Below are 72,089 nucleotides of genomic sequence, written 5' to 3'. Positions count from 1 at the left end.
ATATAACATATGTTTCAATAGCTGAACAATTTAAGGAGCGCTTGTAAAAATGCTTAAGTTTATTTACCACAAATAAAATCACACATAAAAATTACTCCAAATTAAGAAGTGGCAGGGATTAAGTACAGTATTGTAGATATACTCATCTAAATACCTAGGTTATATTAAACCAATGTTGCAGTCCGTTTATATTTTGTGCTGATATTGTCCAGAATTGTTAGACTGGTGTGCTATGCATAGCAAGTCCCAATTAAAAAGAAATTGAAGCAGTGGGCACGTTATGCTCAACCCTGTTGATGGAGATATGATTCACTTATTGCTGGTGAATGCGCTGCTTCCCGTCGATGGCAGGTGCAGAAAAGGATGCTCCAAACGGCTGTATGTTTTCCCCTTCTTTGGATGAATCAGAGGGGAAATTAGCAACAGGTCCGTGACAGCGCGTCTGCTGACGGGGCTTTTAGTAGCACAGCGGCAATGGATAGCGGTTGGATAGTCAATGTGATAGAAGTCAGGGGGAGGACGTACACCAGCTTGATGGTACCACGAATAATGTCCAGCACCGGACTCACAACAATCGGGCCCTACTACGTCTATCCTGGCTCGCTGGATTCTGTGGTTGAGGTCCTGGAAAGAGGACCTGGACTCTAAAATGACCTTGGAGGTACTCCCTTTCAAAGGAGACATACTGTTTGGGGAGGATCTGAACAAGATTGTGACTGACTTGGCAATGGCCAAGACTGCATTTCTCCCAAGTACTAATCCTTCTGCTCAGAGTACCACTTTTCGTTCCTTTCGACCTCCAAGTAAAGCAAAAGGTCAGGCTCATACTTCCAAAACCACTAAGCCCAAATCTAAACAATTCTGGACCCCAGAGTGGGGGGCCAACTTCTGCAGTTCACCCAGGCCTGGTTAAAGACCACTTCAGATGCCTGGGTGCGGGAAGTTGTCTCTCACGGGTACGCAATTTCTTTGTAGAGACGTCCCCCTCACCAGTTATGTTCAATGGTTATTCCTTCGGATCCGTTGACAGCGCAAGCTCTACACCTGGTTGTACAATCTCTCCTGGAAACAGGAGTGGTAGTGCCGGTACCTCTGTCCCAGAGACGCAGGGGATATTATTCGACCCTGTTTCTAGTTCTGAAACCAAATGGTTCTTTCCGGCCTATCCTCAACCTCAAATCCTTGAACAAGTTTGTAAGAGTGTCCAAATTCTGTATGGAAACTGCGCTCTATTGTGCTGGCCATGGAATTTGAGGACTATATGGTATCCCTGGACATACAGGATGCTTATCTGCACATACCTATTGCCATGTCGCATCAGCAATATCTGCGGTTTGCTATTGGCAACCTTCATTTTCAGTTCCAGGCTCTGCCATTTAGACTTGCCACGGCACCTCGGATTTTCACCAAGGTCATGGCCATGATGGCGGCTTTCCTCCGTCGTCAGGGAATCAGGATCCTGCCATATCTGGATAACTTGCTGATTCTGGCGAGCTCCCAAGATGTCCTCCTCAGTCAACTGGAGATGTCGGTCCAATTCCTAAAAGCCCACGGGTGGCTCATCAATTGGAAGAAGTCTTCACTGGTCCCTGCTCGGAGAATGGTGCACCTGGGGGTGCTGCTGAACACACACAGCCAAAGACTGTTTCTGTCTCTGGAGAAGGTCCTGAAACTTCAGAAAAAGCTCAAATGCTTCCTCTCTGACCAGAGAGTGTCGATACACTCAGCGATGCAAGTACTAGGCCTCATGGTGTCAACTTTCAACATGGTGGAGTACGCTCAATTTCATTCCCGCCCTCTGCAGAGGTTAATCCTTTCCAAATGGGATGGCCTGCCTCATCAGATCAGGTCTCAACTGATCTCCTTGACTCCGGAGGTTCATCTGTCACTGAGGTGGTTGCTACAGGACCAACAGTTGAGCAGGGGCTGTCCTTTATGGATCTCCAACTTGGTCCTCCTGACAATGGACGCCAGTCTGCGGGGCTGGGGCGTGGTGTTGAAGAAACACTCTCTCCAGGGTCGGTGGACCAGGGAGGAATCTCTCCTCCCGATAAACATTCTAGTATTGCGGGCAGTGTTCAATGCGTTGACACTGTCCTTGCCTCTTGTACAAAACAGGCCTGTTCAAGTACAGTCAGACAATGCCACCATGGTGGCGTACATAAATCATCAAGGCAGCACTCGAAGCCACATGGCAATGATGGAAGTGTCAAAAATCCTTCAATGGGCGGGATGCCATCTGCCAGCCATACCGGCAGTCTTCATTCCGGGGGTCCTTAACTGGGAAGCAGACTTCCTCAGTCATCAGGATGTGCACGCCGGAGAGTGGAGTCTTCATCCCGAATTCTTTCTCCTCCTAGTGGACAAGTGGGGCCTACTAGATGTAGACCTGATGGCATCTCGACACAATCACAAGGTTCCGGTCTTCGGAGCAAGGACAAGGGATCCTCAAGCAGCATTCATGGATGCACTGGCAATTCCATGGAACTTTTGACTGCCATATGTGTTCCCTCCAGGGTCCATCCTGCCCAGGGTAATACAGAACTTCAAGCAAGAAGGAGGAATACTACTTCTAGTGGCTCCAGCATGGCCCAGACGGCATTAGTTCTCAGACCTGCAGGGTCTCTCGATAGAGCGTCCTCTTCTGCTTCCTCAACGCCCAGACCTCCTTGTTCAGGGCCCTTGTGTCTACCCGGAGCTGGCCAGACTGGCTTTGACAGCGTGGCTCTTAAAGCATCACTCCTGAGAGCAAATGGATTCTCTGAAGCGGTCATTCAAACTATGTTGAAAGCCCGTAAACCAGCATTGGCTCAGATTTATTACAGGGTCTGGAATTCTTGTTCACCTGGTGTGCTGCTAAGAATTATGATGCATATACTTTCAATACTTCCAGACTTTTGGCTTTTCTACAGCAAGAATAAAGATTTGTGAATCCCTAGTAAATGGCGCACTAAGGAGCAGCCCACAAGCCGGTTCACCACAAAAGAACCTCACCAAAAGTTCAAATAATTCTACAAGTTTAATTACACATATGTAGGATCCAGAATAGTAGGTGCTTAAATCAACAAAAAATATACTCAGCACAACAAAAAATATACTCAGCACGGGTCTGGGACTGAGGGTCGACAGCACAAAGGTCGACACACCTTAGGTCGACGCCAATTGGTCGACACACCTTAGGTTGACATGGATAAAAGGTCGACATGGACAAAAGGTCTACAGGAACAAGGTCGACATGGAAAAAGGTCGACATGAGGGGTTTTTGTGTCGTTTTCTTCGTAGAGTGACCGGGAACCCCAATTAGTGCACCGCGTCTCCTCACATGGCTCGCTTCACTCGCCATGCTTCGGGCATGGTGCCTTCGCTCCGCTACCGCTTCGCTCGGCACACTTTACCGTTGACTGATATTTCTTTAGTTTTTTTAGACCAAGGATGCCTCATCTGAATAATCACGATTGAAGAATTAATGATTATCCCACATTTCACAAAGATTATACATGTCATATGAGAGGGTTAAGGAATATCTATGGCAACCAATTATATTGACATATATTTACATATATTTATATGTCATGTTTCAATAATTTCTCATCATTTTCTTGTAATACCAGATGTGGGCAGTATTTGCCCATCTTAATGATGGCTGCTACAGCATTTTTATAGACAATTGAGGATCGATTAATGTTTAGATTTATTTTCTTATGTTAATCATTTAAAATCTTGTTCATTTGACTATTTTATTAGTTCCATCCTTAAAAACTCTTATTAAATCATGGTCTTGCTGGATTAATAAATGGTTAAAAGATCATCCATTTAGACTAAGCCTTGCCCAGACTTCCTGTTAATAGACAGGAAGTTCGGGATCAGTCATGCGCTCCATGATGCGTTCCACTACAAGCGCCAGTTGCCAGCAATGACGTCATTTCCTTTTTTGAGACCGCATCGCCATGGTAATGGCGCGCAATCTCAAAGTCCGTTCAAATACATGTTATACCAACGGTGTACAGCTCGTTGTTGCTGACACCCTTGTAGAAACTTTTTCCTTTACTCCTATAAGTAACATGCCCGGCCCGCTAGTGACCACAGTATCTAGTTTACGTCCCATCACACGCGTCATCAGATGCGATGGTCATTAACAATGCCGCTACTTCCGTTTTGGAGACCACGTCGCCATGGTAACTGCGCACGGCCTCAAATCTATTTGTTTAAATAATCTAACTCCTTTGTCATACGGACGGGGTATAGCTTAAGTGTTGACACCATTATAGCACAGCTATTTAGTCAATGGAAGCTATATGCTCTGTTTGCTACCGATTATAGGAAACACCAATCGTACATTTATTGGCTTATATGGTTGCCATGGAGACTTCCCAAATAAAGGGTTTAATATGACTCATTTTAATGTTGTTTCTTTTGTACAACTTTGTCAAATTTATATAAAATGTATTGCTGCATGTTTATTTGTAATTTGTACAATGGTTTTATTCTATGAAATAATGTCACTCAATGATGATGTCATAATGAGATGATTTTTTATTGGTCCCACCACATATAAATTCCTGGTCTTCCCACACTCTCAGTATGTCTTGATAAAGGCCCATGATAGGCTGAAACATGTTGACCAGCTGAGAGTGTGGACTTTCTACTATACCATTCCAGGTATGAACTGACATTGTTTTTAGAGAAAAAAAATACCTCTTTCTTGTTGGTTTTATGTTCAGGATTTTTTTAATTATTTTTATTATTATTTTGTTCTGTTATCGGATTTACAAGTCATGCTGCCATAAAAGACTTTGTACATTCTTCGATTGATTTTACTTGCTATACCACAATTGCATGGGTGTTTTTTTAATAAAATATTTTTTTTTGGTGGATCTATCGTGATTCTGTTGCTGTTTGATGCCCTTTCTGGAAAATTCTTATGGGTAAAACCAATGGTTATAATCCACACGGTTGACCATCAAAAGATACCCAGATGCGTCTGAATATAATCTTTATTGCCGTGAGTAGGGTATGCCTTACATTCACCTCCTAAAGTGTTAAAGAAACCTTCATATGCTTTTACTGCACTTCTTTTGTGTGAGTGAGGTACGCTTACTTCCTTGGGAAAGAGGGTCTCACCATCTGAATTAACATTTTCCGGCACAGTGGTGGATAAATAGATACCTTTATAGGCATTAACCTACCATTTGGAAAGTGAGTTGGGGTACGCCTTCTTGGTGGAGAAATATTGCTCGCCCTGTTTGAACATATTGAACACCTAGAGAGACTTATTTATTATTTCCTATTATTGAAACATTACTACACATATATATACTGTTTTCTTTTCATGATAATACCAACTTGAGAGGAGAACTTTGCTTCAGGAAAAGGAAAGAGATTACCCACGCTGCAATTTGGAGATCAAATACATCTACGCACCTCAGGGATGCTGTGCTGAGTATATTTTTTGTTGTGCTGAGTATATTTCTGGTTGATTTAAGTGCCTACTATTCTGGATCCCATATATGTGTATTTAAACTTTTCTACAGCAAGGCCTAGACTTGGGCCTTCGTCTGGCCTCCCTCGAGATTCATATATCTGCCTTGTTGGTGTGGTTTCAGAGAAAAATTGTGTCTCTTCCTGACGTTCACACTTTCACTCAGGGTGTTCTATGGATTCAGCCTCCCTATGTCCCTTCTGTGGCTCCATGGGATCTGTCTGTCATCTTGAATGCCCTCAAAAAGGTTTAGGACCACCAGCATCAGAGGAGCCTTGTCGAGGCCTGGTGGCTTTGCCATATTTCTGCAGATATATGTAACGAAGACCTCTGGATTTCTATTATATGTAGGTTTTCAAGTCATGTTACCCATATAGTTTGGTGTGCTGGGGGACACCAGGGGTTAATCCCCATCCTGTCTCTATCTTGAATGCCCTACAAGAGTCTCCATTTGAACCTCTTGAGTCTGTGGACCTTAAATGCCTTACGCTTAAGGTTGTATTCCTGTTGGCTATTGCCTCTGTTAGGAGGGTGTCAGACTTAGGTGATTTGTCCTGTCATCCACCCTTTCTGATTTTTCACCATCACCGGGCTGTTCTTCAAACTCGCCCTGGTTATTTGCCTAAGGTGGTATCATCTTTTCACCTTAACCAGGAGATTGTGGTTCCGGCCTTCACCTCTTCTGGTCTATCCTCCAAAGAACGATCTTTGGTTGTGGTACGGGCTCTCTGTGTTTATGTGGAAAGGACGGCCTCCATCAGAAGGTCAGATTCCCTTTTTGTACTTTTTGGTTTTCACAAACGTGGCTGGCCTGCAAAAAAGCAAACCCTGGCCACATGGATTAGAATGGTGATTGCACAAGCTTATGCACAGGCTGGGCTCCCAGCTACTGCTGCTATCATGGCCCATTCTACTTGGTCGGTTGGACCTTCTTGGGTGGCCCACCATGGCACGTCTGCAGAACAATTGTGGAAGGCGGCTACGTGGTCCTCAGTGAATACGTTCATCAGGTTCTATGCCTTTGATACTTCCGCCTCCCAGGATGCTTCCTTTGGATGCCGGGTTCTTGTGCCCACCACAGTGCATCCCCTTTCATGAGGAACTGCTTTATGACATCCCAGATGTTATTCCCTGTGGAATACCAGTGTACCCTACTGCCGAAAAGGAGATTTATGGTAGACTTACCATTGTTAAATCTCTTTCTGCGAGGTACACTGGATTCCACAGGGCGCCCACCCTGATGCACTTAGCTTCTTTGAGTTTGTATGGCATTAGTTGCTAGTCCCTTCTCCTGTCGTGAGAATGTTGTTCTATGTGACTAACATCTACCGTCTCTCTTACCTGCTACTGCATTGGACTGGTTAAAAAAACAGCTCCAGTGCCTGGAGGCGGGGCTATAGAGGAGGCGGTGCCGTGCATCCTGGGAACAGTCAAAGATTTAGCCTGTTGGTGCCTTGGATAAAGATCCAACTCTACACCCCAATGTTATTCCCTGTGGAATCCAGTGTACCTCGCAGAAAGAGATTTAACAATGGTAAGTCTACCATAAATCTCCTTTTTTTTTTTAAACTTGTTGGTATGTAATGGTAGTCATGATTTTTAATATTATCTTGAGGATATGAAAGTAGTCATTTTTGAATTTACATCTTTTGGAGGAGGGTATTCCTCATTGTACTTGGTTTTGGTATTATCCAATTATGTCCATTGTGATGACTTGGGATAATTAGCTAGGTAGAGGGATGAATTTGTGCAGTGTCTAGGTGCTCAATCAGGATACAATACAGCTTTTCAGGTAAATAAATGGAATAGTACAGCAAAAATGGTAAAGCACAAGTGAACAGAAAATAACAAATGCCTAGCCCCCATTCAGGTCACTAACTCACTTCTTCGCCCCTGACTAACCTTGGGCAGCTAATCTGCAAATAAAGTCTTTTAAATTTAAAGTCTTATTCCTGTCTCTTGCAGGGTATGGTCACAGGCTCCAGCCTGGCATGGCGTTGGCTGCCACAGCTGTTCACATGCACAGTATCAGAGAATTAGGGATCTACCTGGATCCTCTAGGTCTAACCCTCCACTGCAGCCTGTTCCAGTCTGACTGTACCACTTGCACCTGGGCTCTGTCTCACCAGGGAAGCACACACAATTCCTCCTGGACTGGATACACAGCCATCAGTCTCAATTAACTGCACAGTCCCACCTGGACTGTCTCCTCTCTGCAGCAGACATTAGGTCTGGTCCCACCTCCTTTTCCCCCCTGTGTGGGCAGATTTCTCCAACCACACTGAACACATGAGTCAGTAATGCAGTTTATCATCATACTGCCACACCATATATAAAATAAAAATAATTTGTATCCATTTGTAAAATACAGTATATGACATAGGGACTTTAAGAATTCTTGTTTGATTTTTTTTTATTTTTCATTTCAGCAAAGAGGTAATGGGGAATGTAAAACAGTAGGTTGCAATTTAACAAATCTGGTGTACCGTATTTTAAGCAACTTTCAAGTAAAGATATCTAATAGAAAAAGACTAAAGACAAACTCCACAGAATTGTGCTCAATAAGTCTTGATGCAATGCAATTTGCCCTCTTGATGTTTCTAATGTTAAAGGTAGAAATTTTTACACAGCAAATCCACATCAAAGGGGTCCAGGTTAATGATCTTACTAGGCTGGGTGCTACATTTCCCCAGTTTTACTTCACAAAATGGGTAGGTTATCAGAGGGCCCTTAGGTTCACCACACAAGGGAATATTATTTACTGATAGGGCCTTCATCAGTAAGCACTAAGACTGATAGCTAAGGGACAAATAATAGAACTGAAATTGTAAAAAAAATTTAACTCAAAAATTTAATTAAATATATCCCTTAATCAATTGTTTTCTATTACACAATTGAAAATACATATGATTTGTTATGACATTTCTTTATTATACATTATTTCATTTTTTTTAAAAAAGTAGGATGACAGAGAAGCTAAAAACTTTTCGCAATAAAATAAAAATTCTATATTGTAAATTTGTTTGTGGTTTATTTCATGATACCTGTATATAACATAACAGGATTATAGGCCTTTCTACAAGCATGTTCAATAAATAGACTTATTTTTTATCAAGAATGCTATATTGAGCTGTACTGTAATTTATGAAATAGACAACAGGCAGTTCCAGATGATGTATGTATGAATACATAAATAATAATTGAACTGTCTATAGGAAGGCTGACAGGTTCTCTAGCCTTAGAGATTATGAGACCAACTCTGAGCTCTCTTTGTGTACCCACTTTGACTGTGGTAGGGCAGTAGCTCCACAATACCATTTTCATGGTCTCATGAAAATATCGTAGAAAGTCTTCTACATGCCTCAGATAATAGGAGGCGTACTGAAGTATATATTTAATTTGGAGGATGAGAAGTCTCCGAGACAAGGAATCCAGATGGCAATGGTCTCTGATAAGAAACAGGTTATGCTTGGTACTAGCAAGCTTTGGATTGGGTGGTTGATTGGGAGCAAAGCATCCCAGTATGCCAGATACAAATTATAATTTGCATACTGTATGCAGCATCTTAGCAATGTAATGTAAGACACGAGTGCTAAGTCTCTGATTTGTAAGCACTGATATATGCCATATACAGTATGAAAAAAAATGCTGTTAAAAAAGACTATTTAAAGCTGGCTAGCTGACACTTTATTAGTTTAAAAGTAGCAGTGCTCAAACATCACATACATAGTGCTCATATCTTGTTTTATATTGCTACTTGATTTGACTGTGCAGCTTTATATACAAGTGCAGAATAGATTACTGTATCTCGTCAACTATATGCTGCATCTTATCAAGCTCCTTCCAATAACAACGCATGGAAAATGTGAATTAGCTGCAAGCAAGGAAGTTGTGTGACTGTCAGCTTTCAGAAAAAGAAGCTGTCCAAAGCAAAGCCATAACCCTTGGTGACTGCTATGTCTGCTCTAAACTCTCCATGCACTCTAAATTAGCCAATACGCTTCAGCTTCACTTGACCCAGGCTCTCTGGTTGATGTAATCAGCTATATCCACTGGACAATGGACAAGTGATGAATACTGAGCAATATTGCCTGTAGTTGTATATACTCAACTCTGGAGTTTACAAAACTAACTTGCACTGAGCTCTGCATCAGCCTCAAATATTGCTTTTGTATATGCGTAAAGGTTGAGGTGCATTCATCAAGAAATGCTGCAATGCTTGACCGGGACCGATGTAAAGAAGGATTATTAATAAAATAAATTACTTCTATGGAGGATGTAATTTTTAACATACTTATTATGTTGAGGCAGAAATCAGCTTTGGATGGATGTTCTGCAAATTTTGTATGTATCGTTGAGGCACTCTAAGGGTATGTTCCAAAAAAATATAAAATTCTAGGTTTGTTAGCATTGCCTTCAGTGAATACAGATAATGTCTTTAAAATTGAACTATATAGTCAGCTATATCTGTAGGTTTATTAGTATGCACTGTAATGAGAGAGTAGTCTGGTCACATTATAATAAAAATGCTTCAGAGGCAAACATTAATCTTTATTATGGAAGAATGTTTTACTTTTATAATCCTATCTGAAATTTCATTAAGTTATTGATCCAAGAACAAATCTAATTTCAGAGGGCTTTTTAAAAATCTTTATTTAAATCTATATTTACATAATTTTGCTGTGTTTATAATGATGGAAATATCAAGTCAGTGCGATATTTTAATAGGACAGTATTAAATTCTTTAAGTTCAGGTAACATAAATATCATACTGGAATACAAGTAGAAAATTGTTTAGAATCACTTATAATGTGATATGTACTGTATGAGAATAGACATAAATATGTCAGGAATTAATGATTTTCTTCCAAAGTATTAAAGTGAAGTAACCCAGAAACAGGGCTGGATTAAGGTTTGTGGTGGCCCCATTGCAATTAACTTGTGGGAACCCATACCAATACAATTGTCAAAAAAATTAATTGGTGAAGTTATTAAAAATACATAGAGATCTCAATTCTTATATTTACAAAGAGTGGAAGAGTTAAGTCATTTCAAAGAATAGACACACCGTTACATAAAATAGCAATATTTGTAAGAATAATTTGGTGTTGTTATTTTCCTGACATACAGAGTAAAACATGAAAACCTTTAGCCAGTTTGTTTATTTAAAATGGCAAATGAAGCTACTTATACCATTTTTCTATGGGATTGAATTTTTTTTTAGCAGTAATAGTATAACTTGATAATAATGAATATTAGAATAAAATGCAAATTTTTAAAAAAAGTGAACCCAAGGCATATCTAGTATCACCAGTTGGAACCAAAAGAACTGGGCTCAGAGAGTATTTGAATATGGATGACATGCCACCAGAGACTGACGTAGTGGGACTGAAAGGAATATAGCAAGGTTTAACAGGCACTTTTATGCTGCTTCTTGGGAAAAGAAAAAAAAACTTGTGGCTTTCCTGTGTTGGTTGATACTGTAATCACTATATAAATAACTGTTAATAAATAAATGAACAATTAATTAAATGTGTGCCACTGAAGAGGAACAGTATACTTTAGAGTGGGGGGAAAACTCAGTCTCTTGCTTAGCAAAAAAAACAAAAAAGAAAAGGGAAAAGTAAAACTTGCTCAAATGCTTCTCATCATCTCAGATTTAGGGCCTAGTGTAAGTAGAAACTTTACTGGACCACTTCTCCACTTTTTTTACTGAATGATAAATCAACCCCAATGGGAAAAATCCCAGCAAAATGCCCATTTTTGGGGAGTACCTACAGATATCTGCTATTGATCACAAGGTTCTATGGCTGCTTCTTTATTGTATATTTTACCAAGCTCAAGAATGCAAATTACAGTATTCTGGAACCTGGCCCAGATAGCTAACATAATTTCTTCACACATTTAGGCAAATAATGATTTCTTATTGTCATGGTATTTGGCAATAAGAAATTATAATTATTGGGTATAAAACTCGATAATAAATATGCCCATTGGGGTTACCGGTATATTTTTAACCAAATGATTCTGTGTTAGTGATGTCTAGCAATCTATCCAGAAAAGTTCATGGTAATTAAATTAAGTAATCTCACATGCTTTCACTTAAACTACAGCACATAAGTGTCAGTGAGTATTATTTCACTGAATGCTGAAGGTCTTACCCCTGGTTTGTGTTACTGTTCAATTCCCGGTAAAACTTGGGGGGGGGGGGGGGATATGTTTCCATGCAGCGGATCCGCATTAAAAGACATTGCATGTTGGAACTTGCAGGGCTGGCAGTACCTTCCCCCAAAGAGTAGCAGCAGTGGAACACAGTGTACACATCACTGTCAGAGATGACCATGTGTCTGAGAATGACAGCAGAGCAGCATAGGATAGAAACCAATGTGCTGCTAATGCAGGAATGTAAGGTACCTTCACATACACAGGCATAATTCTGAGACATTAGCCTATATTCTGCAAATGTACAGTAGGCAGCACAACCCTCAATCAGTGTGGCCAACTTCCCGACTAGTCCAAACATATGTGAGGGTACTCCAGGAAAGGGGGCTTGTAATTCAACACAGACCACAGTAACAACATTTTTTACTTTGGGTAATTTTGGGGGAGCTTTACTAAAGCCAGTTTTGATGTGAGTTTTGCAAACCACCATGTGATTTTCAGATCTGATGCCCTTGTTTATCAATGGGGGTTTGCTATCAAAAACTCAGCAGTGATATTTCCTCTTTACTTATTTAACATGCCCCCATAAAGTTGTTTTAAGCCTGCGCTATTTGATAATATTTGTATCATAGAAATTACATGTATAGGTTTATTTACCAATTAGTGGTATTCCCCACTTACTGCTTTTTGTGCTAAATCAAGATCACCAAGTTTTGCTGTCTGTTAAATAGTGCTCATCGACAGTCCCTGAAGCAGCAGGGACAAGATAATGGAGCCGGATGATAGAGAGGAGAACAGAGGCGTATCTAGGGTATGGTGAGTGGGGCACGTGCCCTGGGTGCCTTGGCAGGCCCAGGAGAGGGGGCCGCCGCCGGCGGCCAGGGCATCATGCCCCACTCGCTCCCGTCACGCCAAAAGCTGAAATGTGAGGGGAGGAGAGCGCACCGTCTCTCCCTCCCCTCACCGCCGCTGAAAGCCCTAGCAGCGCTGCCAGCAGCGCTGCTGTGTCCGTCCTCCGGCGGCGTTAGCCAATCAGAGCTTGCAGACCGGCTCCTGATTGGCTGCCGGTCCACGAGCTCTGATTGGCTAGCGAACCGGCTCCACACAGCCGCCGGAGACCTGTCCTGGAGCGGTGAAGGGAAGGAGAGGCGCTCTCCTCCCCTCACATAGAACAAGTGGCGCCGGTGCCTCGGTAAGTGACCGGGGGGGAGGAGGGGGGGCAGAGAGAGAGCACAGTGGGGCATGTAACTGGCACAGTGGGGCATGTAACTGGCACAGTGGGGCATGTATCAGGAACAGTGTGGGGCATGTATCTGGCACAGTGAGGTTTGTAACTGGCACAGTGGGGCATGTATCTGGCACAGTGGGGCATGTATCCGGCACTGTGGGGCAATGTAACTGGCACTGTGGGGCATGTATCCGGCACTGTGGGGCATTGTATCTGGCACTGGGGGGCAATGTAACTGGCACTGTGGGGCATTGTATCTGGCACTGTGGGGCAATGCAACTGGCACTGTGGGGCATGTATCTGGCACTGTGGGGCATTGTATCTGGCACTGTGGGGCATTGTATCTTGGACTGTGGTGCAATGTAACTGGCACTGTGGGGCATGTATCCGGCACTGTGGGGCATTGTATCTGGCACTGTGGGGCAATGTAACTGGCACTGTGGGGCATTGTATCTGGCACTGTGGGGCAATGTAACTGGCACTGTGGGGCATGTATCCGGCACTGTGGGGCATTGTATCTGGCAATGTGGGGCAATGTAACTGGCACTGTGGGGCATTGTATCTGGCACTGTGGGGCAATGTAACTGGCACTGTGGGGCATGTATCTGGCACTGTGGGGCATTGTATCTGGCACTGTGGGGCAATGTAACTGGCACTGTGGGGCATGTATCCGGCACTGTGGGGCATTGTATCTGGCACTGTGGGGCAATGTAACTGGCACTGTGGGGCATTGTATCTGGCACTGTGGGGCAATGTAACTGGCACTGTGGGGCATGTATCTGGCACTGTGGGGCATTGTAACTGGCACTGTGGGGCATGTATCCGACACTGTGGGGCATTGTATCTGGCACTGGGGGACAATGCAATTGGCACTGTGGGGCATGTATCCGGCACTGTGGGGCATTGTATCTGGCACTGTGAGGCAATGTAACTGGTACTGTGGGGCATGTATCTGGCACTGTGGGGCATTGTATCTGGCAATGTGGGGCAATGTAACTGGCACTGTGGGGCATGTATCCGGCACTGTGGGGCATTGTATCTGGCACTGGGGGGCAATGTAACTGGCACTGTGGGTCATTGTATCTGGCACTGTGGGGCAATATAACTGGCACTGTGGGGCATTGTATCTGGCACTGTGGGGCAATGTAACTGGCACTGTGGGCCATTTTCAGTGGCCACACCCCTTCTCGTGTGTGACCACGCCCATTTTTTCACCGCGCGCGCCTTCGGTGCGCGCACATGCTTCTTTTGCTATTTTTTTTGGGGGGGGGGCGCCATTTTACATCTTGCCCTGGGCTCCAAAAACCCTAGCTACGCCTCTGGAGGAGAAGGACAGCTGTAGGATCCAGCTGGCTAGTTTGCTGCCTCTCTCCAGCTCACTCAGTCTTACAATACATACACACTGACACACACACACACACACACACACACACACACTGCAGGGGACTGAATCTGGAGGCAGGGGGTACCTGGTTACCGAGGAAAGGAAGGTGGCTGCTACATTGCTGCTACTGTTCTGGCTGCTATCAGCCTGCATTCACTTTTCATACTGCGCATTTGGCAGAAAGCCAGACAGATGGCACATGCAAGGTTTGCAGGAATTTTTTTTATTTGTCAGCGCTCTTTAGACTTCAGAAATAGCGCTTCTGGGTGTTTTATCTTTACCAATCACCAACGGCAGCTTATATGCTAAATTCTAGTAAAAAAAATGTGTCAAGCGTTACCGTTAATTAACATTAGAGAAAACTATCAAGATTATTATCCTTTATTTATATGGCACCACTAGGGTTCCGCAGCACCCAATTACACAGTACATAAACAAATAATCAAACAGGAAAACAGCAATTTACAGTTGATGACAATATAGGACAAGTACAGGGTAAATAAACATAGCTACATCAGCAGATGACACTGGAATAAGTATCAGGTGGAAGAAGACTGGATTTGGTGCAGTTGAAGATTATTAAAGTAAGAAAAGGATAAGCACATGAGGGAAGAGGGCCCTGCTCATGAGAGCTTACATTCTAAAGGGGAGGGGAAGACAGACAGGGGTGACACAGATGGGGTTCATAGAGAACGTGGAACAGAGGGTTAGGATGAGATTTGGCTGGGTTTGGTGAAGAAGTGGGTCTTGAGATCCCGTTTGAAAATTTTGTAGAGAGGTGGAGAGTCTGAGGAGGAGAGGTAGAGAATTCCAGAGAAGTGGTGCAGCACGTGAAAAATCTTGGATTAATGGGTGCATAAATCTCAGGATTTACAGTTCAACAGTTTATAGTCTCAATAAAATGTAATTGTGATTTGCAAATCCTTAAACTGCAAACGGTTTAGACCAAAGTGCATGTGTTAAAACCGGATGTGAAGCAGCGTAGTTTAGTTGAAGCCACAGAAAATGTTACATTTATAGATTACACTTTATGTGATCTTTTGTGTATGTTTCATTCTGCCTGATTAAAAAAAAATAGGAATAAATGGCAATAATTACAATAGACAATAGACTCAACTTGAGCCCCTGGGCAATTGCACCATTTTATTTGTACAAGGAAGTACCGTATATACTCGAGTATAAGCCGACTTTTTCAGCACTTTTTTTTGTGCTGAAAAAGCCACCTCGGCTTATACTCGAGTCAGTGCAGGCAGAGGCAGAGCAGTGTGAAGGAGGGACATGGAGCGCACAGCGCGCGGCGCTCCTGTGTCCCTCCTGCATCTCCGGCGGCAGCAGCGGCGGTTCTATTACAGGAAATACCCGTTCGTGACCTCTGATCACGAACCGGCACTTCCTATAATAGACCCGCCGCGGCCGCCGAAGATGCAGGAGGGACACAGGAGAGCCGCGCACGCTGTGTGCTTCGTGTCCCTCCAGAAGACAGCGCGGGATCGACGGAGGGGTAAGTAACAGCACTGTGGGGCATACCTGGCACTTGGGGAGGGAACGTATCTGGCAGCACTGTGGGGGCATATCTGGCAGCACTGTGGGGGCATATCTGGCAGCACTGTGGGGGCATAACTGGCAGCACTGTGGGGGCATAACTGGCAGCACTGTGGGGGCATATCTGGCAGCACTGTGGGGGCATATCTGGCAGCACTGTGGGGGCATATCTGGCAGCACTGTGGGGGCATAACTGGCAGCACTGTGGGGGCATAACTGGCAGCACTGTGGGGGCATATCTGGCAGCACTGTGGGGGCATATCTGGCAGCACTGTGGGGGCATATCTGGCAGCACTGTGGGGGCATATCTGGCAGCACTGTGGGGGCATATCTGGCAGCACTGTGGGGGCATATCTGGCAGCACTGTGGGGGCATATCTGGCAGCACTGTGGGGGCATATCTGGCAGCACTGTGGGGGCATATCTGGCACTATGAGGGCATATCTGGCACTGAGGGCTGTGTACGGCTAGAGCTGCATTTCCCACCCTAGGCTTATACTCGAGTCAATAAGTTTTCCCAGGTTTTTGTGGTAGAATTAGGTGCCTCGGCTTATATTCGGGTCGACTTATACTCGAGTATATACGGTAATATATATAGCACTGCCTGAATAAGGGATCTATTTATTATGTTAAGAATTTTGCCAGTATTTTCTTTTCACCAAAAGAAGGGGCTGTTCTCAACATCTCATTGTAGCTTACTAAGTTTGCTCTGAGTAACTCTGTCCTCTACACCTCTATTGGGTGAAAGCTTTCTGAAATTTACTTGGCATTACCCTATACTCAGCATTGGTGACTTAAGCTGGAAAGCATTCACTTTGTCTTTGATTGCTCAAGCTAATGTGCATTTCTGCAGTTGTTGATGGCACGTGTATTTTGATGAGACCCTTTGCTGGTGTCACCTAACTACCAGAGGCGGAGAGAATTTCTCCAAAAGCAACCCTGGATTGGTACATTATTGTACAACAAAAATCTTTACTGTTATGTAGTGGCAATACAGACTTTTAGTTAGCACACCTCTTCAACAAATAGACGCATAAGAGTTGTGTAGGGAATGTGGCCTAACTAAAAATATAATGCACATTTATAGTTTTACCATTGTATGTGTGCAACATTCAAAACATTGCAATATTTGTCCTGCATACAAAATATTCACATTTATACCTTACAGTGTAACATGGCTTACGTGACTGCAAATTTACCTCTCAGGCAAATGGGGTCATTCTGAGTTGATCGAATGTAGCAACTTTCTGCTGCTCATGCGATCAACCTGACACCGCCTATGGGGGAGTATATTTTAGCATAGCAGGGCAGCGATCGCTTGTGCAGCCCTGCTATGCTAAAAAAGTTTCAAGAAAAACAAGACTAGCCCTGCAGCTACTTACCCTGTGCGACGGATCCAGCGATGAAGGTCCCGGCTGTGACATCAGACATCCACCCTCCAAACGTCTGAACACGCCTGTGTTGGACTCACCACTAGTGATGAGCACCGGAAATTTTTCGGGTTTTGTGTTTTGGTTTTGGGTTCGGTTCCGCGGCCGTGTTTTGGGTTCGAACGCGTTTTGGCAAAACCTCACCGAATTTTTTTTGTCGGATTCGGGTGTGTTTTGGATTCGGGTGTTTTTTTAAAAAAACCCTAAAAAACAGCTTAAATCATAGAATTTGGGGGTCATTTTGATCCCAGAGTATTATTAACCTCAATAACCATAATTTCCACTCATTTTCAGTCTATTCTGAACACCTCACACCTCACAATATTATTTTTAGTCCTAAAATTTGCACCGAGGTCGCTGGATGACTAAGCTCAGCGACCCAAGTGGCCGACACAAACACCTGGCCCATCTAGGAGTGGCACTGCAGTGTCACGCAGGATGGCCCTTCAAAAAACTACTCCCCAAACAGCACATGACGCAAAGAAGAAAAAAAAGAGGCGCAATGAGGTAGCTGTGTGAGTAAGCTAAGCGACCCTAGTGGCCGACACAAACACCTGGCCCATCTAGGAGTGGCACTGCAGTGTCACGCAGGATGGCCCTTCCAAAAAACACCCCCCAAACAGCACATGACGCAAAGAAAAAAAGAGGCGCAATGAGGTAGCTGTGTGACTAAGCTAAGCGACCCTAGTGGCCGACACAAACACCTGGCCCATCTAGGAGTGGCACTGCAGTGTCACGCAGGATGGCCCTTCAAAAAACTACTCCCCAAACAGCACATGACGCAAAGAAGAAAAAAAAGATGCGCAATGAGGTAGCTGTGTGACTAAGATAAGCGACCCTAGTGGCCGACACAAACACCTGGCCCATCTAGGAGTGGCACTGCAGTGTCACGCAGGATGGCCCTTCCAAAAAACACCCCCCAAACAGCACATGACGCAAAGAAAAAAAGAGGCGCAATGAGGTAGCTGTGTGACTAAGATAAGCGACCCAAGTGGCCGACACAAACACCTGGCCCATCTAGGAGTGGCACTGCAGTGTCACGCAGGATGGCCCTTCCAAAAAACACCCCCCAAACAGCACATGACGCAAAGAAAAAAAGAGGCGCAATGAGGTAGCTGTGTGACTAAGATAAGCGACCCAAGTGGCCGACACAAACACCTGGCCCATCTAGGAGTGGCACTGCAGTGTCACGCAGGATGGCCCTTCCAAAAACTACTCCCCAAACAGCACATGACGCAAAGAAGAAAAAAAAGAGGCGCAATGAGGTAGCTGTGTGAGTAAGCTAAGCGACCCTAGTGGCCGACACAAACACCTGGCCCATCTAGGAGTGGCACTGCAGTGTCACGCAGGATGGCCCTTCCAAAAAACACCCCCCAAAAAGCACATGACGCAAAGAAAAAAAGAGGCGCAATGAGGTAGCTGTGTGACTAAGCTAAGCGACCCTAGTGGCCGACACAAACACCTGGCCCATCTAGGAGTGGCACTGCAGTGTCACGCAGGATGGCCCTTCAAAAAACTACTCCCCAAACAGCACATGACGCAAAGAAGAAAAAAAAGATGCGCAATGAGGTAGCTGTGTGACTAAGATAAGTGACCATAGTGGCCGACACAAACACCTGGCCCATCTAGGAGTGGCACTGCAGTGTCACGCAGGATGGCCCTTCCAAAAAACACCCCCCAAACAGCACATGACGCAAAGAAAAAAAGAGGCGCAATGAGGTAGCTGTGTGACTAAGCTAAGCGACCCTAGTGGCCGACACAAACACCTGGCCCATCTAGGAGTGGCACTGCAGTGTCACGCAGGATGGCCCTTCAAAAAACTACTCCCCAAACAGCACATGACGCAAAGAAGAAAAAAAAGATGCGCAATGAGGTAGCTGTGTGACTAAGATAAGCGACCCAAGTGGCCGACACAAACACCTGGCCCATCTAGGAGTGGCACTGCAGTGTCACGCAGGATGGCCCTTCCAAAAACTACTCCCCAAACAGCACATGACGCAAAGAAAAATGAAAGAAAAAAGAGGTGCAAGAAGGAATTGTCCTTGGGCCCTCCCACCCACCCTTATGTTGTATAAACAGGACATGCACACTTTAACCAACCCATCATTTCAGTGACAGGGTCTGCCACACGACTGTGACTGAAATGACGAGTTGGTTTGGACCCCCACCAAAAAAGAAGCAATTAATCTCTCCTTGCACAAACTGGCTCTACAGAGGCAAGATGTCCACCTCATCATCATCCTCCGATATATCACCGTGTACATCCCCCTCCTCACAGATTATCAATTCGTCCCCACTGGAATCCACCATCTCAGCTCCCTTTGTACTTTGTGAAGGCAATTGCTGCTGGTGAATGTCTCCACGGAGGAATTGATTATAATTCATTTTAATGAACATCATCTTCTCCACATTTTCTGGATGTAACCTCGTACGCCGATTGCTGACAAGGTGAGCGGCGGCACTAAACACTCTTTTGGAGTACACACTTGTGGGAGGGCAACTTAGGTAGAATAAAGCCAGTTTGTGCAAGGGCCTCCAAATTGCCTCTTTTTCCTGCCAGTATAAGTACGGACTGTCTGACGTGCCTACTTGGATGCGGTCACTCATATAATCCTCCACCATTCTTTCAATGGGGAGAGAATCATATGCAGTGACAGTAGACGACATGTCCGTAATCGTTGTCAGGTCCTTCAGTCCGGACCAGATGTCAGCATCAGCAGTCGCTCCAGACTGCCCTGCATCACCGCCAGCGGGTGGGCTCGGAATTCTATGCCTTTTCCTCGCACCCCCAGTTGCGGGAGAATGTGAAGGAGGAGATGTTGACAGGTCGCGTTCCGCTTGACTTGACAATTTTGTCACCAGCAGTTCTTTGAACCCCAGCAGACTTGTGTCTGCCGGAAAGAGAGATCCAAGGTAGGTTTTAAATCTAGGATCGAGCACGGTGGCCAAAATGTAGTGCTCTGATTTCAACAGATTGACCACCCATGAATCCTTGTTAAGCGAATTAAGGGCTCCATCCACAAGTCCCACATGCCTAGCGGAATCGCTCTGTGTTAGCTCCTCCTTCAATGTCTCCAGCTTCTTCTGCAAAAGCCTGATGAGGGGAATGACCTGACTCAGGCTGGCAGTGTCTGAACTGACTTCACGTGTGGCAAGTTCAAAAGGTTGCAGAACCTTGCACAACGTTGAAATCATTCTCCACTGCGCTTGAGACAGGTGCATTCCACCTCCTATATCGTGCTCAGTTGTATAGGCTTGAATGGCCTTTTGCTGCTCCTCCAACCTCTGAAGCATATAGAGGGTTGAATTCCACCTCGTTACCACTTCTTGCTTCAGATGATGGCAGGGCAGGTTCAGGCGTTTTTGGTGGTGCTCCAGTCTTCTGTACGTAGTGCCTGTACGCCGAAAGTGTCCCGCAATTCTTCTGGCCACCGACAGCATCTCTTGCACGCCCCTCTCGTTTTTTAAATAATTCTGCACCACCAAATTCAAGGTATGTGCAAAACATGGGACGTGCTGGAATTTGCCCAGATTTAATGCACACACAATATTGCTGGCGTTGTCCGATGCCACAAATCCACAGGAGAGTCCAATTGGGGTAAGCCATTCCGCGATGATCTTCCTCAGTTGCCGTAAGAGGTTTTCAGCTGTGTGCGTATTCTGGAAAGCGGTGATACAAAGCGTAGCCTGCCTAGGAAAGAGTTGGCGTTTGCGAGATGCTGCTACTGGTGCCGCCGCTGCTGTTCTTGCGGCGGGAGTCCATACATCTACCCAGTGAGCTGTCACAGTCATATAGTCCTGAGCCTGCCCTGCTCCACTTGTCCACATGTCCGTGGTTAAGTCGACATTGGGTACAACTGCATTTTTTAGGACACTGGTGAGTCTTTTTCTGAGGTCTGTGTACATTTTCGGTATCGCCTGCCTAGAGAAATGGAACCTAGATGGTATTTGGTACCGGGGACACAGTACCTCCAACAAGTCTCTAGATGGCTCTGCAGTAATGATGGATACCGGAACCACGTTTCTCACCGCCCAGGATGCCAAGGCCTCAGTTATCCGCTTTGCAGCAGGATGACTGCTGTGATATTTCATCTTCCTCGCAAAGGACTGTTGGACAGTCAATTGCTTGGTGGAAGTAGTAAAAGTGGTCTTACGACTTCCCCTCTGGGATGACCATCGACTCCCAGCAGCAACAACAGCAGCGCCAGCAGCAGTAGGCGTTACACGCAAGGATGCATCGGAGGAATCCCAGGCAGGAGAGGACTCGTCAGAATTGCCAGTGACATGGCCTGCAGGACTATTGGCATTCCTGGGGAAGGAGGAAATTGACACTGAGGGAGTTGGTGGGGTGGTTTGCGTGAGCTTGGTTACAAGAGGAAGGGATTTACTGGTCAGTGGACTGCTTCCGCTGTCGCCCAAAGTTTTTGAACTTGTCACTGACTTATGATGAATGCGCTGCAGGTGACGTATAAGGGAGGATGTTCCGAGGTGGTTAACGTCCTTACCCCTACTTATTACAGCTTGACAAAGGCAACACACGGCTTGACAAATGTTGTCCGCATTTCTGTTGAAATACTTCCACACCGAAGAGCTGATTTTTTTTTTGTATTTTCACCAGGCATGTCAATGGCCCTATTCCTCCCACGGACAACAGGTGTCTCCCCGGGTGCCTGACTTAAACAAACCACCTCACCATCAGAATCCTCCTGGTCAATTTCCTCCCCAGCGCCAGCAACACCCATATCCTCCTCATCCTGGTGTACTTCAACACTGACATCTTCAATCTGACTATCAGGAACTGGACTGCGGGTGCTCCTTCCAGCACTTGCAGGGGGCGTGCAAATGGTGGAAGGCGCATGCTCTTCATGTCCAGTGTTGGGAAGGTCAGGCATCGCAAACGACACAATTGGACTCTCCTTGTGGATTTGTGATTTCGAAGAACGCACAGTTCTTTGCTGTGCTTTTGCCAGCTTGAGTCTTTTCATTTTTCTAGCGAGAGGCTGAGTGCTTCCATCCTCATGTGAAGCTGAACCACTAGCCATGAACATAGGCCAGGGCCTCAGCCGTTCCTTGCCACTCCGTGTGGTAAATGGCATATTGGCAAGTTTACGCTTCTCCTCCGACAATTTTATTTTAGATTTTTGAGTCCTTTTTTTACTGATATTTGGTGTTTTGGATTTTACATGCTCTGTACTATGACATTGGGCATCGGCCTTGGCAGACGACGTTGATGGCATTTCATCGTCTCGGCCATGACTAGTGGCAGCAGCTTCAGCACGAGGTGGAAGTCGATCTTGATCTTTCCCTATTTTTGGAACCTCAACATTTTTGTTCTCCATATTTTAATAGGCACAACTAAAAGGCACCTCAGGTAAACAATGAAGATGGATGGATACTAGTATACTTATGGATGGACGAGCGACTGCCGACACAGAGGTAGCTACAGCCGCGGACTACCGTACTGCGTCTGCTGCTAATATAGACTGGATGATAATGATATAAAAAATATATATATATCACTACTGCAGCCGGACAGGTATATATTATATAATGACGGACCTGCTGGACACTGTCAGCACTGCAGACTCCTAAAGTAAGCTACTAGTATCAAGAAGATAGAAAAAAAAAACACAACAGGTAGGTGGTATACAATTATGGATGGACGAGCGACTGCCGACACAGAGGTAGCTACAGCCGTGGACTACCGTACTGCGTCTGCTGCTAATATAGACTGGATGATAATGATATAAAAAATATATATATATCACTACTGCAGCCGGACAGGTATATATTATATAATGACGGACCTGCTGGACACTGTCAGCACTGCAGACTCCTAAAGTAAGCTACTAGTATCAAGAAGATAGAAAAAAAAAAAACACAACAGGTAGGTGGTATACAATTATGGATGGACGAGCGACTGCCGACACAGAGGTAGCTACAGCCGTGGACTACCGTACTGCGTCTGCTGCTAATATAGACTGGATGATAATGATATAAAAAATATATATATATCACTACTGCAGCCGGACAGGTATATATTATATAATGATGGACCTGCTGGACACTGTCAGCACTGCAGACTCCTAAAGTAAGCTACTAGTATCAAGAAGATAGAAAAAAAAAACACAACAGGTAGGTGGTATACAATTATGGATGGACGAGCGACTGCCGACACAGAGGTAGCTACAGCCGTGGACTACCGTACTGCGTCTGCTGCTAATATAGACTGGATGATAATGATATAAAAAATATATATATATCACTACTGCAGCCGGACAGGTATATATTATATAATGACGGACCTGCTGGACACTGTCAGCACTGCAGACTCCTAAAGTAAGCTACTAGTATCAAGAAGATAGAAAAGAAAAAAAACACCACAGGTAGGTGGTATACAATTATGGATGGACGAGCAACTGCCGACACAGAGGTAGCTACAGCCGTGGACTACCGTACTGCGTCTGCTGCTAATATAGACTGGATGATAATGATATAAAAAATATATATATATATCACTACTGCAGCCGGACAGGTATATATTATATAATGACGGACCTGCTGGACACTGTCAGCACTGCAGACTCCTAAAGTAAGCTACTAGTATCAAGAAGATAGAAAAAAAAAACACAAGAGGTAGGTGGTATACAATTATGGATGGACGAGCGACTGCCGACACAGAGGTAGCTACAGCCGTGGACTACCGTACTGCGTCTGCTGCTAATATAGACTGGATGATAATGATATAAAAAATATATATATATCACTACTGCAGGACAGGTATATATTATATAATGACGGACCTGCTGGACACTGTCAGCAGAATGCGTTTATAGAATAAAAACACCACACGACGAGTGTTTAACTTTTTCAGGCAGACAATCACAATATACTGGTGGTCAGTGGTCACTGGTCAGTCACACTGGCAGTGGCACTCTGGCAGCAAAAGTGTGCACTGTTAATGTACTCCTGCTATAACTGCTCCCCAGTCTCCCCCACAATTAAGCTGTGTGAGCAGTGAGCACTCAGCACAGTCAGATATACATAGATGATGCAGCACACTGAGGCTGAGCACAGATATGGTATACTGTGTCACTGTGTATCGTTTTTTTTCAGGCAGAGAACGGATTATATTAAATAATAATAAAACTGCACTGGTGGTCACTGGTCAGTCACTAGTAAACTCTGCACTCTCTGAGTACTCCTAAGCTCCAGTAAATCAAGTGTCTCACTCTCACTCTCTATCTATTTCTATTCTAAACGGAGAGGACGCCAGCCACGTCCTCTCCCTATCAATCTCAATGCACGTGTGAAAATGGCGGCAACGCGCGGCTCCTTATATAGAATCCGAGTCTCGCGATAGAATCCGAGCCTCGCGAGAATCCGACAGCGGGATGATGACGTTCGGGCGCGCTCGGGTTAACCGAGCAAGGCGGGAAGATCCGAGTCTGCCTCGGACCCGTGTAAAAAGGATGAAGTTCGGGGGGGTTCGGATTCCGAGGAACCGAACCCGCTCATCACTACTCACCACGCCTGGAAAATGGTGAGTATCCGCTCTGGAACACCTCCCGCCTATCCGTCTTCTTTCCCGGCAACGACACACGTGCGCAATGCGTCCGCCGCACATACGCATTTCTGACCCCTTTGCACCACAGCGAAGAACCGCTGTGTGCGAATGGGATGGAATGACCCCCAAAGTGTGTACCCAATGCTGAATTATCCACAATTATTATACAATGTCTATTTTCTGCTGAAAGCATGAAAGAAAATCTATTTAGTGACTACAAATGGAAAAAAATTGATGTTTCTAAATCTTAAATACTTTAAAAAAAATAGAATGTAAGGTAAAAAGGAATAGTCATTCCATCAGACATTTTTAAGAACATTTTAAAATACCTTCCACGCTTATAGAGTGTTCCCTATAGAGCAGTTGTCAGAACATATCACCTTTCTTACTGAACTGCTGTCCTAGTTACCTGTCAACTGGGACAACCAATCATAATACAGTAAGATGTGGGGTTAAACTTTTTACACATTTGTTAGATGAGAGTTTCCAGATAATTTAAGTAAGTAAAGTAAAATTTTAAGTAAAGGAAAAATAATGTTTTAATTTTTTTATTTAAGTGATCAAGTTTATATGTTCTCAGTATTAGGACAGGTAAGAATAATAAGTATGTTTTAGAATATGCCATTTTATATTTTAAGACAATAAGGGGTCAATTTATCAAAGTGATCAAGACCTTTCCTTTTGCTAGCTGTAAGACCTTTCCTCTTATACACACCTGAAACAGTGGAGAAACCCTCAGATATCTGTCATTTCACATATTAGAAGTGGCAGCCTCATAGCTTAAAATGGGATTCGGCACTTCCACAATTTAAAATACATACTGCATAATAGTTTCACAATACAAAATTATTGTAAAAAAATCTGAAGATGGAGCTAAGTCTGTTTGCATTGCCGCCTCCCACAATGCATTGCTCCATCCAGTTCACTGGGCACCCGTTCTGCGCATATATCTCCTGTTGGGCCTCCCTTGGCACCCATTCTGCAAATGCTCATCTTATGCTTTTACAGAAAGACATGCCAATTTGTCCCGTCCCCCCCAGGACAGACTTTTACTGCATGCTCTCTCCCCAGGCATTACAAATAAATATAAATGAGGAGTAAAAATGCAGTCAAAAAGTTAAACCTACAGTTGCTTAGACTGCATGTGTTTAATCCAATGACCACACAATTATGTGAATTAGCAGCTCCACCATTTTGTGGGAGTGCTGAATCTGCAGTTAATCACAGTGTGTAATAATGGCATACCATATCTGTAAGATATCAGACTTAATGATCAGAATTGAATTGCTTTTTTGAGATTACAGTAAATTGTATACATTCAGTAGTATTGTTAATTTCAGATCATAAATAAGAAGTCTCTATGGGACATGTAAAACTGTATGGTTTTCTGTCCATAGAATATATATATATAGTGTGTGGCAGGGACAGCATAGTTCCACATGGAGTTAATGTAGAACATCAGGATTTTCCAGGTTTAGCAGAGCAGCAGCTGCAGAACTGAATGATCCAGTCCAGGTTTTGCCTCAAATCAGTTGTCAGCCAGAAGCTAAGCTAATTAATTAGCAGCAACTGTAATTTGCCCTTAAGTTTGTGTTTAACTGCCATCAGGAGCAATGCTTCTGTTCACTAGTGTCCAGGTGATAGGTGGTAGTGTGGGGTTATGTTGGGAGCCATTTGGAACATGCACTGTTTGCGATTACCAGTATTTGGACTGTTATCTGCTGTTGTGAGAACTGCCTGTAAACCTAACCAGCAAATCCTGCATATGAAGCTGTGTCCTGCCTGAGGTGAAAATAAAAGTATGTTGGATTTGACCCAGTCTATGTAATTTCTGTCACATGTGGTGCCCAAACAGAGACTTGAATTGCTGGATGGTATCCACCCATTGCTATGCATTGCAGGATGCTATCTGCTGCACATCAGCTTGGTGATGTGTATCTTTAAACAGCAGTGGATGTGTATATGTGTTTTTTCTCAAGCTGTGCACACTATAAAGCGGTTACTAATTCTTGTATATGGGGATAGGAGCCCAGGGAATGGTATGCAGGGTTAAGGATAACCAGCTGAGATAGTGTGCTGGGAATCTGGCTTACCCCAGCCAGTTAATTAGGCCTGCTAAATTTGTATATAAGAAGCAGGGAAATAAAGAGGAAGTTTAGAAGATGTTTACTGAATTGGCTACTGGCCAACAGAATCTGGTTGCTGGCCAACAGAATTTGGCTGTCGAGCAGCAAGCTCAAATTCAGAGGCAGCAAGATCCGATACAGGGACAGGAAACACAGGTCCAGCTACTGCATGATGAGTTGAAGGAAATGATTAAAAGTGGGCAGGAGGAGGAGTGGGCTGCCAGATTAGATCCCTGTCTCACAGTGGAATCGCAGCGAGCTTATACTGACCTGATGGTAGCTGACCCTAGCTTATTCCCTTGTGAAAAGGAGGCCACACTCAACTGGGTTGGGGTGATGGGCCACAGTAAAGCCCATAAATTCCATGATTGGCGGCTGAACCCATCTGAGCCTCCAAGAGTTCAGCCGGCAAAGTTAGCCAGACTGAGTAAAGCGTGGCTACAGCCGGAGAAGCATACAGCTCCACATATAGTAGAGATTGTTACTTTGGACCATGCTATATGGGTATTAGGCTGTGGGGTACAACACTGTGCTTTGCAGACTGATCCCCAGACATTTAAGGAGTTAGCAGTGGTGATTAAGTGGTACCTTATTCTTGGAAAATTAACAAAGGTTAAGCAAGAGTGGCAGCCAGTACTTAAGCCCAGAATCCAGATTCCTGTTGCTAAGGAAAAATCCCTGCCTCCTACGGTGTGTTTTGACTGCGACAAGCCCGGTCATATGCGTCAGGATTGCCCGAAGAATAGTGAACTGATGGATTGCAGCACGGGGAAAGAAATTCAACCTGTGGTCAGCATGACTGCTGAAACCATTTCCGCGGCAGAAACCACCCTGTTCCGTATGATGGTACAGCTGGATGGCCGGGAGATCTGGGCATTAGTTGACACTGGCAGTGCACTTACCATTGTCTCTGCTAACCTGGTTCCTCTGGGGGCTGACCAGATTTTGCCCCCTGTCAAATTATTGTGTATACATGGGGAAGTCGTGTAGTACCCACGTGTGCATCTACCACTAATAATAAAAGGCCGTCCATTGAAAGTGATAGCCACAGTGACATCCAGACCACTTGACCCACTGATCCTGGGCCGTAATTTTCCATTGCTGTAGGAAGTGGTTACATGGCACGATGACAGATTCCCAGGAGACAAGGACCATGGGTTACCACGGCATGGCGACAGTGAAAGCTTCTTTGGATGGTGAACCACAGGAGGAAACAGAGCCCAGTGGTCCCATGTTGGTGAGCAAGTGTCCTTAAAAGAATTTGGCCAAGACCAACAGGAAGATAGTAAATTGATTAATGCCTTTGAAATTGTGGCAGTAGTCAATGTTAAAGTAGATGCTGCTTTGCCACCAGAAGGTGTACCATACTGTATTTTATTTTGAAAAATGATTTGTTGTACCATGTAACCTCTCTGCAGGGTAAAAGGTTAGACCAGCTATTAGTCCCAAGGAAACATGAGCAGGTGGTATTAGTTGCGGCACACACGCTTCTGTCGGGTGGCCATTTACGGGAGGTGAAAACTCTCTAGCACATATAGATAAGATTGGCTAGACATTAATTATGCAGTAAAAAGATGTTGTTAGGAAAATCCAGTGGTTCAGAAGACAGCGCCCCAGCCAGGGTTAGAGTATCACTGGTTCTCCTCCTTGTCATTTTTGTTCCTTTTGAGAGAATTGGTATGTACCTGATAGGGCTGGTGGAGAAATCTGCTTGATGGCATAATTGCATGCTATTGGTAGTGGATTATGCCACCAGATACCCAGAGGCCATACCACTGCGTAATATGAAATCTTTCACCATTGCCCAGGAATTACTGACATGTGTACACCTGCCTGTAATACCAAAAGAGGTCTTAATGGAGCAAGATACCCCTTTTCTCTCTAAACGAATGAAGGATTTGTGCCAACTGTTAAAGGTGGATAGGGTTACTACCTCGGATTACCACCCACAAACAGATGTCCTGGTAGAACACTTTAACCAAACCCTTAAACAAATGATAAAAAGGGCAGTGTCTAAATAAAAGTGAGTTTGAGACTTAATCCTACCCTATTTAATGTTTGCAGTATGAGAGGTGCCCTAATTCTCTATGGCAGTGATGGGGAACCTTTGGCACTCCAGATGTTGTTGAACTACACATCCCAGCATGCCCTGCTACAGATTTACTATTTGGCCATGCTAAAACTGTAACAGAGCATGCCGGGTGTGTAGACCATCACTGCTTTATGGGGTTTAGTCCTTTCAAACTCCTCTACGGGAGTCAACCTAGAGTGATTTTAGATCTGTTAAAAGAAAGGTGAGAACAACAGTCATGCCAAGAACCTAAAATCATTTAGTTTGTGTCCCTATTGCATGGACATTAAAGGCAGATTGCTCCACTCCTGAACGGGCACATGGATAGGGCCCAGCAGCATAAAAAACTTAATTATGACTGGGCTGCGGGTCAACCAGTCTTTTAAACTGGGAGAAAAGGTACTGGTTCTTGTACCCACCAGTTAAAGTAAATTGTATGCTCAATGGTAAGGCCATTATGAAGTTATAGAGTTAGTGGGACCGTTAATTATAGGGTTCGACAAAAGAGCTGAAGGAAGGAGGTTTATATCTACTATGTAAACCTGTTAAAACTTTGGAAAGAGAGTCAGCACTCTTTGGTAGCCAAGAAAACCCCAGAATGTCAGTTACCCATTAAAGATACCCTTAATCCTAGCCAGAAACAGGAAGTGGTGAATTTAGTTGTATGGCACCTGGATGTGTTCTCTGCAATTGCAGAGAAAACCCAAATCATCCAGCATGATAATGTTACTCGTCTCAAGGAGGTAATAAAACAGAGGCCATACTGTGTACCCAAGGCAAAACAGACAGTGGTTAAACTAAAGGTAGAGGAGATGCTGCACTTAGGTATCATAGAGGAATCAAACAGTGGGGATACGGTTGTTAGGTCGACCACTGAAGGTCGACATGCATTAGGTTGACATGGTCCATAGGTCGACATGTACTAGGTCAAAAGGCTGACTTGAGTTTTGACATTTTTTAATTTTTTAGACTTTTTCATACTTGATGATCCACGTTGACTACAATTGGGAACGGTAACCTGTGCAGAGAGCGCAGCAAGGCACCTTGCTCGAAGCATGGCGAGCGAAGCGAGCCATGCGAGGGGACACGGTGCACTAATTGGGGTTCCCCGTCACTTTACGAAGAAACATTGGGCCTTATTCAGAGTTGATTACAGCAGCAAACTTTTAGCAGTTGGGCAAAACCATGTGCACTGCAGGGGGGGCAGATATAACATGTGCAGAGCAACATCTTATCTTTTTATAATCAATCACTATAGTAAATAGACCCTTTCATCATTATCAGAGTGCTATTGCACCAGTTTATTTTTAGTACATCTCTGCATCACCCATACTTGCATACTGTATGCCATGTTCCGGAGCACATCCAGTACAAAAGCACTGCAAACAGGCATATATTCACCACTGTATCACCCCACACTGTTTACAGAGGACTTGTGCTTCCCAACGTTTTAAAGTGAAAACTATTGTTTCAACTGTCCCAACCTTGCACTGTATGTGTGCAGAATCATTGGTCTGCATGTTCTAAATCTGATGAGTATAACCTGGATTTGATTGTACTGGCTGTATAAAATGATTGTTATTCTTGAAGTGTGCCAGGGAGCCGCATGTCCAGCATATGGCAGGAGTTCCACCACTTGTAATGGTAAGGGGAACTAGTTGCATCTCCTTCATTGCCAAGATGAGAGGGGGCCGAACAAGCAACGTGGGAAACCTGCTGGAGGGACACAGGTGATGAGCTGCCGTAGTGACAGAGGCAAAGATGTTTATAAGGGGCACTACTGTGGGATTATGTGTATAAGTAGCACTACTGTGGTCACTACGTGTAAGAGGCACTACGACTGTGGGAATTATGTGTAAAGGGCACTACTACTGTGGGAATTGTGTATAAGGGCCCCTACTGTGGGCATTGTATATAAGAGGCACTACTGTGTGGCATAATGTATATAAAGAGTACCATTGTGTAGCGCAATGTGAATAAAGGGCACTACTGAGTGACGTAACCTGAATAAAGGGCATTACTATGTGGTGTAATATGAATCAGGGGCACTACATGCCATGTAATGTGACTAAGATTCTGCTACTGTGTGGTGTCATTTAAATTGGGGGTACTATTGTGTGGCCACACTGCTTCTTTGTGAGATCGATGTTCCTTTAGAAAGTATGGAAAGTAGGGCACTCATTTATAGTTTACAGGGGGTGGCCAAAATCACTAGCACTGCCCTGGCTCTACTTAATGTGATGGGGGGGCAGGTGGTGTGGTAGTTGAGTTCCACCACCTCTCCAGGTCCACTTTAAGCCCTGGATAAAAGGAACTAAAATTAAACATCAGGGGCAATATTAGTCACATGGGGCCAAAGGCATTAAAACCATTTGCTTTCTCTCCCCTACCCGCCCCTTTCCCATGTTTATATCTATAAGTCTATCTATTTTGTGCACCGGACATTTTTCGGGTTTTGTGTTTTGGTTTTGGATTTGGTTCCGCGGCCGTGTTTTGGATTCGGACTCGTTTTGGCAAAACCTCACCGAAAATTTTTTGTCGGATTCGGGTGTTTTTTGGATTCGGGTGTTTTTTTCAAAAACCCCTAAAAAACAGCTTAAATCATAGAATTTGGGGGTCATTTTGATCCCATAGTATTATTAACCTCAATTACCATAATTTCCACTCATTTCCAGTCTATTCTGAACACCTCACACCTCACAATATTATTTTTAGTCCTACAATTTGCACCAAGGTCGCTGGATGACTAAGCTAAGCGACCCAAGTGGCCGACACAAACACCTGGCCCATCTAGGAGTGGCACTGCAGTGTCAGACAGGATGGCCGATTTAAAAAATAGTCCCCAAACAGCACATGATGCAAAGAAAAGAAGAGGCGCACCAAGGTGGCTGTTTGACTAAGCTAAGCGACACAAGTGGCCGACACAAACACCTGGCCCATCTAGGAGTGGCACTGCAGTGTCAATCAAGACAGGATGGCACTTCCAAAAAATTGTCCCCAAACAGCACATGATGCAAAGAAAAAAAGAGGTGCACCAAGGTCGCTGTGTGACTAAGCTAAGCGACACAAGTGGCCGACACAAACACCTGGCCCATCTAGGAGTGGCACTGCAGTGTCAGGCAGGATGGCACTTCAAAAAAATTGTCCCCAAACAGCACATGATGCAAAGAAAAATGTAAGAAAAAAGAGGTGCAAGATGGAATTGTCCTTGGGCCCTCCCACCCACCCTTATGTTATATAAACAGGACATGCACACTTTAACGAACCCATCATTTCAGCGACAGGGTCTGCCACACGACTGTGACTGAAATGACTGGTTGGTTTGTGCCCCCACCAAAAAAGAAGCAATCAATCTCTCCTTGCACAAACTGGCTCTACAGAGGCAAGATGTCCACCTCATCATCATCCTCCAATTCCTCACCCCTTTCACTGTGTACATCCCCCTCCTCACAGATTATTAATTCGTCCCCACTGGAATCCACCATCTCAGGTCCCCGTGTACTTTGTGGAGGCAATTGCTGCTAGTGAATGTCTCCACGGAGGAATTGATTATAATTCATTTTGATGAACATCATCTTCTCCACATTTTCTGGAAGTAACCTCGTACGCCGATTGCTGACAAGGTGAGCGGCTGCACTAAACACTCTTTCGGAGTACACACTGGAGGGAGGGCAACTTAGGTAGAATAAAGCCAGTTTGTGCAAGGGCCTCCAAATTGCCTCTTTTTCCTGCCAGTATACGTACGGACTGTCTGACGTGCCTACTTGGATGCGGTCACTCATATAATCCTCCACCATTCTTTCCATGGTGAGAGAATAATGGCCCTCATTCCGAGTTGTTCGCTCGCATGGCGATTTTAGCAGTATTGCACACGCTAAGCCGCCGCCTACTGGGAGTGAATCTTAGCTTCTTAAAATTGCGAACGATGTATTCGCAATATTGCGATTACACACCTCGTAGCAGTTTCAGAGTAGCTTCAGACTTACTCGGCATCTGCGATCAGTTCAGTGCTTGTCGTTCCTGGTTTGACGTCACAAACACACCCAGCGTTCGCCCAGACACTCCTCCGTTTCTCCAGCCACTCCCGCGTTTTTTCCGGAAACGGTAGCGTTTTTATCCACACGCCCATAAAACGCCGTGTTTCCGCCCAGTAACACCCATTTCCTGTCAATCACACTACGATCGCCGGAGCGAAGAAAAAGCCGTGAGTAAAAATCCTATCTTCATAGCAAATTTACTTGGCGCAGTCGCAGTGCGGACATTGCGCATGCGCACTAAGCGGAAAATCGCTGCGATGCGATGAAATTTACCGAGCGAACAACTCGGAATGAGGGCCAATATGCAGTGACAGTAGACGACATGTCAGTAATCATTGGCAGGTCCTTCAGTCCGGACCAGATGTCAGCACTCGCTCCAGACTGCCCTGCATCACCGCCAGCGGGTGGGCTAGGAATTCTTAGCCTTTTCCTCGCACCCCCAGTTGCGGGAAAATGTGAAGGAGGAGATATTGACAGGTCACGTTCCGCTTGACTTGACAATTTTCTCACCAGCAGGTCTTTGAACCTCTGCAGACTTGTGTCTGCCGGAAAGAGAGATACAATGTAGGTTTTAAATCTAGGATCGAGCACGGTGGCCAAAATGTAGTACTCTGATTTCAACAGATTGACCACCCGTGAATCCTGGTTAAGTGAATTAAGGGCTCCATCCACAAGTCCCACATGCCTAGCGGAATCGCTCTGTTTTAGCTCCTCCTTCAATGTCTCCAGCTTCTTCTGCAAAAGCCTGATGAGGGGAATGACCTGACTCAGGCTGGCAGTGTCTGAACTGACTTCACGTGTGGCAAGTTCAAAGGGTTGCAGAACCTTGCACAACGTTGAAATCATTCTCCACTGCGCTTGAGTCAGGTGCATATATCGTGGGCAGATGTATAGGCTTGAATGGCCTTTTGCTGCTCCTCCATCCTCTGAAGCATATAGAGGATTGAATTCCACCTCGTTACCACCTCTTGCTTCAGATGATGGCAGGGCAGGTACAGGAATGTTTGGTGGTGCTCCAGTCTTCTGTACGCGGTGCCTGAATGCCGAAAGTGGCCCGCAATTCTTCGGGCCACCGACAGCATCTCTTGCACGCCCCTGTCGTTTTTTAAATAATTCTGCACCACCAAATTCAATGTATGTGCAAAACATGGGACGTGCTGGAATTTGCCCAGATGTAATGCACGCACAATATTGCTGGCGTTGTCCGATGTCACAAATCCCCAGGAGAGTCCAATTGGGGTAAGCCATTCTGCGATGATCTTCCTCAGTTTCCGTAAGAGGTTGTCAGCTGTGTGCCTATTCTGGAAAGCGGTAATACAAAGCGTAGCCTGCCTAGGAACGATTTGGCGTTTGCGAGATGCTGCTACTTGTGCCGCCGCTGCTGTTCTTGCTGCGGGAGGCAATACATCTACCCAGTGGGCTGTCACAGTCATATAGTCCTGAGTCTGCCCTGCTCCACTTGTCCACATGTCCGTGGTTAAGTGGACATTGGGTACAACTGCATTTTTTAGGACACTGGTGAGTCTTTTTCTGAGGTCTGTGTACATTTTCGGTATCGCCTGCCTAGAGAAATGGAACCTAGATGGTATTTGGTACCGGGGACACAGTACCTCAATCAAGTCTATAGTTGCCTCTGAATTAACGATGGATACCGGAACCACGTTTCTCACCGCCCAGGCTGCCAAGGCCTGAGTTATCTGCTTTGCAGCAGGATGACTGCTGTGATATTTCATCTTCCTCGCAAAGGACTGTTGGACAGTCAATTGCTTACTGGAAGTAGTACAAGTGGTCTTCCGACTTCCCCTCTTGGATGACGATCGACTCCCAGCAGCAACAACAGCAGCGCCAGCAGCAGTAGGCGTAACTCAAGGATGCATCAGAGGAATCCCAGGCAGGAGAGGATTCGTCAGACTTGCCAGTGACATGGCCTGCAGGACTATTGGCTTTCCTGGGTAAGGAGGAAATTGACACTGAGGGAGTTGGTGGTGTGGTTTGCAGGAGCTTGGTTACAAGAGGAAGGGATTTAGTGGTCAGTGGACTGCTTCCGCTGTCACCCAAAGTTTTTGAACTTGTCACTGACTTATGATGAATGCGCTGCAGGTGATGTATAAGGGAGGATGTTCCGAGGTGGTTAACGTCCTTACCACTACTTATTACAGCTTGACAAATGCAACACACGGCTTGACACCTGTTGTCCGCATTTGTGTTGAAATAATTCCACACCGAAGAGCTGATTTTTTTTTGTATTTTGACCAGGCATGTCAATGGCCATATTCCTCCCACGGACAACAGGTGTCTCCCCGGGTGCCTGACTTAAACAAACCACCTCACCATCAGAATCCTCCTTGTCAATTTCCTCCCCAGCGCCAGCAACACCCATATCCTCATCCTGGTGTACTTCAACAGTGACATCTTCAATTTGACTATCAGGAACTGGACTGCGGGTGCTCCTTCCAGCACTTGCAGGGAGCGTGCAAATGGTGGAAGGCGCAAGCTCTTCCCGTCAAGTGTTGGGAAGGTCAGGCATCGCAACCGACACAATTGGACTCTCCTTGGGGATTTGTGATTTAGAAGAACGCACAGTTCTTTGCTGTGCTTTTGCCAGCTTAAGTCTTTTCTTTTTTCTAGCGAGAGGATGAGTGCTTCCATCCTCATGTGAAGCTGTACCACTAGCCATGAACATAGGCCAGGGCCTCAGCCGTTCCTTGCCACTCCGTGTCGTAAATGGCATATTGGCAAGTTTACGCTTCTCCTCAGACGCTTTTAATTTTGATTTTTGGGTCATTTTACTGAACTTTTGTGTTTTGGATTTTACATGCTCTCTACTATGACATTGGGCATCGGCCTTGGCAGATGACGTTGATGGCATTTCATCGTCTCGGCCATGACTAGTGGCAGCAGCTTCAGCACGAGGTGGAAGTGGATCTTGATCTTTCCCTATTTTAACCTCCACATTTTTGTTCTCCATTTTTTAATGTGTGGAATTATATGCCAGTATCAATAGCAATGGCCTACTACTATATTTACTGCGCACAACTGAAATGCACCACAGGTATAGAATGTAGATGGATAGTATACTTAATGGATGACGACACAGAGGTAGGTACAGCAGTGGCCTACCATACTGCTATATATAGTATACTGGTGGACACTGTGTCAGCAAACTGCAAAACTAAAATGCACCACAGGTATAGAATGTAGATGGATAGTATACTTAATGGATGACGACACAGAGGTAGGTACAGCAGTGGCCTACCGTACTGCTATATATAGTATACTGGTGGTCACTGTGTCAGCAAACTGCAAAACTAAAATGCACCACAGGTATAGAATGTAGATGGATAGTATACTTAATGGATGACGACACAGAGGTAGGTACAGCAGTGGCCTACCGTACTGCTATATATAGTATACTGGTGGTCACTGTGTCAGCAAACTGCAAAACTAAAATGCACCACAGGTATAGAATGTAGATGGATAGTATACTTAATGGATGACGACACAGAGGTAGGTACAGCAGTGGCCTACCGTACTGCTATATATAGTATACTGGTGGACACTGTCAGCAAACTGCAAAACTAAAATGCACCACAGGTATAGAATGTAGATGGATAGTATACTTAATGGATGACGACACAGAGGTAGGTACAGCAGTGCACTCTGCACTGTACTCCTCCTATATAATATTAATTATACTGGTGGTCCCCAGTCCCCACAATAAAGCAGCACATTGAGCACAGATATGGAGTGTTTTTCAGGCAGACAACGTATACTGGTGGTCACTGTCAGCAAAACTCTGCACTGTACTCCTGCTATAGCTGCTCCCCAGTCCCCACAATTAAGCAGTGTGAGCACTCAGCACAGATATATTATGCAGCACACTGAGCACAGATATGGTATGGAGCGTTTTTTTCAGGCAGAGAACGGATAAAAACTGGTGGTCACTTATCAGCAAAACTCTGCACTGTACTCCTCCTAACAGCTGCTCCCCAGTCCTCCCCACAATTAAGCAATAAACCAATCAACTTCAACTATAAACGGAGAGGACGCCAGCCACGTCCTCTCCCTATCATCTCCAATGCACGAGTGAAAATGGCGGCGACGCGCGGCTGCTTATATAGAATCCGAATCTCGCGAGAATCCGACAGCGGGATGATGACGTTCGGGTGCGCTCGGGTAAGCCGAGCAAGGCGGGAAGGTTCGAACCTGCTTCGGACCCGTGTAAAAAGGGTGAAGTTCGGGGGGGTTCGGTTTCCGAGAAACCGAACCCGCTCATCACTAATCTTTATCTCTATCTATCTATCTATCTATCTATCTATCTATCTAAAAGGTTTGCCTGACTGTCTCTCTGTATTCAATAATTGTCTGGCACTCCTAGTCTTCAGAATAGAGCTCGCTCTGGTGCCCTTCAATAACATAATGCAGCATAAAGATAAGGTGAAGGCATTTAGAATCACCTAATATAGAAATAATGGAGACACGGTCTTTAATAGCACTTACTGCTTATGAAATATATACATGTAATTTCTGCTGCGGGGTACACTGGGCTCCACAAGGATTCATATCGGGGTGTAGAGTAGGATCTTGATCCGAGGCACCAACAGGCTCAAAGCTTTTGACTGTTCCCAAGATGCACAGCGCCACCTCCTCTATAACCCTGCCTCCATGCACAGGGAGCTCAGTTTGTAAGTTGGTGCCATGCAGTATGCAGGCTTTTCAGAGCTTCATTTTTACAGACTGACAGAAGAAAATGTAAGAAGACTACAAGGGCTGCTGCAGGCAAAGTCTCATAGACTTTCCTGCGTGCAGCTCCATCACCCCCAGCAGCGCTGTATACTCCCGCGCCCTGGTTACCGGGTCACTGCAGCGGAGGCACCGGCTTCTTCCTCTCTAACAGTGAGTCACACGCCGCCGGATCACGGGTCCGCAGACAAGGGGTAGGTAAGGGGCTCCTGTGCACTTTACCGTGATCCAGCTTGGCCGTAGGAGGCGGGCCACGTGTGCACTGGCGTGGACACTGAATACTGGGCAGCCGCTCCACTAGCCACCAGGGTTGAATTACGGGCACAGGTCAGAGGGTTATTGTACCAAGTACCCTCTGTTTTGTTTTTACTGCCCGCACACCCGGTGGGGATGCCATCAGGGGGAGCAGGTCAGACCTGAGGCCACTCCCTCCAGCCCCAGGGTGCCATTTCAGTAATGTTCCCGCCCTGGAGCTGCTTCCCTCTCCCTCACTCCTGGTCAGCAGCCATTACAGACAGAGCCTTGCTGTTCCTGGGACTGCTAGGGCAAATCCTCCTCTGTGGAACCGACTGACTGCCAGTGCTGTGCTTCCTACAGGACACTTTAGTATTCTACCTGTCACTGGGACTGTGTTAGTTAAGAAAGAGTGCATACATTCAGGGTTGTGTGGTACAAACTAGAGATGAGCGGGTTCGGTTCCTCGGAATCCGAACCCGCCCGAACTTCAGGTTTTTTTACACGGGGCCGAGCGACTCGGATCTTCCCGCCTTGCTCGGTTAACCCGAGCGCGCCCGAACGTCATCATCCCACTGTCGGATTCTCGCGAGACTCGGATTCTATATAAGGAGCCGCGCGTCGCCGCCATTTTCACACGTGCATTGAGATTGATAGGGAGAGGACGTGGCTGGCGTCCTCTCCGTTTAGACTAGAGTACTAGAGAGAGACACAAATTTTGGGGAGCATATTATTAGGAGGAGTACTACTTGCTGCTGATAGTGTGACCAGTGACCACTGACCACCAGTTTAATTAATCCGTTCTCTGCCTGAAAAAAAACGATACACAGTGTGACACAGTCGCATACCATATCTGTGCTCAGCCCAGTGTGCTGCATCATATGTAATACTGTATATCATTATCTGACTGTGCTGAGTGCTCACTGCTCACACAGCTTAATTGTGGGGGAGACAGGGGAGCAGTTATAGCAGGAGTACATATTTTAAGTACAGTGCACACTTTTGCTGCCAGAGTGCCACTGCCAGTGTGACTGACCAGTGACCACTGACCACCAGTATTGTGATTGTCTGCTGACCACCAGTATATTGTGATTGTCTGCCTGAAAAAGTTAAACACTCGTCGTGTGGTGTTTTTATAAACGCATTCTGCAGACAGTGTCCAGCAGGTCCGTCATTTACATAATATATACCTGTCCGGCTGCAGTACTAGTGTGATATATATATATATATATATTTTAATTTTATCTCATTATCATCCAGTCTATATTAGCAGCAGACACAGTACGGTAGTCCACGGCTGTAGCTACCTCTGTGTCGGCAGTCGCTCGTCCATCCATAATTGTATACCACCTACCCGTGGTTTTTTTTTTTTTTTTTTCTATCTTCTTGATACTAGTAGCTTACTTTAGGAGTCTGCAGTGCTGACAGACAGTGTCCAGCAGGTCCGTCATTACGTAATATATACCTGTCCGGCTGCAGTACTAGTGTGATATATATATTTTAATTTTATCTCATTATCATCCAGTCTATATTAGCAGCAGACACAGTACGGTAGTCCACGGCTGTAGCTACCTCTGTGTCGGCAGTCGCTCGTCATCCTTAAGTATACTAGTATCCATCCATCTCCATTGTTTACCTGAGGTGCCTTTTAGTTGTGCCTATTAAAATATGGAGAACAAAAATGTTGAGGTTACAAAAATAGGGAAAGATCAAGATCGACTTCCACCTCGTGCTGAAGCTGCTGCCACTAGTCATGGCCGAGACGATGAAATGCCAGCAACGTCGTCTGCCAAGGCCGATGCCCAATGTCATAGTACAGAGCATGTAAAATCCAAAACACCAAATAGATGGGCCAGGTGTTTGTGTCGGCCACTAGGGTCGCTTATCTTACTCACACAGCTACCTCATTGCGCCTCTTTTTTTCTTTGCGTCATGTGCTGTTTGGGGAGTGTTTTTTGGAAGGGCCATCCTGCGTGACACTGCAGTGCCACTCCTAGATGGGCAAGGTGTTTGTGTCGGCCACTAGGGTCGCTTATCTTACTCACACAGCTACCTCATTGCGCCTCTTTTTTTCTTTGCGTCATGTGCTGTTTGGGGAGTGTTTTTTGGAAGGGCCATCCTGCGTGACACTGCAGTGCCACTCCTAGATGGGCCAGGTGTTTGTGTCGGCCACTAGGGTCGCTTATCTTACTCACACAGCTACCTCATTGCGCCTCTTTTTTTCTTTGCGTCATGTGCTGTTTGGGGAGTGTTTTTTGGAAGGGCCATCCTGCGTGACACTGCAGTGCCACTCCTAGATGGGCCAGGTGTTTGTGTCGGCCACTAGGGTCGCTTAGCTTACTCACACAGCTACCTCATTGCGCCTCTTTTTTTCTTTGCGTCATGTGCTGTTTGGGGAGTGTTTTTTGGAAGGGCCATCCTGCGTGACACTGCAGTGCCACTCCTAGATGGGCCAGGTGTTTGTGTCGGCCACTAGGGTCGCTTAGCTTAGTCATCCAGCGACCTCGGTGCAAATTTTAGGACTAAAAATAATATTGTGAGGTGTGAGGTGTTCAGAATAGACTGAAAATGAGTGGAAATTATGGTTTTTGAGGTTAATAATACTTTGGGATCAAAATGACCCCCAAATTCTATGATTTAAGCTGTTTTTTAGTGTTTTTTGAAAAAAACACCCGAATCCAAAACACACCCGAATCCGACAAAAAAAATTCGGTGAGGTTTTGCCAAAACGCGGTCGAACCCAAAACACGGCCGCGGAACCGAACCCAAAACCAAAACACAAAACCCGAAAAATTTCAAGTGCACATCTCTAGTACAAACACCCTGTGATATACATCCAGTGTTTACTGTGTTTGTTATATCTATAGTTATCACATATAACCATACTGAGTATTACTTTGTATTGCTAGTCCAGTGCAGTTTATGGTACATAATTTCTGCACGGTACGCTTGTGACTATGAGGGTCATTCCGAGTTGATCGCTCGCTAGCTGCTTTTAGCAGCAGTGCAAACGCTAAGCCGCCACCCTCTGGGAGTGTACCTTAGGTTAGCAGAAGTGCGACCGAAAGGATCGCAGAATGGGGTTAATTTTTTTTCAAGCAGTTTCAGAGTAGCTGCAGACCTACTCCTTCCTTGCGATCACTTCAGCCTGTTTAGTTCCTGTTTTGACGTCATAAACACGTCCTGCGTTCGGCCAGCCACTCCCCCGTTTCCCCAGGCACGCCTGCTTTTTTACCTGACACGCCTGCGTTTTTTATCACACTCCCGGAAAACAGTCAGTTACCACCCAGAAACACCCACTTCCTGTCAATCACTTAACGATCAGCAGTGCGACTGAAAAGCGTTGCTAGACCTTGTGTGAAACTGCATAGTTTTTTGTGAAAGTACGTCGCGTGTGCGCACTGTGGCCCATACGCATGCGCAGAAATGCCGATTTTTAGCCTGATCGCTGCGCTGCGAACAACGGCAGCTAGCGATCAACTCAGAATGACCGCCTATATACGTGTGTGTGCATGTAGCTGCTGCGTGGTTGCTTTATTGCAGGGTATTTCACTCAGTGGGCTATTCCTATATTGCTATACCTGAAGGGGGCAAGTGTTTCAGGTTTTTTCTCTATAATTAATATAGGATTGTATCACAAGATATACTGACGGTGTATTTTTACTTGTGATTTATAGTCACCATATAGTCTATATCTTTTGAACTCCCGGTCTGTGCTATCTTAGGCATCTTTTCTGAGAGTTCTTGCTGCGTATAGTGCTGCTACACTTTGTACCGAGTTGCCCATTACTGTGCACATAGTTATGTCTGCTACATGTGGCAACGTTGTTGGGGCTTCTCCCACACTGCGTGGTTGTGAGGCCATGGACGTAATGGAGGATAATTTAGCAGCTGAGAGTTCAGGTTCAGGGGGTTCCTTACCCCCCAGTGGGTCGGTAGCACCTGGGGCATCACATGACCCACCTTGGGCTACATTCTCCACATTGTTAAACACGCTTGTGACTAAATTAACGCCCCCTGTGGGACCACCTGTGCCATTACCACAGTTTATGGTCCCTGCTGTGAGCCCGCCATGGGTGGATCAGCTTTCCACTCAGTTACAGCATTTGAACCGATCCATGACCAAATCTAAGGGTCACTCTCTCCCGCATAAGACTAAGTAATCTTCTAAATGGGCCATTGACTCCTCCCAATCCACTGCTATTACAGACATGTCCTCTGATGAGGACGGTGCATATACTGACCCCCACAGACACTGACGCTGATGTTTCAGATGGGGGGGGGGGGGGGAGTCATTGGTGGATGTCTCGGATTTGAATGAGGCGATACATGTCATTCTTCAAGTGTCTGATGATTCTGAGCCTGAAACTGTCTCCAAGAAACCGGATAGGTTTAAACGAAAGAAGGTGGTTAAACAAGTTTTACCCTATTTTAAACACCTGGTTGACATACGTCAGGAATCCTGGGAAAATCCGGGGACAAAATTTACACTGAATAAGAGACTGTTGGCTCGCTATCCTCTTTCTGTGGAGGTATGTAAAAATTGGGAAACCACTCCACCTGTAGCTTCTCATGTGGCGCGTATGGTTGTTTCCTCTACACTGCCAGTAACTACCGTCACCTCTCTGAAGGAACCAACGGATGGTCGTGTGGAGGGCTGTTTAAAAGTGATTTATACCCTTATGGGGGCTGTACAAAGGCCAACTATTGCAGCGACTTGGGCTGCTGAAGCTGTTGAGGCGTGGGCTCAGGAACTTGAGGCGGAACTGCCTTCCAATGCATCTGAGCATGCTCGACAGTGTCTGTCGTATATTGCCACGGCTTCTCTGTACCTTAAGGAGGCAGCCTCCGATGCCGGGGTGCTCACGGCCAAGGCTGCTACTGCGTACATCTTGGCCAGACGTATCCTTTAGTTGAGATCCTGGTCGGAGGATTTGGATTCCAAGAAAACTCTGGAGGTGCTTCCTTTCAAAAGAGACATTCTCTTTGGAGAAGACCTCAATAAGATTGTGGCTGATCTGGCTACTGCTAAAACAGCTTGCCTACCTAGTACGGCTTCTTTCGCACAGAAGGTTAAAAGTACTTTCCCTCGGCCCTTTCGTACTCCAGGTAAATCAAAAGGTCAGGCGTACCCAAAGCAAGCTCGTGCTTCCAGACCTGCCAAGCCCAGAACGAAGTGTGCCTGGGCCGCCCGTCAGCCAGCTTCCAAAACTGACAAGCCGGCTGCATGACGGGGCGGGCCTCCCTCTGGGGGATCCCAGGGTGGGGGGCTGACGTCTAGGTTTTACCCAGGAATGGTTGAAGACCACTTCAGATACCTGGGTGAGGGAATTTGTTGCTCGAGGATATGCCATACCCTTCAAGAATCGCCCCCATCATCGATTTTGCCTGACAGATGTGCCTCTGTATCGGAAAAAGCAAACACATTGCACTCGGTGGTACATTCCCTCCTGTCCACATGAGTGGTAGTACTACACTATTCACCGCTTTTTCTAGTCCCGAAACCAAATGGGTCCTCACGACCTATTCTTAGTCTGAAGTCCTTGAACAAGCACGTGCGGGTCTCCAAGTTCCGTATGGAAATACTGCGCTCTATTGTTCTGGCCATGGAGCCTGGGGACTATATGGTCTCCCTGGACATACAGGATGCCTACCTACTTATTCCTATTACGGTATCTCATCAGCAGTACCTGCGGTTTGCGGTGGCCAACCTTCATTACCAATTTCGGGCATTACCCTTTGGTTTGACAATGGCTCTGCAAGTTTTCACCAAAGTTATGGTGGGCACGACGGCTGTTCTCCGCCGTCAAGGGGTCAGGATACTACTAGACGATTTGTTGATCCTGGTGAGTTCCCCAGAACTTCTCCTGTATCATCTCGATCTGACGGTCCAGTGCATGAAAGTCCACGGGTGGCTGATCAACTGGAAGAAATCCTCCCTGGTTCCGGCTCGGAGCATGGTACACCTGGGAGTGCTATTGGACACTCACAACCAGCGGTTGTTCTTGTCTCAGGAGAAAGTCCTGAAACTGCAGGACAAGATCCGATGCTTCCTATCCCATCCGCAAGTGTCGATTAATTCGGCGATGCAAGTGCTAGGTCTCATGGTTTTGGCTTTCGACATGGTGGAGTATGCTCAATTCCATTTTCGCCTTATGCAGAAGTTGATTCTGTCCAAGTGGGGCCTCACCGGATCAGATCTCACATGTTTTCCCTATCTCCAGAGGTCCGCCTGTTGCTGAGCTGGTGGCTTCAGGACCAACGATTGAGCTGGGGTTGTCCCTTCTGGATATCCAACTGGGTCCTGCTGATGACGGATGCCAGTCTGAGAGGCTGGGACGCAGAGTTGGAACAACACTCTCTTCAGGGTCGGTGGACCAAGGAGGAGTCTCTGCTCCCGATCAATATTCTGGAACTGCGGGCAGTGTTCAACGCGTTGACAATGGCCCAGCATCTCATACAGAACAGACCTGTTCAAGTGCAGTCGGACAATACCACCACGGTGGCATATAAAAATCATCAGGGCGGCACTTGAAGCCGCATGGCAATGAAGGAAGTATCACGGATTTTTCAGTGGGCGGAACGCCATCTGCCGGCCATATCCGCAGTGTTCATTCCGGGTGTCCTGAACTGGGAAGCGGACTTTCTCAGTCGTCAGGACGTACATGCCGGAGAGTGGATCCTCCACCCGGAGGTGTTTCAACTTCTCGATGATACGTGGGGTCTTCCAGATGTGGATCTGATGATGTCTCGACACAATCACAAGGTTACGGTCTTTGGAGCAAGAACAAGGGATCCTCAAGCTGCGTTCTTGGACGCTCTGGCAATTCCATGGAACTTTCAGCTACCGTACGTGTTCCCTCCGGTGTCACTCCTGCCCAGAGTAATACGGAAGTTCAAGCAAGAAGGAGGAAACCTGCTTCTGGTTGCTCCGGCGTGGCCCAGACGGCACTGGTTCTCTGATCTCCTGGGTCTCTCGTGGGATCATCCCCTTCTACTTCCACAATGACCAGACCTCCTCATTCAGGGCCCTTGTGTTTACCGGGATTTGGCCCGTCTGGCTTTGACGGCATGGCCCTTGATGCTTTTGTCCTGAGGGCCAAGGGTTTCTCTGAGGCGGTCGTTTAGACTATGTTGAAGGTCCATAAGTCGGCTTCTGCTCGGATATACCATAGGGTCTAGAAATGCGTACTTTACTTGGTGTGCGTCTAACAATCATGACATTTTCAAGTTTAGTACGGCCAAACTATTGGCCTTTCTACAATAGGGCCTAGACTTAGGCTTGCATCTGGATTCCCTCAAGGTTCACATCTCTGCTTTGTCTGTTTGGTATCAGAGAAAAATTGCTACCCTGCCTGATGTCCATACATTCACTCAGATTCAGCCTCCTTATGTGCCACCGGAGGCCCCTTGGGATCTGTCGCTGGTTTTGGAGGCCTTACAAGAGTCTCCGTTTGAGCCTCTTACCTCTGCTGACCTTAAGTGGCTTTCTCTTAAGGTTTTGTTCTTGCTGGCTATTGCTTCAGCTAGAAGGGTCTCGGACTTGGGTGCCTTATCCTATAAGTCTCCCTATTTGATTTTTGCCCATGACAGGGTGGTTCTTCAAACACACCAAGGTTATTTACCCAAGGTGGTGTCTTCTTTCCACCTTTACCAGGAGATTGTGGTTCCGGCCTTTAATTCTCCTGAGTTGTCTACCAAATAGCGGTCTTTGGATGTAGTGCGGGCTCTCCGTATCTATGTGAAGAGAACTTCCTTTTTTGAACCGGGCCTGAAGGTGATAATAAACCTGAAACGAGTAAAAAACAATGCCCAACGTGCCTGCCGAGCATTAAGCCGTTTAGCTGACTCAATATACTGCAGGTTCTTATGGTCAGTAAACACTGTAATAGTATGCCTAGCTCCCTCCAGCCAATGCCTCCACTCCTCGAAAGCCCATTTAACTGCCAGCAATTCTCGATTACCAACGGCATAGTTGGATTCTGCGGAGGAGAATTTCCTGGACATGAAGGCACAAGGGTGTAATTCCTGAGACTCCGGATCTTCCTGAGATAGGATAGCCCCCACTCCAACCTCTGAGGCATCTACCTCGACTATAAAGGGGAGCTCCGGGTTAGGGTGCCTGAGAACAGGAGCCGAGACAAAGGCCTGCTTTAAGGCCCGAAAGGCAGACTCGGCTGCAGGCGACCAATTGGAAGGGTCCGCTCCTTTTTTAGTCAATGCTACTATAGGAGCGACCAAATCAGAAAAGGTATGAATGAACTGCCTATAATAGTTTGCAAACCCTTAAAAGCGCTGAATTGCTTTTAAATTTGTGGGTTGCGCCCAATTAAGGATGGCCTGGAGTTTTTTCGGTTCCATGAAAAATCCCTGGGGAGAAATAATATACCCCAAGAAGGACACTTCCGTGATGTGAAAATCACATTTCTCTAGTTTTGCGTATAAATGATTCTCCTGTAGTTTTTGAAGAACCAGACGCACATGGGTAATATGTTGTTCCATAGACTCAGAATAAATCAAAATGTCGTCTAAATAAACGACAACGAACTTTCCAAGAAAGTCACGAAGAACATCATTGAGGTCTTGAAATACCGCAGGAGCATTTGACAGCCCAAAGGGCATAACCAGGTATTCATAATGACCCGACTGTGTGCTGAAAGCCGTCTTCCACTCATCCCCAGATCTTATTCGGATGAGATTGTAAGCTCCTCTAAGATCGATTTTTGAGAAGATAACGGCAGAGCGTAACTGATCAAAAAGTACTGAAATCAAAGGCAAAGGGTAGGTGTTTTTAACAGAAATTTTATTCAGAGCCCGAAAATCAATACATGGTCTGAGCGACCCATCTTTTTTCTCAACAAAAAAGAATCCTGCACTCAAAGGAGATTTCGAAGGCCTAATGAAGCCTTTTTTCAGGCTTTCCTGGATATAATTATCCATAGCCGTGGTTTCTGGCCCAGAGAGGGCATATAATCTCCCCTTAGGTAAAGCGGCCCCGGGAACTAAATCTATAGCGCAGTCATAGGACCGATGGTGAGGCAGAACGTCCGCATTTCCCTTGGAGAACACATCAGCAAAATCCTGATTTCTCTGACGTCCTAAGTGGATGCTGGGACTCCGTAAGGACCATGGGGAATAGCGGCTCCGCAGGAGACTGGGCACAACTAAAGAAAGCTTTAGGACTACCTGGTGTGCACTGGCTCCTCCCACTATGACCCTCCTCCAGACCTCAGTTAGAATCTTGTGCCCGGCTGAGCTGGATGCACACTAGGGGCTCTCCTGAGCTCCTAGAAAGAAAGTATATTTAGGTTTTTTATTTAACAGTGAGATCTGCAGGCAACAGACTCACTGCAGCGAGGGACTAAGGGGAGAAGAAGCGAACCTACCTAACAGGTGGTAGTTTGGGCTTCTTAGGCTACTGGACACCATTAGCTCCAGAGGGATCGACCGCAGGACCCGACCTTGGTGTTCGTTCCCGGAGCCGCGCCGCCGGCCCCCTTACAGAGCCAGAAGCAAGAAGTGCTCCGGAAAATCGGCGGCAGAAGACTTCAGTCTTCAACAAGGTAGCGCACAGCACTGCAGCTGTGCGCCATTGCTCCTCATGCACACCTCACACTCCGGTCACTGATGGGTGCAGGGCGCTGGGGGGGGGGGGGGGCGCCCTGAGGGCAATATAAGACACCTTGGCTGGCAAATCATCACAATATATAGTCCCAGGGCTATATATGTGATAAATTACACCTGCCAGAATCCATAAAAAAGCGGGAGAAAAGTCAGCCGAAAAAGGGGCGGGGCTATCTCAGCACACTGGCGCCATTTTTTCTTCACAGTGCAGCTGGAAGACAGCTCCCCAGGCTCTCCCCTGTAGTTTTCAGGCTCAAAGGGTTAAAAAGAGAGGGGGGGCACTAAATTTAGGCGCAATATATGTATACAAGCAGCTATTGGGGGAAAAATCACTCAGTTATAGTGTTAATCCCTGCATTATATAGCGCTCTGGTGTGTGCTGGCATACTCTCTCTCTGTCTCCCCAAAGGACTTTGTGGGGTCCTGTCCTCAGTCAGAGCATTCCCTTTGTGTGTGCGGTGTGTCGGTACGGCTGTGTCGACATGTTGGATGAGGAAGGTTACGTGGAGGCGGAGCAGAGGCCGATAAATGGGATGTCGCCCCCTGTGGGGCCGACACCAGAGTGGATGGATAGGTGGAAGGTATTAACCGACAATGTCAACTCCTTACATAAAAGGCTGGATGACGTAAGAGCTGTGGGACAGCCGGCTTCTCAGCCCGCGCCTGCCCAGGCGTCTCAAAGGCCATCAGGGGCTCAAAAACGCCCGTTACCTCAGATGGCAGACACAGATGTCGACACGGAGTCTGACTCCAGTGTCGACGAGGTTGAGATATATATACACAATCCACTAGGAACATCCATTACATGATCTCTGCAATAAAAAATGTGTTACACATTTCTGACATGAACCCAAGTACCACATAAAAGGGGTTTTATTTTGGGGGAGAAAAAGCAGCCAGTGTTTTGTTCCCCCATCAGATGAGTGAATGAAGTGTGTAAAGAGCATGGGTTCCCCCGATAAGAAACTGGTAATGTCTAAAAAGTTACTGATGGCGTACCCTTTCCCGCCAGAGGATAGGTCACGTTGGGAGATATCCCCTAGGGTGGATAAGGCGCTCACACGTTTGTCAAAAAAGGTGGCACTGCCGTCTTAGGATATGGCCACCTTGAAGGAGCCTGCTGATAAAAAGCAGGAGGCTATCCTGAAGTCTGTATATACACACTCAGGTTCTATACTGAGACCTGCAATTGCCTCAGCATAAATAGTGCTGCTGCAGCGTGGTCTGATACCCTGTCAGATAATATTAATACCATAGACAGGTATAATATTTTGCTAACATAGAGCAGATTAAAGACGTCGTCTTATATATGAAGGATGCACAGAGGGATATTTGCCGGCTGGCATCCAGAATTAATGCAATGTCCATTCTGCCAGGAGGGTATTAGAAACCCGGCAGTGGACAGGTGATGCTGCCTTTAAAAGGCACGTGGAGATTCTGCCTTATAAGGGTGAGGAATTGTTTGGGGATGGTCTCTGGGACCTCGTATCCACAGCAACAGCTGGGAAGAAAATTTTTTACCTCAGGTTTCCTCACAGCCTAAGAAAGCACCGTATTTTCAGGTACAGTCCTTTCGGCTTCAGAAAAGCAAGCGGGTCAAAGGCGCTTCCTTTCTGCACAGAGACAAGGGAAGAAGGAAAAAGCTGCACCAGACAGCCAGTTCCCAGGATCAAAAATCTTCCCCCGCTTCCTCTGAGTCCACCGCATGACGCTGGGGCTCCACAGGTGGAGACAGGTGCAGTGGGGGCGCGTCTCGGGAACTTCAGGGACCAGTGGGCTTGCCCACAGGTGGATCCCTAGGTTCTGCAAGTAGTATCACAGGGATACAGGCTGGAGTTCGAGGCGACTCCCCCTCGCCGTTACCTCACATCAGCCTTGCCTGCTGCCCTCGGAGAAAGGTAGTACTGGCGGCAATTCACAAGCTGTACTTCCAGCAGGTGAAATCAAGGTACCCCTCCTTCAACAAGGCCGGGGTTACTATTCCAAAATGTTGTGGTACCGAAACCAGACGGTTCGGTAAGACCCATTCTAAAATTGAAATCCTTGAACACTTATATACGAAGGTTCAAGTTCAAAATGGAATCGCTCAGGGCGATTATTGCAAGCCTGGAGAATTTCATGGTATCACTGGACATCAAGGATGCTTACCTGCATGTCCCTATTTACCCTCTTCACCAGGAGTACCTCAAAATTGTGGTACAGGATTGTCATTACCAATTCCAGATGTTGCCGTTGGTCTGTCCCCGGCACCGAGGTATTTACCAAGGTAATGGCCGAAACAATTATCCCGTACTTTGACGATCTCCTTATAAAGGCGAGGTCCAGGGAGCAGTTGTTCGTCGGAGTAGCACTATCTCGGGAAGTGCTACAACAGCACGGCTGGATTCTGAATATTCCAAAGTCGCAGCTGGTTCCTACGACGCGTCTACTGTTCCTGGGTATGGTTCTGGACACAGAACAGGATAAAAAGGGTTTCTCCCGGAGGAGAAGTCCAAGGAGTTGTCGTCTCTAGACAGAGACCTCCTAATACAAATACAGGTGTCGGTGCATCAATGCACGCGAGCCCTGGGAAAGATGGTAGCTTCTTACGAAGAAATTCCATTCGCCAGGTCCCATGCAAGAATCTTCCAGTGGGATCTGTTGGACAAGTGGTCCGGGTCGCATCTTCAGATGCATCGGCGGATAACCCTGTCTCCAAGGGCCAGGGTGTCGCTGTTGTGGTGGCTGCAGAGTGCTCATCTTCTAGGGGGCCGCAGATTCGGCATACAGGACTGGGTCCTGGTGACCACGGATGCCAGCCTTCGAGGCTGGGGGGCAGTCACACAGGGAAGAGACTTCCAAGGCTATGGAAAAGTCAGGAGACTTCCCTACACATAAATATTCTGGAACTAAGGGCCATTTACAATGCCCTAAGTCAGGCTATAGACCCTGCTTCAACACCGGCCGGTGCTGATCCAGTCAGACAACATCACGGCGGTCGCTCATGTAAACCGACAGGGCGGCACAAGAAGCAGGATGGCGATGGCAGAAGCCACAAGGATTCTCCGATGGGCGGAAAATCATGTGTTAGCACTGTCAGCAGTGTTCATTCCCGGAGTGGACAACTGAGAAGCAGACTTTCTCAGAAGACACGACCTTCACCCGGGAGAGTGGGGACTTCATCCAGAAGTCTTCCAAATGATTGTACACCATTGGGAAAGGCCACAGGTGGACATGATGGCGTCCCGCCTCAACAAAAAGCTACAAAGATATTGCGCCAGGTCAAGGGACCCTCAGGCGATAGCTGTGGACGCTCTGGTAACACCGTGGGTGTACCAGTCGATGTATGTGTTCCCTTCTCTGCCTCTCTTACCCAGGGTAATGAGAATAATAAGAAGGAGAGGAGTAAGAACTATACTCATTGTTCCGGGTTGGCCAAGAAGAGCTTGGTACCCAGAACTCCAAGAAATGATCTCAGAGGACCCATGGCCTCTGCCGCTAAACAGGACCTGCTGCAGCAGGGGGCCTGTCTGTTCCAAGATGTACTGCGGCTGCGTTTGACGGCATGGCGGTTGAACGCCGGATCCTGAAAAGGGCATTCCGGAGGAAGTTATCCCTACGCTATTTAAAGCTAGGAAAGAAGTGAACGCAAACCATTATCACCGCATATGGCGGAAATATGTTGCGTGCTGTGAGGCCAGGAAGGCCCCAAAGGAGGAATTTCAGCTAGGTCGATTTCTGCATTTCCTACAGTCAGAGGTGACTATGGGCCTAAAATTGGGTTCCATTAAGGTCCAGATTTCGGCTCTATCAATTTTCTTCCAAAATAGAACTGGCTTCACTGCCTGAAATTCAGACTTTTGTTAAGGGAGTGCTGCATAGTCAGCCCCCGTGTGTGCCTCAAGTGGCATCGTGGGATCTCAACGTGGTGTTGGATTTCCTGAAGTCGCATTGGGTTGAGCCACTTAAATCCATGGAGCTACAATACCTCACGTGGAAAGTGGTCATGCTGTGGGCCTTGGCGTCGGCCAGGCGTGTATCAGAATTGGCGGCTTTGTCATACAAAAGCCCTTATCTGTATTTTATATGGATAAGGCGGAATTGAGGACTCGTTCCCAATTCCTTCCAAAGGTGGTATCAGTTTTTCATGTGAACCAACCTATTGTGGTGCCTGCGGCTACTTGGGACTTGGAGGATTCCAAGTTACTGGACGTAGTCAGGGCCCTGAAAAGTATATGTTTCCAGGACGTCTGGAGTCAGGAAAACTGACTCGCTATTTACCCTGTATGCACCCAACAAGCTGGGTGCTCCTGCTTCTAAGCAGACTATTGCTCGCTGGATCTGTAGCACGATTCAACTTGCACATTCTGCGGCTGGACTGCCGCACCCTAAATCTGTAAAAGCCCATTCCACGAGGAAAGTGGGCTCGTCTTGGGCGGCTGCCCGATGGGTCTCGGCTTTACAACTTTGCTGAGCTGTTACTTGGTCGGGTTCAAACATTTTTGCAAGAGTCTACAAGTTTGATACCCTGGCTGAGGAGGACCTAGAGTTTGCTCATTCGGTGCTGCAGAGTCATCCGCACTCTCCCGCCCGTTTGGGAGATTTGGTATAATCCCCATGGTCCTTACGGAGTCCCAGCATCCACTTAGGACGTCAGAGAAAATAAGATTTTACTCACCGGTAAATCTATTTCTCGTAGTCCGTAGTGGATGCTGGGCGCCCATCCCAAGTGCGGATTGTCTGCAATACTTGTTATAGTTATTGCCTAACTAAAGGGTTATTGTTGAGCCATCTGTTGAGAGGCTCAGTTATATTTCATACTGTTAACTGGGTATAGTATCACGAGTTATACGGTGTGATTGGTGTGGCTGGTATGAGTCTTACCCGGGATTCAAAATCCTTCCTTATTGTGTCAACTCTTCCGGGCACAGTATCCTAACTGAGGTCTGGAGGAGGGTCATAGTGGGAGGAGCCAGTGCACACCAGGTAGTCCTAAAGCTTTCTTTAGTTGTGCCCAGTCTCCTGCGGAGCCGCTATTCCCCATGGTCCTTACGGAGTCCCAGCATCCACTACGGACTACGAGAAATAGATTTACCGGTGAGTAAAATCTTATTATTCCAGAGGAATAAGTTCTGGGGTAACTGCCGCAACCCGGACAGGATGGGAAATACACTCCTTAACACAAAAAGGACCCCATTGGGAAATCTCCCCAGACCGCCAATCTATGGTGGGATTATGAAAGGCAAGCCAGGGGTGACCCAAAACTACTGGAACTGCCGGACAATGTGTAAGGTAAAATTCTTTTTCTTCTGAATGTAGGGCCCCCACTGTCAGCAATACTGGAGGAGTGCGGTGAGTAATAACCCCATTGGAAAGTGGACCCCCATCCAAGCCGTGCATGGTGATACGTCTATCTAAGGGTATCAGTGGGACGCCTAAAGCCTTAGCCCAAGCTAAATCCATAAAATTTCCTGCAGCTCCACTGTCGACGAAGGCCGACACCAACGAACTGAGGCTGCCAAAGGAAATCTTTACCGGAACTAATAGAGAATTATTAGAGGAGATTAACTGCAGACCCAAGTGAACCCCCTCACAATTCACTTGGTCAGAGCGTTTCCCGGCTTGTTCGGGCAGTTACGTGCGATATGTCCCTTACCACCACAATACAAACAAAGACCAGAACTTAACCTTCTGGTTCTTTCCTCTGGGGACAGCTGGGAGAGACCCATTTGCATGGGCTCCTCGACGTCCTCAGGAAAAGTATATACACATGGATTAGGCCTAAAAGTTGTTCCTCTTTCAGCCCTCCGCTCTCGGAGACGACGATCAATTTTAATAGCGAGCTCCATGAGTTTGTCTAGAGTCTCAGGAGCGGGGTACTGAAGGAGACTGTCTCTAATCACTTCCGACAGACCGAGGCGAAACTGACTGCGCAGGGCCGGGTCATTCCAGCCACAGTCGTTCGACCAACGGCAAAATTCGGTACAATACACCTCTGCTGGATTTTTGCCTTGCTTAAGGGCACGCAGGTGACTCTCAGCTGATGCTTCTCTATCTGGGTCGTCATATAAGAGGCCTAAGGATTTAAAAAAGGCGTCTACTGATAACAAAGCAGCATCATCCGCTCTTAGCCCAAACGCCCAGGTCTGTGGATCACCCTGAAGTAGAGACATCACAATCCCGACCCGCTGAGACTCAGTACCAGAGGAACGGGGCCTTAAACGAAAATAAAGCTTACAAGCTTCCTTAAAATTTAAAAAATCCTTTCGTTACCCGAAAAACAGTCAGGTAAATGCATCTTTGGTTCTGGAACCATACTCGGGGAGGGACGCAAAAGATCTTCCTGCGATCTCACCCGAAGAGTAAGGTCCTGAACCATCTGAGTTAATTCCTGTATTTGGTTAACCAAAAGCTGACTGGGGTTTGGCCCTAAACCTGCCGGATTCATGAGGCCGAATTTCTAGGCCCACCAATACAACGGAAAAAATTAAAACCCCTTTTTTTTTATGTGGGCCGGTGATAATGTTACGATCCTGATGCTCAGGATAGGGGAGATCTTATGTAGTGAGTCCTGAGCACCAAGACGGAATGCTGGGATTGGGAAAAGGGAAGGAAATAGCTCCTAGCACCCTACCTCCGTTGTCTTACCCGTGTTATCAATTCACGCCTGAACGACTATGGTTTCTTGGGCCCATGGCAGCCGCGTTTGAAGGGCGGATTAGGTCTGCCCAACTCCGATGCCCCCTCAGGTTTTAAAGAGAGACAAGGCGTGAACTGAGACAGGGTAATAACAAGGGGACCTCTAACTGAAACAACCACGCTAGGGGCTATAAACTACCTAAAAACTAAACGTATGTGCGGCACGCCGCCAAAGGAAAAGAACTACAAAGAAACCACTGTCCACTCCCCTACACGGCACCGCCGAGTTCCTGGGAGGACAGTGAAAGCGGAAACCTCCGCAAATGCACCAATTCACAGTAAAGTAAACACTAAGCGGCATAGGCCGCAACACGCGGCAGAAGCCGCTACTCACGAAACCAGGCGAGAACCCCAGATGACAAACAGGTTCGCAAGGACTAGAAGGATTCCCAGGACCGGCTTCGGACCTCCAAAGTACCAAAAGGGCAGGGAGCAAGATCCACCAAACACGGCTGACAGGAACAGAGTTCTGCAAGGCAGGAACAGCATACAAGAAGCTATCACCGGCGGGGCTGCATTGTGCTGGCTCACATAAAAAGGCCCTGCTGGCCAATAACAGGAGGGCCAGCAGGACCAGCCCCCAGACCCTAATTACTAGTTGCCTGCTGCACGAGCAACCTAATTAACTATTCTTAGCAACGGGGAACGCGGTCCACCTGTGGCGTCCCCATTGCTATGCACCCGGCGGCCCTGCACGCACGGCGTCCTGCGTTGCCAGGGACCCGGCGGCTATCGTGCGCACGGCGTCCTGGCGTTGCTAGGCACTGTGCGGGGGACAGGGAAGGAGAGAGGCGCGGCGGCCGTGACCACTGCTCAGTCAGGGCACGGCCGAAGACCGCCGCGCCTAACAGTACCCCCCCCCCCTTGAGGAGGGGTTAAAGAACCCCTAGAGCCAGGTTTCCGGGGAAACTCCTGGAAGAAAACCCTCTTCAGCTTAGGAGCATGTAAATCTTTATCCAACACCCAAGATCTTTCTTCAGTGCCATAACCTTTCCAGTGGACCAAAAAATAGAGCTGACCCCGAGAAAGCTTAGAATCTAAAACCTTCTCCACCAAGAACTCTTGTTGCCCCTGAACATCCACTGGAGATCTACCCTGAGAAGTCCTCCGAGGAAATCTCCTGGAAGAAAAATACTGTTTCAAAAGAGAACAGTGAAAAGTATTGCCAATTTTGAGAGATCTCGGCAAGCGTAGCCGAAAAGCAACTGGGTTGACCTTCTTAATGATAAAGAATGGTCCAATAAATTTGGGTCCCAATCTAGCCGAAGGTTGTTGGAGCTTGATGTTGCGAGTTGACAACCATACCTTATCTCCCACCTTAAAAGTGCAAGGACGTCGGAGCCTATCAGAAAATTTCTTTTCTCGGAAGGCAGCTTTTCTCAAGGCAAGATGCACCTTTCTCCAAATTGTTCTGAGATGGGAGGTTAAGGTCAACGAGGAGACTGGAGAATGAGGGGGAAAAAAGAGTTGGCTCTAGGATGAAAGCCAAAGACTGAAAAGAATGGGGACTCCTTGGTGGAAGAATGACAAGAGTTATTATAAGCAAATTCGGCTAACGGAAGAAATTCAGACCAATCATTGTGGAGTTTGGCCGAATACAACCGTAAATACTGTTTTAATGACTGGTTAACTCGTTCGGTTTGTCCGTTAGATTGTGGATGGTACCCAGATGTTAAAGAGAGTTTCATATTTAATGAGGCACAAAAACGTTTCCAGAAATTAGCAATGAATTGCGGACCCCAATCAGAGACAATATCCCTGGGCAACCCATGGAGCCTGAACACATGACGGAGAAACAAGACTGCCAACCCTTGAGCAGAGGGTAATCGGGGAAGAGCAATGAAATGAGCCATCTTACTAAAACGATCTACTACCACCCAAAAGACTCGAAATCCGGCTGAAAGAGGAAGATCCACCACGAAATCCATGGATATATGTGACCATGGCCTGAGAGGAACGGCTAAAGGTACGAGTTGCCCGATCGGCAATGAATGAGGAACTTTATGCCGTGCACAAACCTGACAGGAATGGACAAATTCCCTTACATCTTTAGAAAGACTAGGCCACCACACCGAGCGAGAGACTAACTCCAAGGTCTTAGTGATACCTGGATGACCAGAGACTTTGTTGTCATGAAACTCAGCTAAAACAGTGCCTCTCAGAAATTCAGGGACAAAGAGACGATCAGCAGGAGTCGGTTTAGGAGCCTGCTGTTGAAGCTGGACTAACTGAGTAAATAAATCCTGTGTGAGGCCTGCCCGGATGACAGATGATGGAACTATGGGGGTAGTAGCAGGATGGTTATTGTGAACCGGAAGAAAACAACGTGACAGGGCATCAGCTTTAGTATTTTTGGAACCGGGCCTGAAGGTGATAATAAACCTGAAACGAGTAAAAAACAATGCCCAACGTGCCTGCCGAGCATTAAGCCGTTTAGCTGACTCAATATACTGCAGGTTCTTATGGTCAGTAAACATTGTAATAGTATGCCTAGCTCCCTCCAGCCAATGCCTCCACTCCTCGAAAGCCCATTTAACTGCCAGCAATTCTCGATTACCAACGTCATAGTTGGATTCTGCGGAGGAGAATTTCCTGGACATGAAGGCACAAGGGTGTAATTCCTGAGACTCCAAGTCTTCCTGAGATAGGATAGCCCCCACTCCAACCTCTGAGGCATCTACCTCGACTATAAATGGGAGCTCCGGGTTAGGGTGCCTGAGAACAGGAGCCGAGACAAAGGCCTGCTTTAAGGCCCGAAAGGCAGACTCGGCTGCAGGCGACCAATTGGAAGGGTCCGCTCCTTTTTTAGTCAATGCTACTATAGGAGCGACCAAATCAGAAAAGGTATGAATGAACCGCCTATAATAGTTTGCAAACCCTAAAAAGCGCTGAATTGCTTTTAAATTTGTGGGTTGCGCCCAATTAAGGATGGCCTGGAGTTTTTTCGGTTCCATGAAAAATCCCTGGGGAGAAATAATATACCCCAAGAAGGACACTTCCGTGATGTGAAAATCACATTTCTCTAGTTTTGCGTATAAATGATTCTCCCGTAGTTTTTGAAGAACCAGATGCACATGGGTAATATGTTGTTCCATAGACTCAGAATAAATCAAAATGTTGTCTAAATAAACGACAACGAACTTTCCAAGAAAGTCACGAAGAACATCATTGATGAGTTCTTGAAATACCGCAGGAGCATTTGACAGCCCAAAGGGCATCACCAGGTATTCATAATGACCCGACTGTGTGCTGAAAGCCGTCTTCCACTCATCCCCAGATCTTATTCGGATGAGATTGTAAGCTCCTCTAAGATCGATTTTTGAGAAGATAACGGCTGAGCGTAACTGATCAAAAAGTACTGAAATCAAAGGCAAAGGGTAGGTGTTTTTAACAGAAATTTTATTCAGAGCCCGAAAATCAATACATGGTCTGAGCGACCCATCTTTTTTCTCAACAAAAAAGAATCCTGCACTCAAAGGAGATTTCGAAGGCCTAATGAAGCCTTTTTTCAGGCTTTCCTGGATATAATTATCCATAGCCGTGGTTTCTGGCCCGGAGAGGGCATATAATCTCCCCTTAGGTAAAGTGGCCCCAGGAACTAAATCTATAGCGCAGTCATAGGACCGATAGGGAGGCAGAACGTCCGCATTTCCCTTGGAGAACACATCAGCAAAATCCTGATATTCCAGAGGAATAAGTTCTGGGGTAACTGCCGCAACCCGGACAGGATGGGAAATACACTCCTTAACACAAAAAGGACCCCATTGGGAAATCTCCCCAGACTGCCAATCTATGGTGGGATTATGAAAGGCAAGCCAGGGGTGACCCAAAACTACTGGAACTGCCGGACAATGGGGGTCATTCCGAGTTGTTCGCTCTGTAAATTTTTTCGCATCGCAGCAATTTTCCGCTTAGTGCGCATGCGCAATGTCCGCACTGCGACTGCGCCAAGTAAATTTGCTATGCAGTTAGGAATTTTACTCACGGTTTTTTCTTCGTTCTGGTGATCGTAATGTGATTGACAGGAAGTGGGTGTTTCTGGGCGGAAACAGGCCGTTTTATGGGTGTGTGCGAAAAAACGCTACCGTTTCTGGGAAAAACGCGGGAGTGGCTGAAGAAGCGGAGGAGTGTCTGGGCGAACGTTGGGTGTGTTTGTGACGTCAAACCAGGAACGACAAGCACTGAACTGATCGCAGATGCCGAGTAAGTCTGGAGCTACTCAGAAACTGCTAAGAGGTGTGTGGTCGCAATTTTGAGAATCTTTCGTTCGCAATTTTAAGAAGCTAAGATTCACTCCCAGTAGGCGGTGGCTTAGCATGTGCAAAGCTGCTAAAAGCAGCTTGCGAGCGAACAACTCGGAATGAGGGCCAATGTGTAAGGTAAAATTCTATTTCTTCTGAATGTAGGGCCCCCACTGTCAGCAATACTGGAGGTGTGCGGTGAGTAATAACCCCATTGGAAAGCGGACCCCCATCCAAGCCGTGCATGGTGATATGTCTATATAAGGGTATCAGTGGGACGCCTAAAGCCTTAGCCCAAGCTAAATCCATAAAATTTCCTGCAGCTCCACTGTCGACGAAGGCCGACACCAACAAACTGAGGCTGCCAAAGGAAATCTTTACCGGAACTAATAGAGAATTATTAGAGGAGATTAACTGCAGACCCAAGTGAACCCCTTCACAATTCACTTGGTCAGAGCGTTTCCCGGCTTGTTCGGGCAGTTACGTGCGATATGTCCCTTACCACCACAATACAAACAAAGACCAGAACTTAACCTTCTGGTTCTTTCCTCTGGGGACAGCCGGGAGAGACCCATTTGCATGGGCTCCTCGACGTCCTCAGGAAAAGTATATACACATGGATTAGGCCTAAAAGTTGTTCCTCTTTCAGTCCTCCGCTCTCGGAGATGACGATCAATTTTAATAGCGAGCTCCATGAGTTTGTCTAGAGTCTCAGGAGCGGGGTACTGAAGGAGACTGTCTCTAATCACTTCCGACAGGCCGAGGCGAAACTGACTGCGCAGGGCCGGGTCATTCCAGCCACAGTCGTTCGACCAACGGCGAAATTCAGTACAATACACCTCTGCTGGATTTTTGCCTTGCTTAAGGGCACGCAGGTGACTCTCAGCTGATGCTTCTCTATCTGGGTCGTCATATAAGAGGCCTAAGGATTTAAAAAAGGCGTCTACTGATAACAAAGCAGCATCATCCGCTCTTAGCCCAAACGCCCAGGTCTGTGGATCACCCTGAAGTAGAGACATCACAATCCCGACCCGCTGAGACTCAGTACCAGAGGAACGGGGCCTTAAATGAAAATAAAGCTTACAAGCTTCCTTAAAATTAAAAAAATCCTTTTGGTTACCCGAAAAACAGTCAGGTAAATGCATCTTTGGTTCTGGAACCATACTCGGGGAGGCTCGCAAAAGATCTTCCTGCGATCTCACCCGAAGAGTAAGGTCCTGAACCATCTGAGTTAATTCCTGTATTTGGTTAACCAAAAGCTGACTGGGGTTTGGCCCTAAACCTGCCGGATTCATGAGGCCGAATTTCTAGGCCCACCAATACAACAGAAAAAATTAAACCCCCTTTTTTTTTATGTGGGCCGGTGATAATGTTACGATCCTGATGCTCAGGACAGGGGAGATCTTATGTAGTGAGTCCTGAGCACCAAGACGGAATGCTGGGATTGGGAAAAGGTAAGGAAATAGCCCCTAGCACCCTACCTCCGTTGTCTTACCCGTGTTATCAATTCACGCCTGAACGACTATGGTTTATTGGGCCCATGGCAGCCGTGTTTGAAGGGCGGATTAGGTCTGCCCAACTCCGATGCCCCCTCAGGTCTTAAAGAGAGACAAGGCGTGAACTGAGACAGGGTAATAACAAGGGGACCTCTAACTGAAACAACCACGCTAGGGGCTATAAACTAACTAAAAACTAAACGTATGTGCGGCACGCCGCCAAAGGAAAAGAACTACAAAGAAACCACTGTCCACTCCCCTACACGGCACCGCCGAGTTCCGGGGAGGACAGTGAAAGCGGAAACCTCCGCAAATGCACCAATTCACAGTAAAGTAAACACTAAGCGGCATAGGCCGCAACACGCGGCAGAAGCCGCTACTCACGAAACCGGGCGAGAACCCCAGATGACAAACAGGTTCGCAAGGACTTGAAGGATTCCCAGGACCGGCTTCGGACCTCCAAAGTACCAAAGGGCAGGGAGCAAGATCCACCAAACACGGCTGACAGGAACAGAGTTCTGCAAGGCAGGAACAGCATACAAGAAGCTATCACCGGCGGGGCTGCAGTGTGCTGGCTCACATAAAAAGGCCCTGCTGGCCAATAACAGGAGGGCCAGCAGGACCAGCCTCCAGACCCTAATTACTAGTTGCCGTGCAGCTGCCCTGCTGCACGAGCACCTAATTAACTATTCTTAGCAACGGGGAACGCGGTCCACCTGTGGCGTCCCCGTTGCTATGCACCCGGCGGCCCTGCACGCACGGCGTCCTGCGTTGCCAGGGACCCGGCGGCTATCGTGCGCACGGCGTCCTGGCGTTGTTAGGCGCTGTGCGGGGGACAGGGAAGGAGAGAGGCGCTGCGGCCGTGACCGCTGCTCAGTCAGGGCACGGCCGAAGACCGCCGCGCCTAACACCTCCATTAGTAAATCTGATTCTCTTTTTGTGTTTAGTTTTCACAAAATGTGGCTGGCCTGCTTCCAAGCTGACCCTGGCCAGATGGATTAGAATTGTGAATGCACATGCTTATGTACAGGCCGGTCGTCCGGTTCCTGCTACCATCAAAGCCCATTCTACTCGGTCGGTTGGACCTTCTTGGGTGGCCCACCGTGGTGCGACCCTTGAACATTAGTACAAGGCAGCTACGTGGTCCTCAGAGAACACGTTCATTAGGTTCTATGCCTTCGATACCGCGGCTTTCCAGGATGCTTCCTTTGGACGCTGGGTTCTTGTGCTCGCACATTGCGTCCCCTCCCATAAGGAACTGCTTTAGGACATCCCTGATGTGAATCCTTGTGGAGCCCAGTGTACCCCGCAGCAGAAAACGAGATTTATGGTAAGAACTTACCATTGTTAAATATCTTTCTGCGAGGTACACTAGGCTCCACAAGGCACCCACCCGGACGCACTTAGCTTCTTTGGGTTGGTATTGGCATAGCCACTGACACCCTCTCTGGCAGTGAGTGTGTGGTGTAATTGGCTACGAGCGGATGTCGTCTCTGGTATCTGCTACTGCATTGAGTTGGTTAACGAAACTGAGCTCCCTGTGCATGGAGGCAGGGTTATAGATGAGGCGGCGCTGTGCATCTTGGGAACAGTAAAAAGCTTTGAGCCTGTTGGTGCCTCGGATCAAGATCCTACTCTACACCTCGGTGTGAATCCTTGTGGAGCACAGTGTACCTCGCAGAAAGAGATTTAACAATGGTAAGTTCTTACCATAAATCTCATTATATACATGTATATACATGTATTAGAAACTAAACACTGCTTAATTATCACATGGGGGAAAAAAGAGTTGAAGCCCAGGGAAGGGGTTGCTCACTCAATCAGTGGGACTGTGATCCATTCTGAGCAGCAGTGCTAATGTCAACTTACTAACTGATAGTCACCAGTGTGGGAAATGTGCTAAGCCTTGGAGATAAATAAAGTGGAGAGAGAGATAAGGCACATCAGCTACCAACTGCCATGTTACAGACTGTGTTTGAAAAATGACAGTTAAGAGGTGATTAGTTGGTAGTTTATCTCTCTCCACTTTATCTTTCACCAAGGTAGCTGGCTCTTGCTGAATCCAATGTCCAGCACAATGGGTACCAAGGTACAGGTAACTATACAGTGTGTGGGACTGGTCAAGTTAAATTAACAGAGAAGCTAGGGGGATAGAACAGAAGGGAGTAGGGATGGAGCCAGGGGGAGACAGGACAGAGAAGAAAGGAGTACAGACGGAGTCAAGGGAAGGCATCACAGAGCAGTAGGAAAACCAAATTGAGCCAGCGGAAGTTGGGATGGAGTAAAGGAGGCTGGTGGCCAGGGATTTCCAGCCACTAGCAGTGGGGACATCAACATTATGTACTGCCAGGGATTGGGAGACAATTCCCTGTGGTCAGTGCAAGTGGTGGCCAGAAAAAAAGGATGTAATTTTGGATGGTGCAGCTAGATCAAGCTCCACCGGCTCTGCCATTGCTACACCCCTGTTGGGAGGATCACTAAACAACAAGACATACATAATATGGTTGCACCCACGCCCTCCTGTCCTATATATTGGTTTTAATTAGGTTCCTGACATTTCTTAGACTGCATGCAGAGCAAGGTGAGTCCAGTACAAATGTATATTAGATTGTCAGATGGGGGGTGGGTTTCTGGTGTGCGGGTCCCCCTGGACTGCTGTGGCTGGTTGGCCTCAGGAGCAACTCAGGTTAACACTTATTTTCATATTTCCTTTCATCCCTATTGTGGGTGTTGTTTTAATGTAACTAATTTCCCACCTTCACTTCTCACTACTTTGTTTCTCACCTCGTTACCTCTCACTAATTTACCCCTACAGTATCTTTACTATTTTCACTATATATTTTTTCACTCAAGTGTTGCCCTGGGGTCACTCATCTGCTTGGGTTTGTGGTGTCCCATGCCCTAGATTAGTACCCCCCGAATATGTATGGGACTTGCCCAATTAATGAGATTACCTGGACGCTGTCAACAAGCTGTTATTTATGGCCATAACTATGCGAAGAACCTTGCTCAAAATGCTAAATTTTATTGCAATGATTATTATTATTATTAATCAATTGGTAGTGTTTGAATTGTGCACCTGCAACCTTGTCTTTGTATGCAATACATAATATGCAGTAAAACTTTAATGTGTTTTAAAATAAAGACAAGGATTATTACTGCGCCACATGTGGTATAAATCAGATATGTTGTGTGAAAGATGGCAATATAATGTGACACTACCCTATGCTGCTAGTGGGGCATCAGCTGGGTCCCTCAATGTAAACAGGGGTGGTAATTCCCTGGAGAAATGTAGGAGAAATGGGGGGATGAGGGATATATTGCGACCAACGGCGTCAATCAATAAGGTAAAATTGCCAATAATAAATATAATAAAACTATTTATTACCTAAAAAAAGACATATATATATAAAAAGGGACAACAATACAATCACAGCTGAACTAAAACACTTAAAAATGAATGTATAAAAACTACAATAAGATCAAGTAAACAGATTTTTCCTTATCTGAATATGAGGTAAGTACGCGTTTTGTCACTTAGACTTCGTGTTTTAAAATAACCCAGATTTCAGCACAGTAGAAATAATAATGCAGTAATAATGCAATACTGTATGTCTATTTTACTTTATATTTGAGCTTTGAATGTACAGTGTATAATATACAAGTATTTAATGTGATTCAGAATGTGCACCATAGAAAGAATTGATATTAGTTCTTCCCAGTCAAAGTTCTAGAAATCATTCTTCGAGTCACTGTCATCCTCACTTCTGCAAAGTAAGCAATAAATTATATAAGATTGAAGAGTCTGCAAAAACAATAAATCCATAGTTTTCCTGAACAGCGTGACAGTACTTCCAAAACATCACTACACAGCTAATGGCAAAAAAAGATATTGACAAAACAATTACTGATGAAATGATGTCACCTACTTACAAATCCCCCCCCCCCCCTTTTTCATTAGTTATTTCTAATTTATAGAATGCTTCTGAGAAACTGAGTAACATAATGCATTGATATGTTGTTTGTGAGCCCCTTTTATCATGCCCTGAACCAATATTATGATTCAATTGATATTTGATTACAAAACTGACCATATTTCTAGTGTATTCTCAAATGCAGTGCTTTTAACAAAAATAAAAAAATAAGGTGACAAAGGCAATTTTAGTTAATGGATCAACATGACTGATGAATTGGACAATTCTAGGACCTGAATCTTTTTGTCTTCTTTAAGTCTTGATTGTTTTTATTACTGATTTTAAACTGGTTTAGATATTTGATGAGTGATTTCCTAGTAAACAAAAAATACATACTTTGTTTCACACTTTTTTAATTTTTGTATGTAAAGGAAACAATATATAAAATGTTTTTGTAAAGTAGCCATTGCTACTGCTGATAATTGCTATATATTTACAGTATTTATTTTGGACCTTTTACCGAAATTGGGCAAACAGTATTTAGCCACTTACTTTACTCAATGTTGTCTAATGGTTTAAATAATTTTCGCAAACTGTAAAACACCAGAACGCCTCAGTATTAAATACTTTTACATTTTATAGTATTTGACTGTTATTTAAGCCTTTAGTAAGCAAAATAATAATTCACATCCCTCTAAATAATTAAAGGGGAACTAAAGCAGTACAGTTAAGTCTTTAATGACTAGTCAAAAGGGTGAAAATGCTATGAACTCAGAATTGTTGTTGTTTATTTCTTTTCTGCAAGGTCAAAATCTGATGGCCTTACATTGCCTCCTTGCAATTGGAAAGTGCACGTAGGAATGTCCTTCATTTAGGTGATAATGAATTTTGTCAGGTGTCAAGGCCAGACAGAGGTAACAGGTAACATTGTTTAGATTGAAACAGGCAGTTATACTGGTTTTACTGATTTAATAGCAGTTTTCAAGTTGCCAAATGTTTGCAAGAATATAGTGAAGCATTCATTATAGGAAATGCAACTTTTTTCATTGCATCACAAAAAAACTCTGCTATTTTTTTCCCAGAGAACATTGCCTTCTCAAATAATGAAGGTATTCATTACTTTTTCTATTTGTAGTAAAAAAATACTGCAACATTTTGACTATAGCTTAAAATTTCTCAATCAGCCATGATGTTCTCGTCAAGTTATAACAAAAAAGCATTATGATAATTTAGTTTTTCTTTCCTAAAAAAAAATATTACTAAAAATTGCTGTTCAAATTATTGGTCAAAATTTACAGTAGGCCAAGTTGCCCAATATAGTGGTCCCAGTCGCAGAAGGTAAAGTGATGACAATTACACAGTCTGCTGATGTTTTTATTTGGTACTGTATCTAAGGTCATGTTACCATGGATGTGTGAAATACATCATCAAAAAGATATAACCACTGACAAAAGCAAACATCACTCAATTATATTTTCCTAGGATTGCTTTGACATACAGGGTAAAACAATCAACTGCAAAATACTTGACCGCAAATATAAGTGTGTGTGTGTGTGTGTGTGTGTGTGTGTGTGTGTGTGTGTGTGTGTGTGTGTGTGCTTAGAGCAGGCAGTGGCATGAAGCAGTCTATCCAAAACTTCATAGAAATGTATAGTCTGTGTGGAGCACAGTGCAGAGAGTAGGTTACTAAGCAAGATTATTTTATCCTCACTCTGTTCTCAACAAGCAGATGGGTTTATGTGTAAAGCAAAGTAATTTTCCATTGTCACGTAAATTGTATTAAACTGAATGGTCAATGAATACAAAGCTACTGGAGGTCTTTTAGAAAACACAAGCCATCCACCATCAGGTCCAGAATCAAATTCTGTATTTTGGCCCTGATGTCCACCTCAGTTTGTACAGTTACACCTAAATTTATATATTCTGTGGTGCTCAGTAGCTGTGATTTACCTTCATTGTTTCAGGGTCGTGTTTATTCTGTTGAGAAAGATTTTACTAATGAAGTCAGCAACATGAATTTGTGGAGCAAAGCCACAATAAACAGACATTGCCTTCTACAGTATATTATATAGTGTTATCTAGGCAACAAATAATCACTATTGAAATAATATGTACTGTACAAATATATCTAAGTGTTTTAGATAATAATGAAAGATGTGACAGAATGAAGGTGTTATGTAACAATTTAATACAATTTTTTTAATGAATGAAGGTGTTATTACTTAGGGATCATAGTAAGAATGTCATTTTAAATGTTGATTGTCTATTTACAGATATATTTTGTCAATAAAAGTGCTATGTCCAATTCTTAAGTTTCAATAATTTATCTTTAACTCTAATATCTCAGTTTCGTAGAGCAGTTACTTGAACTAAACAAAATCATATTGAACACAGGGCTGTAACTACATGTGTGCCAGCGGTGCCTGGCACACAGCAGTTGCCCTGAAGGTACAACTGGCAGCGGAATTGTAATGAGTCAAACTGAGCTCCGGGAGGAGGAGGGAGGGGGACTCGGGAGGAGCTGCAACAGCGCACTGTAATTGGTGGCAGCGATGCTGCAGCTCTCCCGCTGCTGGCATGTTTTCTCTGTCACTCCCACATGTACTCTGTACGGGGAGTGGAGACTGGAGTCCACCTGCAGGGGTTTACTGGGCGGGTAGGTAAAGGGCAGATGAGAGGTGCTGTGGACTCCATACGCACATGCAGGGTACTCAGAAACCCCCCCCCCCCCCCCCCCCGGCTGCCAATGCATCATTGCTTCTGACCTCTTTTTTTTTTTTTTTTTTTTTTTTTTAAGAGAGCATGGGAGCTCAGGCAGGCTATGTCTGCCACGTCTGCGGCAGCAGTATCCATTCCTAGCATGATAGTGTGGGAGGCTGGACGGCTTTGAGGAATCTGGATGCAGAGTGGCAGCAAAGGGAATAAGGCTGAAATAGTGAGTAAGTAACTGCTTGTCTCCGTGGCGCTCTCACTAACGCTGGAGTAGATGGGTCTGTGTCACATAAATTGGTCAGACTCGGTCGTTGGGGGGGATGTCTATAATATATTACCACAGCATTTTTTTGTGTGAGATGTTGTACAGTGTGTGTGTGTGTGTGTGTGTGTGTGTGTGTGTGTGTGTGTGTGTGTGTGTGTGTGTGTGTAAGTAGTGGTGGGGGGGTGGCTGTGCTTTCTGTTACAGTAGGTGGTGGGGGTATGTGGATGTGTCTGTCGGTCTTCTGGTTTATGTGTATGCTGTGTGTACGTATATAAGTATGTTGTATGTATGTCTATGTACAGTATATGTACAGATGTACTGTATGTATATACAATATGTAATTTTTAAATGCATCTTTACTTTCTCAACATTTTGTGGCCTACCATGCCCCACTGTCATGATAAATATACAAACCAAAATACCTTTGTATACATATTTATCATGATTACTGATTACAGCTGACCCCAAAATATTGAGAAAGTAAAGTCTGCATTTAAAAATCCTGAAAAAAATAAATATATATATTATATATAAAAACGCACACACAGTGAGATATATGTTCAGAAACCCCCCACGAAAATCCTGTGTTTGCCACTGGCTTGGGGTATCTGTTAACATAAGCATTGTACCTCTGCTGCTGGGTTGTGTGTGTCCATGTCTGCAGATTAGTAACTGTAATAAAACTTTGTCAGGTCAGTGGCTGGTAGCATGTGTCATTCTGTACCCAGGGCTGTGTGGGGCGCCGTCTGCTACTCCGCTTCCTCTCACTGGTGACAACTCTGGTCTATGGTAATGTGTAAAAAGGGGACTCTGCCTGCCGTAATGTGTAAAAGGGGCTATACCTGGTGTAGTGGCGTTACTGTGCTGTGTAATTTGAATAATGGAGACTACTGTGCACCGTAATAAAAATTTGTATTATTCTGTGGTCACACCTCTTCCCCCATGAAGCCATGCCCCCATATTTTGGATTGTACTGGCCCTATTTTAATTAAGGGGGTGGCGCCGATGCCGTTTCATGCACACAGCGCTAAAATGTCTAGTTACGGCACTGATTGAACACAACTTATTTAGAATTTAACAATATTGAATAAAAAAATAACCACAAATCACACACAGTTTTTTAAAATATACTACATAGTAAAGTTAAATCATTATTAAAAATATACCACTGTACACTCACAAGGATCCCAGTACAGGTTGATTCAGGTTTTCTAAAGACCCAGGACAGAGGAAGAAGCCTAAAAAATTTGAAATTAAAATGCAGGATATAAGAAAAAATACTGTAGTATAATAAATAATAATTTTCAAAAAAACCAAAACAATTGGTAAACAAATGTTACACACATTGGCCCTCATACCGAGTTGATCGCTCACTAGCTACTTTTTGCAGCCGTGCAAATGCATAGTCGCCACCCACGGGGGAGTTTATTTTTGTTTTGCAAGTGTGCGATCGCATGTGCAGGCGAGCGGTACAAAAACATTTTGTGCAAAACAAGACCAGCCCTGAAGTTACTTATCCTGTGCGATGAGCCTAGCGATAGAGGTCCTGGAATTGATGTCAGATACCCGCCCTGCAAATGCCTGGTCTCGCCTGCGTTTTTCCTACCACTCCCAGAAAACGGTCAGTTGACACCCATAAATGCCCTCTTCCTGTCAATCTCCTTGTGATCGGCTGTGTGAATAATATCATCGCTAGAAGCATTGCACAGCAACGATGCGCTTTGTACCCGTACGACGTGTGTGTGCATTACGGCCCATACGCATGCGTAGTTTTGCTGTTTTTTTAAATGATCGCTATGCAGCGAACAACGGCAACTAGCGATCAACTCGGAATGAGGGCCATTGTTAACATAATGTATTCAGCAGTAAGGTTAACATTAAATTTATTTCCATTAAATTCCAACACAGTGATGGGTTCCGCATGCACACTATAGATGCTGTGCATGTGCAGACTCTCTGGATGCGACTGTTGTGTGCGAACGCACGGCTGCTTTCAGGTCAGACTAGCTCCCATAGTGTGCTATATGTGTATACTTACAATAAAGGACATTTGCCATTTTACTTCCAGTGGCCCAGGGTTTTAATATCCTCCACAGAGGAACCTGATACAGTGGCTGATATGGACACCCCGATCTGGAAGTAATGAGTCCCAAACTTGCTTGGTGGGAGGCCAACCTCCTCCACACATCATTAAAGAATCCAAAACAGGTCATGGGGGAATCATTGGCATGCATCAACCAAGCCCTGATGGTCCTGATATTACCCTGCCCGAACCACCAGGCACACCACAGCATCTGAGCAAGCCTGCCTTTAAACCCAATGACCACTTTCCTACTGATCAGTCTTAGACCCATGGTAAACCATCATAAAAGCAATACAAAACACCTGCATCTCAAAATCTGAAGAATACATTGACAGTAAGGCCCACAACAACTGCGACAAAAAGTGTACATCAATAGAATGCTGAATATCTGGAGGTACAGGGGCCAAATTCTTAACCCAGAAAAAATGAGACTTCCCTGCCAACGTTTTCATCACCACAGCCTTGGTCCTGCCTGACTCATACAGGCTCAACACAAGCTCGAGAATAAAATCCCGCTGGTCTTACTGCATCGCTGACCAATACATACTGTGTGTCAGATGCAAAGAGCGAACCATGTTCATGTGTTCCTCTGGGTGCATACATAAGTAACATGCCATGAGCACACAAATCTCGCTCAGCCAATTTGTCTAAGATTTATATGAATTAACCAATTTCTGTTTTTTTGCAGATGCCAGTGCCTTGCGAACTTTAGACGTCAGTGCAACCTGAATCCATTCCCTAACCCCAGGATACCTCAGAAGAAAATCTGTATTTGCACAACACGCCGCCTCTTCTGGGTTCTATAAACAGCCACCTATGCACAACCTCACAATGTATAGTATTGATGTGGTTTGGGGCATTTTTATAAGGGGTTTGTTATGTCAAAATAGCATGTGTTATGTTTAAACCAATAGAAAAGCACTAGGAGATGACTGTCGGTTTTCAGTCGTATGTATTGTTCTCCATCAGAATTACACTTTTATTTGATGCTGGACTCTATCAGAAATGGCAAAACCAACTGAGTTTCAGATATGTAACTTTACATCGGCCATTGTATATTTTATACTTTTGCCTATTAAATAGAATATACTGACAAACCAGCCATTCTTTTTCCTGTATATTTATTGCTGAAGTGGAGGCTTTTGTAAGCCACTGCTTCCCAGCTTGTTGGAGGTGAAAATTTAAATTGCATTTTCAGTAAGTGTAAAGCACGGCCTCATACTTCCCAACTGTCCTCATATTTGCGGGACAGTCCAGTTTTTGTGGCACTGTACCGCTGTCCTACCTGTGGGATGCAGTGTCCCGCAGTGGGGTGGGGGCTCCAGTTATGTGGTGAATAGATACTGCGCGCATGCGCACTGCATCTATTCATTGGAGACGGGGAAGAGGAGGCATGGCCAGCAGCTCCCAGATCGCTGGCCATGCCCCCCCCAGTAATGAAAATAGGAGGCGTGGCTAGCGATCATTGGATTTCTGCAAAGCCACACACCATTTCAAAGAGACCATTCCCCCTTTTCGGGCATCCCCAGTTTTGTTTCTATGATGTTGGGAGGTATGCGGCATGCTTTACACTGACTATGAGTGCAATGCATATTACATTTTCACCTCCAACCCTCTGAGATGCACCTGCTTGCAAAAGCAGAGCTTTGTAAATATATCCCTATGAATTTTTTAGCCAGTAAAAATGATCGACTTCGATGTTGGATTTTGATTGATGGTCAAATCAGATGGTTAGTAAACACAGTTTTATTAGACTGCAATCTGCCTGCATTGCCTGTCCTTAAACGTTTTTCTATAATAGAACACCCTGCACCCATATATTATACTTACCCCTCCGAAATCCCGCAGCGGCCATTTCTGAGTGATTTGAGCATGCATAATGGTGATGTCCTAGGGAACTAGGCATGGGTGCCATGTTCCCGGAGACCTGCACATGCACAGTAAATTCTAGCATAATGTCACATTCTACCCGCTGCCAGGTGCAAGGGGGCCCACAATGAAGGCTGCACACAGGCCCTTTCCTCTCTTAAAATGCCCCTATGCCTCTCGATTTGCATTTGACAATAAAACCAACTGTTAGTAAATTTATCCACAATAATCTTAAAAGGGATCATTTCCATCAAAAAATGAAAAGTTAAAATAGAGGAAAGGTAGTACCTGCACAGGATACTGAACCCATATGAAAATAATCAAGAACATCAAAACAAATCACAGTAAGAATTTAGAAACTCATGGGTATATTTAGAAAGTGCGGGTTTTCAGAAGTGGAGATATTGCCCATAGCAACCAATCAGACTAACTACTGTATTATCTTCTAGAAGGTGTAAGATAAATTAGTAGAATCTGATTAGTTGCTATGGGCAACATCTCTACTTCTAAAAACCCACACTTTAATAAATATACCCCCAAAGTTGGATATGGGTGTTGGTGCTTTTTACTTTAAAACAAGCATATTAGTAACAAAAAGAAATCGGGTATGTAGACAGTCAAAATGTCGACATGGGCATAATGTAGACAATTAATTAATAGACAGGTTGCAATGTCGGCAGGGTTAAAATGTTTACAGGTAAGACGTAGATACAGTCAAAATGGCAACATTTAAATATAGACTAATCCAGTAGTTCCCAAACATTTTGGAATCATGGCACCCTAGAGTATCCTAATTCTTTTCATGGCGCCCATAGGCCAAAAGTTTCTTACTGAGAAACTGAGAAATAAATATTAAATTAAAAATTAATTGTGTTTGTATGTCATCTTTAGGTTCAATTTTGTGGTGTGGTGAGGGAAAACATTTGCCTCTGTTTGTCCACATGTTTTATGATTGGAAGCCACAAGCACTAGTTTTGCCTATTACATTGACCATAAATAATTTTATTTGGTCCTGAATCACCAACCCAGGGCACCCCTGCAAGTGTCCCTAGGCACCCCTGAAGACACAGTTAAAATGTTGACACTCATAATGCCGACAGCCATAATAAAATGACATAGCAGCACCTTATGGCTTGCATCTCAAACACTGCTAAAGCACATCCCTGCCTCACTGACAGCAGTGCAACCCTGCCTCACTGACAGCA

The 72,089-nt window shown here is 45.6% G+C and overlaps 1 long non-coding RNA gene across 2 annotated transcripts; it reads left to right on the top strand.

Annotated features, from left to right (window-relative positions):
- Positions 1 to 26,404: 26,404 nt before the first annotated feature.
- On the top strand, positions 26,405 to 70,117 carry LOC134917121 (uncharacterized). 2 transcript variants are annotated; one of them, XR_010177413.1, is made up of 3 exons: positions 26,405 to 26,590; positions 66,753 to 66,894; positions 69,704 to 70,117. It is a non-coding gene; the product is annotated as an uncharacterized LOC134917121 (long non-coding RNA). The 2 variants fall into 2 exon arrangements; XR_010177412.1 differs by lacking the exon at positions 66,753 to 66,894.
- Positions 70,118 to 72,089: the final 1,972 nt, after the last annotated feature.

The sequence above is a fragment of the Pseudophryne corroboree genome, chromosome 1, assembly GCF_028390025.1.
Source record: "Pseudophryne corroboree isolate aPseCor3 chromosome 1, aPseCor3.hap2, whole genome shotgun sequence".
In the NCBI taxonomy this organism is placed as follows: Eukaryota; Metazoa; Chordata; class Amphibia; order Anura; family Myobatrachidae; genus Pseudophryne; species Pseudophryne corroboree.
The sequence above is the reverse complement of the archived record's forward strand: the minus strand, read 5'-3'. Positions and strand labels throughout refer to the sequence as shown.